Below are 60,693 nucleotides of genomic sequence, written 5' to 3' on the forward strand. Positions count from 1 at the left end.
CACATATTATATTACTATAATTTTCTCATAGACATAAGATACTTTACTTTAAGGATTATATTATAGTCCGTCAGCAAGACGTTGGGAGCTACAGGCTACTCAACGAGCAATTTAGTGTAAGTTGTTAGATTAAACCTAGACTTAAAAGGAGCAACATCTCTGTATTTTTACTTCTACAAATATTCAATAAATCACTCAAATAAACCCAACTTCACAGTGTCGAAAATTGATTCATTACAGTATTAATTATACTCCTTACTCATTCGACACCATTTCTACTACTGATTGATGCACTTTAGTTATGCACTTAAAATGTTTCTTTTACTTGGCCTTGATCAGGCTTTCATAATTATAGATTGGTTTAATAATTTAAAACAAAATAAAATGTCTTAATAAATAAATAGACAAGTAATTAAATTTAATAGTACCGAAAAATTGTATTTATTATTATAAATTTCAAACTTTGTACAAATTTATTTTATATTATCTATCTGTACAGTATGCTGAATAGCATGAATAATTATAACAGTGAGAAAATGAATGAATATATAAATGATGATTAATCTACAATTGATGATCAATTAAAATTTTTTAAAAAATGATGTAAAATTAAATTTTACTATAAATCATTATGTTCATACATTTTCTTTGGCTTTGAGCACCACTTATTATAATACTCTCGCCGTGTATATTTAGTTAAATTAAAAAATTGGTAGAAAAAATAATAATAATTACTAGAAAATTATTTTACAAATTATGAAATTACTAGTAATTCATTATAAAAGTTCCTAGATTTTCTATTGACGGATTATTCATTAAGATCTCTCTTTTTTTGCATTATTTATTATGTTTTATATCATGTTCAATTTACTTTTCTGCAATTTATATATATATATATATACATATATATATATATAATATGTATTGATCTAATAGAGTGTATTTTCATTTATTTATCACTGATTATGATTATATTTATAAATACTAATTAATAATGCTAAAAATAAATTTTTAACACAGCTGACACATACCGTTTAAAAATCAACTGGACACGAGTTCAGTACCTGCAAAAAAATTTATTACTTCAATTAATTATTTATTTAATAAACATTATAAATTATTTTATATACTGTATATATTTGTCATATACTATCTACTTTCATATAAATATAATTAAGATTGTTTTTTGTATTGAAACAACTGAAGTCGAAAATAAACTTCAATCAAACAATAGAATATCTTCTTTTCAGTTTGCTTCACTTCTTATAAAAGTTCAGACAAGCTGACTGGATCTATTCACTCATGAATTGTAACATATAAGTATATAATACACAATATTATCGCTTGGCTGATTTTCTACTGTTTTCTTCAACCCTATTCTCAGAATATCAAGATTTTTTGGTAAACATTTGTGCATTGTCTGTTTTAAAAAATTGAACAAATGAAATTATTTTTAAAAAAACTATGAAGTTGATAAAGTTTTATATTTTTCTTATTTTTATATTATTTAATTGTACATAATGTCTATTTTAATATAAATAAATAATAAAGAAGAAGATCCACAAAAGGATAACATTCACAATCATTTTCTACGAGAATATTTTACCATTTCCGGTCTGAAGAGCCTTGGGGTTTTTTTTTTTCAATGATAAACTGAAAAGACAATGACCTTAGGATCATTCTGATGATTATTTTCTTTGTTTGAATGAACGAATAATTACAGAAAAAATGAAGGGAGTTTTAAAAAGAAAAAAAAATTAAGTAAATTCTTCTGGACGAAAGTATAAAAAAGATTCCTGATGTGGTTAATCGAGTACTTAAGTAAACCATTTGCATTGGAGGGTAATTTTTAGACAGAAAAAATAAAAACATTTTTTTTTCAGAGAATGATAATGCTGCTGGCGCTACAACGAAGGTTGAAAAAACCTACCAATGAATATATCGCTGAAATTGGGTTGTAAAAATGTATCCCCCGGCACCTTACGTCGTTTAATGTACCGCTAACTTGATTGTTTGCCGACTCTTTGGCCTTCTTGATTTTTTTTTTTTTTAAGCTTGAAAAGTACCCTTGAGAGTCAAGAGTCCAAGAGAGAATAGAGTATGTATATTAAATAGTGGAAATATTACAAGTCAAATTTACTGAATGAATTCGTCAGTCAATATTTCTAGATAAGTTGATTTCTTTCATCATTATTTTACTCAGTAAATAAGTAATAAAAAAAAAAAAAAATCTCTATAAAATAGACACATTAAAAAAACATTCAAGTATTTTATTTAATGAAAAAACGATGAATAAATGTTGAAAATTTTAACGTTGATTTCCGACGCTTCTCTGAATACTGCTAAAGGCTTTTAAACTTAGAGGCTCGAAACGACATAATAGTCAGTCACTGAGTGGTGCGAGCATCGCCAAGATTACTCCTCTCTTCTTGCTCCTAACTTATACTTATTATTACATTATCGTTGGTACTGTAGAAAAATTCATATACCCCAAGAGTTGAAATGTCCAAATAAGTAAGAAAAAAAATTTAAACACCAATAAGAAACAAAAAAAAAATACTTGCATTGACGTGGATTTTGAAATGAACTTTTACATCAACTTGATATAAATTTTTACGAAATAATTATTAGTCGTGGATACTTGAATTAAATAATAAATTTCCGTTGTCATGTGAGAGAAACGTGAAGTACCGAAGGCCTGTGGATGAGTAGCCAAACGCAAGTAGGCCTCTTAATGAACTCAGTTCAAAACCATTAATAATCTCAAAGTTTTTGGGTGGTGATGCGAGTAAAAGGGAGTCGAAAATTCCACTGAAGGATTCACGCAAAGGGAAACAAACTTTCTGAGCTTACGCAGTAGTTGGGAAGAAACTTTTTTATATTGAGTCTCGATCTTGAAATCTACTTGAACTTTTTTCAATTTATAGGTCATCATGACTTACAATATATAAATGAATATCCAAATACATATTTTAGTTAGTTTTTGATACATGGATTATTATTTTGGCTTCTTGTAATTTTTCTTGTTGTTTTAAAACTTGAGAAAAAAGCCTGCAAAATCAAATGACAAATTAATTAATCAAGAGTTATTACTCACGCCAAGTCACGCCATTTCTTTTTGTATTTCTTTCTCTGTCTCGATATAACGCGAAAGTGGACATTATTTTCACAAGGGAAATTTATCTGTATTTACATGATTAATTTTTATCTTAATGATTGCAAGATAATGCATCATAATGATTGTAAATATTTTTAAATCTATGAATCATTAAATTAAATTATTATTTCAACATTTTTAGATAATTTTATAAACTCAATTTATTAGTTACTCCAAAATGACGTGTACTTGGTGTGAGTCTATGTCTCTGAAAGTATCAAGTTTAGAAGAAAAAACTAAAACTATCTATCTTGAATATTGAATATGTCTAATGATTAAAAAAGAAAAGTAAAACAATTCGATTTTCAATAAATAGTTATCCCTTTCCATTCTCGAATGGCTTTTTTCTCTGAATAAAATATCGAATAGAATATCTTCAAACCCCTCTTTTACCCCAAAAACTCTCCAATTCTTCAGTAAATTGTAGCATATTTGTCAGATTTTTGTTCTCCTACAAAACATAGATACTATAAGGGATTCGTCTTAAGTGGATTGGCTTCTTCTTTTCACCCGCTTTTTGATCTCTTTCTTCACCATCCACATATATACATTCAATTGAATCGTTTCCTATTCTACTTTGCTTTCTATTTCTTTCATGATGCAATCAACATTGGAAGGGGATGACATACACATACGTGTCATTTATCCCACTCTGTTATCATATACTTTCCACGACCCTTTCAAGTCACTTTGAGATCCTGAAGTTGTCTATTTACGCCGAATATTCAATCACACCAATCTCTCATTTGCTCTTTTGCCAATCTCGATCACTTACCCTTAAAGCCTTTCTCTGGCGACGCTGCTTCAGGACCCACCGAATCTGATTCAGGATTTGTGTCAGCATCTGCAGGAGTATCAATCTGCAAAAAAAAAATAATTTTTTTTTTATAAATAAATTAAACTCATTAAAAATAGTGATGTAATTAAATTATAAATAAGATAGAAGCATTTTTTTTTTCAGTGAGAAAAATTTGAGGGTATGATTAAATGAATGAACTGGAAACATTGAAAAATAATGTGTTGAAAAGACATTATTTTTATGTGTATTATGAGGTAATATAATGTCGTGTTAGTTAAATCACACATGTGAATCGTCACAACGAGAAAACGGCGTGGGAAGATGAATCTCTTGGTATCCGTCGGCAGCTGTTCACACGTGTGTCTCTCTAGTTCATACATATCGTTCGTCCATACATGCAAACTCGATCTCGAGGTTCCTTACCGAGGAAAAACAAACAAAAATTATATTCTCATATGTTCAATTCACTTACTTTCCTTTAATATAAGCCAAATGTTCTCTGTAGTGATTTATGATTAATTTACTTTTGTATTGTTTTTTTTTATAAAAAACATTCATGAATAATTGTAATGTAATTTTTTTTTTCATCTAGAATTAATCAGAAGTTTATTGATAGACATTATAATAGTGAATGATGATGAAGTAAAAAATATTGTTTATAAGGTCATTGACACACAATAAAATTTAAGCATATAAAATAAATTGTCCACCAAAGCCCTTTTACCTTACTCATGTTCCTTTTCATTAATGATCCCTGACCCAGGCATCAAAAAAATTCTGGAGGTTTAGATAGTCGTAAAAAGCACTGTCTTTAACTTCAGACAAACTAAAGAACTGATAAAAAATTAGAAGACTTAGTAATCCCAACAAGATAAAGAGTCGATTTGAGTTGAAAAGTAGGAAGACGTGCGATTTTTTTTTATTATAAAAAAAAATACAACATTTTTTTTGTTTGTTTTTTTTTCTCTTTAAATTCTCATTCTTGAAATTGTATTTTTTGTTATGATACGTAGGTGTAATGACGCACTAAGAAGTCTTTTCCCATCGGTCTAAAAATAGAGAGTGTCATGCGACATTGCTACTAAGACACGTGTGTTAACATGTGGTTTAATTCCTCAGTCTTAATTTTTTTCTAATTATCCCTAATTTTCTATCCTTTCTGTCATTTTTTTTCACACTCAAAAAAAAGTGAGCATTCTTTATTTCACATTCAATTACTCATTTTGTTATTCTTTTATTTTTAATTAATACTATAAAAATTTTATTTAAAGATAAATAATGAAATTAGAATTTTATTTGCAAGCTAATAATTAAGACATTATATGAAATATATGTAGATGAAAATTTGTCGATTAAAATGAACCAACAACTTAAGACTACAGAAGCTACATCATATATCTCCTCGAAGATACAAAGGACACACGAATCATGTTGGTATGCAGGCTTTATTAACTTTGTGGCTGAGGGTATTAAGACTTGGTTTAAGAGAAATATCTTTCAACCCCTGGAGGTTCAAAGATAAATACTTTAGGACAACCTGAGAATAATTTAAAACTTCTAAAACGTGTGAAGAGTAATAAAATTTGATTGAATAATAACAGTACAAAATTCTCACTTTTTTACTCCATTTTTTTCATCATTTTTATTGTTTATTTTTGCTCCAATTTTTTTTTTTCCACCTGAGCTTTATGTCTTAATTTTTTAAATGTTTCCGTTTACTTCAGGCTATACTTTATGCACAATTCGCTACGGTTACACAAGAAAAAACATTGTATTTTTAAGCTAAAGAAATACTTTACAAACTCTCAAGATTAAGACATTCCCGAACTAATAATTTTCAAGCTCTGCCCTAAAATGTTTTGTCCACATCTTCAACCTGTAATTTATCATCAAAAAATTTCTATTTATTTTTTCGACTCAATTTTTTTGCAATAATTTTTTTATTATATTTTTAAAATTAAATTCAATCATTTAATTAGTATTTATCAATGGAAAAATAAACATTATTAATAATTTGAAATTTACTGTAAGGACAATAGGTGTTATTCCAAGAGATCGTAATGCCTGGAGATACACGAGCATGGATCTCAAGTCTACAATTATGAGCCATAGCATGTCGAAGTTTGAGCTCATAACGAACTCAGTATATTACCAAGTATTTCAAGCGTCTCATGATCATCATTTTTGCTTCTTTCAACGTTTTTCATTTTTTCCCGCAATGGACGATGATTTTATCTACAATTACTATTCAATTAAACTATTGAATACAATAATTAAATAAAACACACCAATTTTTTTTAGTTATATAATTACCATTTTATCAAAACAAAAAATTTTATAAGACAAACAAAGCATTTCTTGATAACTAATTTTATTGTAAGAAATTTTTAACAATATTATCGTTAGATTTTTAGCTCTGCAATGTATCAAAAGTCACGCACAAGGGGACTATTAATTCAAAGTAGATTAATATTGTCCCGTGGCCGTCGTCGCAGTAGAACTTATGGCGCTAATTCACCCTACGAGTTATTACCAAGCGCAGCAGCCACCCTCTGATGTGTTGCGTCTTGCCTCTCCGTTCCTTTTCCACTTACTCCTTAACATTCTAACTCTCTTATTCTACAGGATCCGCAAATATTTAAGCAACCGTTACATTTAGGTGTCATCCTACAAAATTAACCAACCGCCTGTGTTGTTTCTTATCCAAGTGATGTAAGTCAACTGTTTCTTGTAAAACATTGTATCTTTTTGTAATTTCAATTTTTCAATATCATCAAATTAAGTTATACATACTGAGATACAATTGTATCCAATGTTATCCAGTTAATTTATTAATATGAGTTGAATAATATTAAGTTTGGATAGAGTTAATGATTTTTTATTAATACTATACCAATGATGACGATGATAATGAAAAGAATAAAAAATCATTTAGAAATTCATGATGACAATGTAAAATTTCTGGTTGATCGAACATTTAGACACGGTTTAGAAGGGTGTCGTCATAGACTGATCCAGGAACTTGAAAATCTTATAAGGTTGCCACGTAGCATGGATCTATTAAGTTTTACATTGGCTCATTGGGCTACAAGGCATCAGAGTCAAAGCATGCTTCCGTTGTAGCACAAAGACTGCCTTCATGCTTCTTTCTCTTTATAAAGTAATCGTGGATTACTCTTCATGCTCTTCATTTTTAAAAAGATCTCCACTCCTTATACTACTTCACGTCTCGATGAGAATGCTCATTTTAATTCAAAAAGGTTTAATAACAGTCATAAGAACCATCTCTCACTAATGATTAGTTTATAATTGCTAACATTCAGATGATGAACAATGTCAAATGCTTCAATTATGATGGAAACTTTAGAAAATGAATGAATAAAGTGCATGAATTAATTTAATTCCAAGTCTAAATCATGAACAATGTTTTTTATCACCTTATGAAAAATCAACATTACTTAGGGTCGTCTTTTTTTGGGAAGTAATCCTGGGTCATTTCTTCAAGAACTTCCATGAGTAGTAGAGAAGTAAAGATACCCTAGCAAATTTTGTACAACCGGAGATCCAAAACGATTTGTGTAGTGAAAGTTTTCCCTAGATTTTCCTTGAAAGCGATATGGTCTTAGTGTGTCGCTTAGCACCCTATCTACCAGAATCTTGTCTCCTCTCTCCACTCATTCCTCTCAACTCTATTGCAACCCCAAAGAATCCACTGAGAGAAGGGGAATGCTGCGTTTGTCGTGAGCATTACTCACTTTCTAGACGCCTACTTGCAAGCCCCTTTGCGTCAAAGCATCCCTGAGGCTCACTGACTACATTAGGGGACAAATCTTCCTCTTTACGCTCGAGGTTAGAAACTGCCCCTGAGACGATAGACACTTGGTCAGCCTGATCTCCAGCTTATCCAGATTTTCAGCGATTGATTGTCCTTTTCTTCACTCTTCCTTAAATTGAGTGCTCCTAGAGCCATATGTTGGATATTTTTGTGTTTAATACTAACAAAGAATACTTGATGATAATCAAATGATGATGATATTTTATTTGGTTCAATTTATTGATGAATATTCAAGTTAATCTATTGGAGTATTATTTAAGAATATCAGTGTATTAGCTTTTGATAATTCATCAGTCAAAATTAATGATATTTATATTTATTCTTAACAGGCATTTTTTTCTGTTAATTCAAATCCTCTTGATCTAAAACGCCGACTTGTTCAACTCATCATCAGTCCACTTAACGCCAACCTGAAGTGTACAAGTAAGCTTCTGTTTGTTGATGCTAGACATCATACTACCAGCAGATTAGTCTCATATTCTATATTTTTTTTCTTCTTTCTCCTTTTCCTCTTCTTTTTCTCCCTCATCTTATTTTTTTCTTATTTTTCTCGTGTCTCTTTCCTTTTTTCGCTTCATCTCTCTTCTGCCTCGTTCGCAGATGACGCCAAGTCCTCATCAACGAACATGTGGTTGAATGGAAAGAATTCTTTATTACTCGACTCTTGATACTCAGAACACCTTTTTGCACTGTTTATTTCATTTTTTTTTTTTCTAATAAAATGCTCATGTTTGAATTTGATTTTTTATAAACTGTTTTGATATTAGGGTCTTTGGAGAATTCTGACAATCACATCTATAAATCATCGAATTTTCGAATTTTTTCTTTTTATCAAACACTGACCACTGTTGACCCTGTAGCCATAAATATTCCCATTAATATTAACTTACAGTAAAATCAGACTACAAGAGTGCGAACTCTCCTGATGTAGGGAGAAATGATAAAAAAAAAATATCTTATATATGCTGGGGACGAATCTCATATAAACCACAGCTGGGAATTGGTTCGAAAAATTCATAGGAAAATTTTTCTATGAATTTTATCTGTAGTTTCTACATTTACTTAGACTTTTAATTAATTTTGACGTATTTGTTTATCCAAAACCAATAAAAAAAAGGATTGATTGTTGAAATATTAAATTTATATGTTTTCACATTTGGTTTAATGGTAAAAAATATTTTTTCTTCTAATTAACGTGAAAACGAGTGTCTCCAAGTGGAATTTCTCATGCCACACGTTTTTCCATGAGCTCAAGATCGTTGAACAAGAGCGTGAACGTTTCTTACAGAAAGAGAGCAGGTAGTGGACTCAGTAGAGCGCGAGGGAGTGACGCAATAGCAATTTGTCATTGCGCTCAATGAACTCTCGTTTTCAGTTAAAAGTACCACATGGTTAAGCATTATTACAATACAAAATAATATATTTTATCTAAAAAATCATTTTGTCTCCCTTCCAATTATTAATTGATCCGTGAAATTAGAAAAAATGAAATCTTTACAAAACTGATATAGGCATAAAAAAATTTTTATTTTAATTAAATTATCTGGAGCAGATTATTATCTTAATGGTTAAAAAAAATTGCAAGTTATAGTAGGATGTTAAGATATTTTTTAACAACCTGACTTGGCTTTTATATTGTTTTCTTCACGTGGTTTTATTTACTTGTTACTTGGTAAAGCCTGTAAGTATCTTTATTACTCTGAATACTGCAGAGTGTAGATTTTGGAGCAGTGGCTTATACACACCTGGAAACTTACTAGAGTGATTTGATTTTAATGTCGACTTCACTGGCGCGGATAATTATTGCCATTATCTGCACGAAAACGCGCGTTTACTGTCTTCAACTGAGAAAACGAAGAAGGAAAGAAGAAGAAGAAGCTGAAGAAGAAAAGATAAAAGAAGTAAAATGTAGTTGAAACCAAGACGACTATCCGGTTTTGCCTGTAAGTCCATGTAAACAGGATTCTCGTTGATGCTTCAACTACTGCTTCAAAGACTTGCAGTAGACTTGGATTCTTCTGAAAGACTATTGTAAAGAGAAATGATGAATAACGAAATTGGAAAAATTGAAATTTAAGAAAACAGTTAACAGGTTATTTAGTTGAATTCTTTTTCGGAGAGAAAAGAGATGAAAAGGATAATCAAGAAGATCTAGAGTTGAAGATGGTGATGCAAGTCAAGACATTTAAGTAAGTGGAAGCAAGAGGCAAGGAAGATAAAGGAAAGAGAAAGAAGAAGAAGCGCGTCCAACGTGGACATTCGTCACACGACATCAAACGCGGCAGCCGACCGTCGGAGACCCGGCCGACCGACTCTAAAGACTTCGCTCGATCAGCCATGAAGAGAGTCAAACCTTCAGGGGGAATATTGGGTGAAACATCAGCGAAAAAATGTAGAGAAGGCTTTTTAGTTGATCTTAAGAATCAACCGATTTAAACTTATTCTCCATTTTATATCAAAAAATATCAGTATATCAATATATTCACCATCAAAGTCATCAGTATTTTCATCTAGTATATTATAACAATCTAGAGTCTTCAACAAAATTATCTACGGAAAGAGTTAACTGAAGGTTGCTCATAAAATCATTCAACCGAGACAAGAAGGAAACTAGTATGTTTGACGGAAGAGTTTATCAATAAATCATCGTTAAATATTTTTTTACAGAATATCTATAAGAATTTTTCAAATTAGAGTAAATATAAAAAAATATAAGAAGGGTCGAGAATTGGATAATAAAATATAATAAGATTCCTGAGATTAGAATAATAAACAACATCTAAAAATCTTACATCTAAAGTTTGAGAATGCTTATCATTTTCTTTCATTTCATCACATGATGATCGTTGTCTTGTGGTACTTAAAGAAAATCTCCAATTATAGAAGCTAATCTTATAATCCTAGAAGAACGGGTTAGAATTTCATGTTATCACACCCTTTCTTCCGCGCTACCTTCTATCTATTCCTTGCTTTATATATACTATTGTCTCTTGTTGGCATTTTAGGAGACTTGCACAAGATCTTAACTCTAAATTACAAACGTTTGTCAACCTGTACCCGGAATGAGTTATATTTAAGAACACTATTATTTAGCCTAAATGTAATTGTCTATTGTTGAGAAGTGGAAATGAAGATGAAACTTTTAAACTTGAAAAATAGAAAGTTTGATAAATATTTACCTTCAGTTTCAGAAGAGCACCTGGATATACGCCTAGAGAGCCAATATTCTGATTAGAATCTTTCAATTCATTATCACCAAGCATGAGATGTTGGTCTATGGGTGGTGCTCCGCAAATATTCATAGTCTGTAATAATAAAAAATCACGATTCAATAAAAAAACCCTCTAGATTTAGTAATAAATGAGTAGGAAAAAGAGAAATCATGTGATGGCGCCTTTGAATCTTAACTGCATGATGAGCATGCGACCTGGTAATTGCTTAATTTGTGGAAGCACGTTGGTGTTAGTTGCCGGACCCTCTGTTGAGACTTAACTCCCTCTTGTGCTCATCATGCTGATGGTGGAAACATATTCAGTTGGAGTTTTACGAGCGAGAAGCGCTTCATAAGTACATGGTGAGCAAGAAATGAGAAAGACAAAAAATGAAAATAAAAAATATTAAAAAGGCACCTTTACAAAAATATTATTTTTTTTTTTTTTTTCATTCCTTAACATTAACGTAAAAAATACTAATCAAACAAAGGTATTGCAGAAAATATGCAATCTTATTATAGATATAATTAAACATATGAAAATATGTGACTTTTATTAAGACAACAATTTGTGACTTAAATCAGTTTACGATTGGTCAATAATTAAAGTGAAGAAACAAGAATAGAGAGATAAAAAAAAGGCAAAGAGAAAATGAGAGAAGTTATATTATTATATTATATATAAGAGATGGAGAGCAAAGTTCCACTGCGAGGCCTGTTATTAGCGCGAGGTTTATGCTCTTTCAGGTTTTTGCTTATGGCCCAGGCTCTATGGTACCGGCCTCGCAATATAAATACGCTTAATAGTTTAAGCACACTCCCAAGGTACAAGATGCATATGCTAACCAGTCGTAACTATCCCTTTACTACTTTCTGCTGTATGGCTGTCTATTCTTTTCTCTTTCTCCTCATGATCATCAAGATGACAAGAAATCGCGTAAAATTTTCTTTCTTTTTGCTTTTGAGATAATATTTATCATAAAAATAATATACTTGAATTATTTGTTTGAAATTTTTTTTCTTTTAAATTTACTGTGTTTCAAAAGATATTTACCATAACTTTAAGTTCCTTTAAAGTGATTTGAGATGAAACCTTGAGTTGATGTGAGCCCTTAGCTTTCCTCCTCGACCTCGAGGGTCGTGAGCTCTTTACCGCACTCTACAACACAAAACGTAAAGTCACGGTGAGAATGAATGAAGTGAACGGGCTGATCAAAAGTGAATTAAATTGTCAGAGGGTGGGGATTGGTAGGTATAAGTAATATGTATATAGATATAAGGCTTTTGAGTCTTTGTGAATGAATTCAGAGCCACTCAGAAAGGTATAATAACAATTATTACTGTGAAATTAATGAGACTGGAGGCTAGTTTTTAATCATCTACCATCAATCTACAAGTTTTAAAATTAAAACTTTCAAATACATTCACAATATGACTCAACAATTTTATTTAAAACATTTCAAGTAATATTTGAACAAGTAAAATTTCTCTGTTTAATTATCTAGTACAATTAAAAGTTATTTTTTCATTAGTAAAAATATTTAATTACCTCATTTTCTTCACCATCAACACATTGGATATAAATAGTAGCTTTATCGTATGTTAAACTATCAATCCTTTCTTTTTCTTCTCGTGCTCGCATGCAAGAATGACATTCACCTGAAACGTAAATACAATTATTTCATTAAAAAATAACACATAAATAATTTCTTGTTAGTCAAAGATCAATATGTTTATAATATATAAATGATTGTATCAAAATTTAGTAAGGTTTTAGAAGTGCACAGTGGCGAGAGATGCATAATAGATTGTCGGACAGGGTTTTTGGATGATTAATATAGTAATTAATAATATACGGTGACCATGCAAGCGTTGAGGATAAGAAGCGTGAGTTTGGCCATTGTTGCCGGCTGGACAGGATCCAACGAAGCAAAAAGCAAGCAAGAGGTCCTCGGTAGGATACTTCAGGAGTATTACGTCATGTTGAGGACGATTTTCCATGAGAGTTTCCTTTAGGGTGGACCACAGCCCTAGAGGGTTACACTCACCAAATTAATTCGAATGTCCACCCTAAACTTGTAATTACCTCGATAGGACTCCTACGATAACAGGATATCGGAATAGAACTAGAGATTTAAGCTAATGAGCGTCGTGATCGGTTTCACAATTGTCTTCAAGATCAATATTTACTTTACCAATAATCTAATTCATCAATTTTTTTCAATTAAACAACTGATCAATCCCCTTTTTTCACTTAAATAAAATATTCAAGACCTAATTGTTAATAGTTATTGATTTTTTTTTTTTTTGATAAACAGAGATTTTTTGCTATAAAAAATAGTAGTTTTAGACATTAAACAGCGATGAAGAGACTCTGAACGAGTCATTTTATTGCCAGATAATATACAATACACAATAGATCGAAGCTGGAAGTAGTTGTATTTCCCTAAAGTGCCATCAGAGAACAGTCAAACCATAAAGCTAACGCAGAAGCAAAAGTTTTTGTAATACTAGAGTGTATATTGTGGTATGTAGTAGATACAGAGCTAAGTTTACTGTCTTAGATTTTATTCCAATCGACAAACAACTCGTAAATGCACCTTCCAAAGTCCCAAGGGATCGTCAACAACTACTTTACAGCTTTGCACATTTGACAAAAGATCATGTTATGAAGAAAAAAATATTCGAGGTAATCATAAAATAGTTACATGTTGAGTTCTCAAAAGCCAATCATTTTCAAGATTGGAATGATCATTTTTTGTCAGAATATTGATAATGTGAACATTAAAAATAGAGAAGTACACCTGCGCCCTAAAGACAGTCCAAAAGTAATGAGAAGACAATTCTCATAGAATCGTTGAGCTAATTAGGAACGATAAATCAAAAAGAGAGGGACAGGGGAACTTGACAATCGTATAATGCTGTCGGTGGAGAGGAAAGAGGACAAAATATACACGAAATTGGACACAACCAAGAACCATATCCGGCGAGGCCGAAAATTCTCCAGAGAATTAAGCGAAATCGTGTGTGTGTGAGGGACGAAAGTGGAAAGCAAGGGAAAAAATAACGTGCAGGATCTCGTCACGGTTAGGCAGACCGAGAATTGTCTCCGAGTTGCCTAAAGGCATCCAACGAATCTTCTTTTCCTTATTTCATCTTCTCCACTGTTTCGTCTTCAACGTATCCTCGAGGTGATTAATGCTTTAGTGCTGTCAGAAATTGTCAAAGGTCGTGAACACCAATTATCCAGTTTTTCCTCAATCAAATTTTTTTTTTTAAACTCATGTAACTAAAAATAGTTATTTAATATTGTTTAACAATAAAACAATCATTTATTAATTTCACTATTATATTAAATGTATACTTTTGTCTTTGACAGAAACTTGGAATTTTTTTCCAACAGTTTATGAGAATATGTGACGAAGAATAAGATCTATTGGCTTACGGTCTTCCATCAAAATCGAAAATACGTTAGCGACACACGTGACTGTGTTATATTAACAGTCCAGCGATTTCCATTCATAACTTCCCAGTCACTACGACTAAAAAGATTAATGTTTCTGTAGAATAAAATTTTTTTCTCCAGTGTTTTTTCGTTGACTTCAATGTGATTTACTCTGAACTGTATGATTTCTAAAGTCTGTGAATAGTTAATAATAAACTCACAACAGAGCTTATGATATTGATGTCTGTTAAGTTTGTTAAACAAGTATACAACATCATTGTGTGGTTTGTCTTGATCTAAATGGTCTTAGAAGGAGCCAAAGTATAGTCAAAGACTAACTAACGTCTTCGAAAAACCACAACAAAGAGGTCTTTAAGCTTCTTACCCTGAAATTCTAATCTCTCTATGTATTCTTGTTAATGATGAAGACATATTAAAAACGAAAAAGGAATAAATGATAATTTTTTAAGCTGCAAATGAAAGTATTTATTAGAAATATTGTAATTACAGAAGGCGAAGATAAAAGCGTGAGACTTTTCGTGGTGACAAGCGAACACGAAACGAGCTTTGGTCTTGTTTTATCTTGTTTTCTACCCTCTTAGTACTCTCGAGCGTCGGGGTGAGCATCGGTCATCGCGACGCTCCATTTAATCCTGAAGGAAAAGCTACCCCCCGTGGGGTTTTCATGGTTCAACTAAAGAGATCTCCCTATCAACAAGACAAAGATGAAAAGACTTGTCTCTACTTGCAAAAGCGCTAATTTCATCTATTCCCATTCTGGTAGATGGTTTGTACGCAAGAATTAGAAACTTCGCACTGGTGAACATGAAAAATATCTCTTGATATAAATTCAATGGTGCGACCAAGAGTCGCATGGTCGAGCTGACGGTATCCAATTTGGTTTCCCGCAGTGCGGATCTAATTCAAGAGGTAAATTACATTCTTGATTCCCTTCTACTTCATTTTCTGAAACCTCTAATTCTATAAGTATTCGTCAAGTCAACTTTAAATGGTGTGCATTAAATTTAAAAAAACTCCTTCAAACAACAACATCCAAGACTGTCATGAAAAAATATTATTATTGGTAAAATGTAAAACACGAAGAGATCAGTAAATGATTAAATTGGATAAAGTTGACGGCTTTTAGGCGTTGTAATTTGATTGAGAGTAAGGATTAAACTCTAAATCATTTGTAGACAATCAACATTCAAGTATTTGAGAAAGTTCATGTCCTTACCATTTGTCGAGTAACTAATACCACTAGACCAGGGTCAACGTGCCGATTTCTCTAAATCTAACTGCTACAATAACTCTTGAGACCTAACGCACACAATCAAGATACTAATCTGTAAATTTGTGTTCTAAATCAGTAGCACCAACCGAATATTAATTTTAGACATTCTCTCTTCCATTTACGAATCTCCTGTTGTCCTTCTTCCTTGTTTCTGACCACTTCTCACCCTCTTACTTGTACTCTAGAATGTTTTGTGATACAGGATTACACTAACTCGTGTGATTTGCAACACCCAAAGTCCATCTACTGATATATTTATGATACCACAAGAAACTATATAACTTTATTAACTAGAAACTAAAGGTAATGCTAGAAAATGTTGTTCTAGAACAATACATTAAGCAGTCTGATGAAAAAAATTGATAGAATACAATCATTTACATCAAAGTAAAACTAATCTTTAAAAATGCTCATGAATTGTTTGAAAACAAAAAGAAAAATCTAGAGAGTGATTGATTAGGTTGAATTGTGCCTAAAGTGATGTGACGTTAGTAGAAGGCCACCCTCATAAGCTCTGGACTCGAATGAACCAAATCTCTGCTTGTTAGTTGGTAACGTATCAGTCACCGAAAACAACCCCTGATTTTTCGTCACTCTATCCACTTTCAGCCATACAAACCACTCCAAATTGTATGTTTGTTTTAGTCTTCCATCTTTTATTTAATTTTTTTCTGGCCTTTCCTCGTCTTTTGCCTTTGTGTGTTCTTGTCTACCTTCATTTGTTTCTCTTGCCGATGACAATGATAAAAATGATAAAATAATTGTTAAACTCTCAACATCTCTATCTTAAATGTAGACGAAGGTGACGTAAAATTCGATGCGGCCTTTAAGGCCAGGAGAGAGTAGCAGTTTTGCAATTCAAATTGGCAAGCCCGCCCCGGTAGCGCGATAGTCGAACCAAGTGCCTTGACAAATGTAGCAAAAAATCGCACACTAAGAGACGGACAAGACAATGGGATGTTTAGAGATCGCCGTTACACAATGCGTGACTCTTTTTTTTTTCTCACTCACTCTCTCTCTCTCTCCTTCTCTCTATTATGCTCTTCAATATATATCTTGAAACGAAAATAAATGAAAACTACAAACCAATTTGCCTGTTTACCCAACAGACTTATCGTACACTTTGATTTAAATCCTTGCATATATACAAGAGAACGTCGTTTGAAATTTTTTAAAGAATAAATAAAAGTCATCTGTCTCACGATGCATTAAATAAGCGTTCATTTACGACAGACTTTTATTTTGACTCTTAATTTTCAGGCTACTTCTTAATTATAATGAGACACTCAAGACTGCTGATGTACAAAGGAATGGGGGATGGATTTATGTAAATTAAGAGCTAATGTCTTCTGCATTTATTTGAAAAAGTAATAGAAAAACAGGCACCAAGGCGATTTGCTTATATGCAAACTGTCGAATTTTTCAACATCTTATCATTATTTACATGACAACAGAGAGGTAATTAATTAACCATTAAATGAATGAATTTGCTTTTTCTGATAGCCAATAAAGCTTAGGGCAATCGAATCATTGGTTTTAGTAATTAATTACTTTCTTACTCCTTTTTTTCTATTTTTTTTTTATCAATATTTTTTTATAATGCGAAAAAAATCACTTACCAGGCACCGTCACTAATTTTCCATCTTCGCCAGTATTTCTGATCTCGATGGCATAATCAGCTTTATATAATTCAGTCAATTTTGTCCACTCATCAGCAGTTATAATACCGTATCTAAAAATAAAAAGTCAAAATGTCAATAAACCAATAAGAAATTTCATTTACATCTATTTGTAATTGTATTAAAATTTTTATTATTATTGAATGCTTAATTTCTAAACAAATCATCTAATTTTCATATTCTTTATTATGATTATTATTTAATTGTTGAACAGTTTTGAATGCTTTAATCAATAACTGATGGATAATGCAAGTGTTTATTGAAACAACGAAACGATGGAATATTTACTAACGATAATTAGACCCTCAAATTAATTTCAATTTAACGCAACCTGTGCGTCAGTCTCATTTGAATTTTCCCTGTTGTCAATCGACAGCAAGAAACGTACGACTGATGAGAAATCCTGTCACTATTTGCCTAACGCTCAAATAATAGGTATAAAATAATACAAAAAAAAAAAAAACAATAAAAAGTCAAAAAAATGAAAGTAATTGGAATTTGAAATTTTTCAAATTAAAAATACCTTAACTAATAAATTAAATTGAAATTTATAGCATCAATGAAAGTTGATATGCTTGAAAAAATTGGAGAAAAAGATTCTAGGAGAACTAGAAGTGAGTGAGAATTCGTAAAAATGATTTTTTAACAACACAAATCGTACAAGGGTGTAAAAGAGACCGCGAGAAGGGTAGTGCCTTGAGTTGGGACGCTATCTTAGGCAGATAGTGGACAATGGCTTAGCATAATGGTCAGAGGGTCGGATGCCAGTGGCCTCAGGGCGTGTGGCTGACGTTTTCGTGTATCCATCACCACTGACTCCCTTCACTACATAGGGGGTGAAAGGCGTGCCAGGAGGTCAGAAACGTTTCTAAATTCTCCTGTAAATCGTTTATGATAATATTTACTCTACTTTGCCAAAAAAAGTCCATGAGAAAATAACATCATTTCCCTAGAAAAGTTACAGCAAATTTTTCATAAAATATCAATTACAACCTTTAACTTTTAATAATAACTATCATGAACAGTTTAAATTTGAACAAAATTGAGAATCATTCGTTTTAAAGAATATCATTAGCATTAATAAAATTTAAGGAAATGTTTGATAAGTTCTGATACTTACAATTCATGAGTTAATGTTGGAAGATACAGAAAACCCTTGTGTTCTTCACATAGAAGGTGACTGTTGTTAATGTCTGTTGGAGGAGGATGTCTTCCACCACACCTAAAAAAATATTTTAAATATAATTAACCATCAACTGTAGATGAGCAACTTAACTAGAGCTTAAAGTAGAAAAATGATGTTGGAAAGTATTTTGAATAAAGTTAATAGTACTTATCAACTAGATGAGATCATTAATATTATTTGAATGGTGATAAATTTAGATAAAATATTAGAAAAGAGGGACAGCAAAAATAATGATTGACAGAATAAATGATCATGTGTGACCTAGAATCAGACATCATCAAGAGTGTTGGTTTGTCTTCCTCTGGGACATTTAGGAACAAATAAAGGAAGATAGAATGAGCATGACATTCAGCTATATAGAAGTCTAAAGGGAGTTGGGGACAGTCTTGGGGAAATCGGGAGCTGTGCATCATTTTTCACATACCACAAAGGGGCGGATCGTTTTTGCTATCCCCCTTGATTCTCCTATGCTAGATAATGTCCTTAAAGGAGGATATCTCGTCTAACGACAGGTATAATCACAGACTAACTACATTTAAATAAAATAAAAAATTATAATACAATACTTAAAAAAGAAAATTCGTCAAAATGGAAATTTTTTTTAATCCTAAGGTAACGCAAATTACTGAGAGATAAAATTGGTGAATGTTGAAAAGGGGCAAATACTAATAAATAGTCTACGTTTTCTCATGAGAGAGAATGCATATTAATTATGAGGCTTGTTCAAATATAACTAACATATAGCAGAGACAAGGTGGACACTGCTACCCCTTATTACAAGGGGATGCCTCTTGACTCGCGCTATTTTTTTTATGCTTTTCAACGCTTCATTGTTTAACTTGCGTCGCTGAATTTTTCTCATTCTCTTCAACTTTTTCCTGTTCACTGTTCAACAGTTCTCATATTGTTCCCCCGAGGACTACGTTTTACTCGAATGTTAAGTAAACTATGTATGGTGAATCATATTATTTAGTCCTTGACTTAACATTACAAAAAAATTGTCCAAATTTTTTAAAATATTCCTTTGAATAAAATTTATCCTAATAAATATCATAGCCAACATGATTGGATGATAAAAATTATCGTTAATCACCAATGAATGGTTTATTTTTGTGCTTAAATTAAGCTATCAGTATTGTATAGTTGGATAAAATATAAATCAAATGAAATCCAATGTGAATTGGATACAATAACCAATTGACATAACGTGAAAATAAGCAAGTAATAATTTATCGGTGGTATTTTTGTCTAGGCTCAATATCAATAGGTGGTTACAAGCATTCTGCTTTAGGGTATTCTCCACTCCCTGAAAATATCACCCACGTGCCAAAGGCAACAAGAGACTTGCAGTCCTTTCTTTACTCCATCCTCTCTCTCTCGATGTCAAGCTTCCGGCACGTCCTTTTAGACTCTCAGCTCTTTCTTCTAGATTTTTCTCTCTCTTTCTCTCCTCTCTTTTACTATCTAGAAATAAATCTTATGTTTTCGCCTATAAGCGGCCTTTTAATATCACCAACGGTTGATTTACGGCTACGTAGCATGCATTCACCCTGCATGGATGAGAGAGAAAAGTATAGAACTCCCTTCTTTCCAGTGACATTTGTCTTCCGACCTCGAGACCGCCGCCGGGACCCCGTTGAGGACTTTCGTGGTGGCTCTGATTTAACGCCCGACGGCTAACATTTGACTAAATGCCCACTACCAACCACTTCCACCATGTCCCAAATACCTCAGCTTTTAGCAACTCTTAAAACATTGGGTTAATATTTTTTACATCATGTTTTTCTAAAAGATAACAATGGTAATTAGTTTGTTGCATGATTTTCATGGTACATAATCTGACTTTGAGTCTATTATTACTAGGTGTACAAAATTAGCAAAAATCATTTTATATAATACTCATTATCCTACTCATAAAAAAAAAAAGTAATTGTGTTGTTTTATTAACTTAAAAAAAAAGTGATTGAATAAAATATTTCTTAATGATCTAGAATCTATATAATTTAATTTAATTCAATCCAATTTCATACATGAGTTTCATGCAAGAATGGACAGTTACCTCGAATTTCACGGGTACATTTTTCTTTTTAGTTTTTTTTTTTTTTATAATGTGGTTAACAATAAAATATCCTGCCAATAAACTTAAAGAATCTAGGTCGTGCTATCAACCAGAACGATTTCAGGTTACTTTACCGTTAAAAAGAGTTAATTTTAACTAATCTTTCATCTAATATTATTATATTTTGAAATTATTTATTACACACATCTTATTTCTACCAAATTATTTTTCAGAATATTGATTTAAACCTGAAGCCAGTAAACTTGATATAATTTTCCTTCTGTGGAGAAGAAAAAAATTTAATCATTCCAAGTGACGAAAAAATTAGCTGTTTACATTGCAGCATCATTATTTTAAAATTTCTTATGCCTTATTGGAAGAAATATAAATACGAGTTTAAAAAGATAAAAAAGTCAAGTTTTTTTAAATTGAAAAGGTCAGTTATTATCAGAAAAAGTAATAAATATTTTTTTCTCAATAACAATGTGCATTTAGCTGTTCGTTTGAAACTTTGTCGTCACACAGTAACTCAAGCTCTACAAACTCTTGTGGCCAGGATGTCGATTATCGATGCTTTTTTTCTTTCAACGTCAGTTCTTCTTCACAAGATAATTAGTTTTCATTATTCTCGACTTCCGTTTGTCGATCATTGTTATTCCTCGTTTTTATAATAAATAAAACAAATTGAATGAAACAAAAAAAAACCAACATTCCAATGATGAAAATTGCATTTTTAAATTAAAATATCAATAATTATATTTATTTTATAATTAATTGAATTATCACGAGAGAATATGACATAGAATCACTTATACATTAATTTTGATTTTAAAAATATATTTCAGTATTTAATTTTATTTTTGCATCTTATGCTGACTTTAGAGGAACAAATTTCAACTATTTTGCGTTCATTTTGAATCAACGCATGAACAAGAAGAAGTTGCGGAAGGAAAATAATAAATCATTGAGAGAAGAGTCGTAGTAAGCAAGAGAGAAAGAGGACGTGCATCGACTCGCGAAATCCAACTACCCTTAAATAAGTTGATTCATTGCATGTTCCCTCCATACACTATGTTATTCACCAGTTTCTATATATGTATATATACACTCTTTCATCCCACTTTTCCTTTTATTCCAAAGCGTATCGAGCCTTGAGTTGTTGATATTTTGCTAATTCCTAAGAGATTACCCATTCTACTTCCCTCTAACATTTGTATATTCTAGCTGCCTTGCTGAAGAATTCGAGGGTTGGAAGTTGTTTCTAAAATTCATTGATGATATATTGGAACTCATTCCATTATTTCTTTCAGTAAATTTGCTTTTTTGCCACTTAAACTATTATTTGATATTGAACTATTATTCTTCATAATTAAAAAAGAAAAAAAATTTGAAATAATGTTTAAATTTGTTAGAGTAATAAAAAGGAAGAAAACAAATGTTGGCTGAGATTGAAGATATTTCTGATTTTAATAGACTTTTTTTTCCAATAACAGATTACACTATGTGACAAGTGTAGATACTCAATTCATAATCGACTGTCAAAGCCATTTCAAGCTGTAAAAGTGAATTGGAAAAATTAGAGAAGAAAATTTTTCGGGATTTCTCACTCTTTTGGGCTTTTTTCGATGCAGTCATTTCTGTCTACTTTTATGGTGGAAAGGGAGGTGGAAAGAGGATAGAAAGGAGAGCAAGAGAGGAAAAAGAGGAGAGGGGTAACCAGTGTCTCGGGGGGCGGTCATATATCATCCACCCCCAAGAGGGTGGGTTTGGCAAAAAATCTTACCAGCAAAAACTATCATCAGTGCTCGGCAAAGCGAGCTGAACGCTCTTTCTCTCTGTCGCTCTTTCTATCTCTCCTTCCTTATTCTCCTGCTCACCCTATCCAAGTAACTTTGTCTATAACCTACACTGTTTCATTATCATTTGTATCCGACATTTAGAAAATCAGCTTGAGAAATTAAAAGATTTTCACATTTCTCATTTGTATGTGATAAAGAAAATTTACTAAAAATAATTGATATTTTTAAGTATAAAAAATTCAACAAAATAAAAAATAATTTTAAATAAAAGCTTAGAACAGAAAATGTGAATTTTCTTTGTATTAAAAACTGACAATTAGAATGACATAAGGATTTGCCTGACTTGCGTGCATTACTAAATTTGAATGACGCGAAATGACGCTTTGGTTTTAGGTCGGTAATCTATCTGGACATGCGTGCTTAAGCAGGATCAACTCTTTGTCCGGATTAAAGCAACGTCATGCCTACACACATGATTCGTCTTGAGGGGATATAAATGAGAAAAGAGCTTTTACCCTTATTCAACTATTTTTTCTTCTTCATTTACTTCATTCGCCTGATTTATCTCGATTACTAAACGTGTTAGAGATGATACAATCATCACTTTTGTCAAAGAATATTGATCAATGATTCATAATAAAAATAAATATCTAACTTGATTCAAGTATATAAAACGGACAGCTATATCAAGTTAAATCGACTCAATGGTACCTATTATTGATAGTATTCAAATTGATTTAACGACAAAATTGAACCATCAATTTACATACGTACGAAAGAAGAGAATCTAACTAATAATTTAAGCACCTGTTGAGCCTTTGTAGCTCGATTGATTACCAAAAAAAAAATATATCCTCTAAATATCAATAAAAGTTGATTTAAAAAATGGATCAGGTATTATTTGTAAATCACTTTAAATGATAAATTATTTAAATCACTTTGACACTTTCTAAAATAGTTTAACTAATCAAGAATAAGCTTATCATTATTTTCATGATTACAAAAAAAATGAGTACATCAATGCAATTTGTCTGCTTCCATCTTCAAAAGTCCTTCGTAATTCGTCAACGTCTCAAGGATGGATTTTCAAAAGGATTAGCTATTTGCATAGACAATCGCTCAAGCTAGAGCTTTTGTGCTGTCTCTTTATTCTTAAATTTTTTCTACTTTCCCTTTTCACCCTTAACCAAATTTTCAAATTATATCTTACTCTACCTTTTTAACTCTTATTTTAAAATACATCTAACCTATTAAAACAAAAAAATTATATTAAAAAAGAAAATATAATCCAACTTTTTTCAGGCTTTTCAGATTAAAAAATCATTGTCAATATGATAGATTAAGACTCAGAATGACGATAATGTTGACACGGTATTGTTGGTGGTGGAGACAATGTTCAGAGGTTGGATCGTGGTCTAAATGCGTGGAGAAAGCTAAAGAGAGCCCGAGAGTCCTATAATTAATAACTCGAAATTGATTAAGGTGTCAGATAAGTCTATAGAACCCGCTTGTAGACCTCGTCCTTGCACCCTTTCTCTCTCTAGCTCTTGTTCGTTTCGCTTACTCTGCAATATGATTAATAATTTTGAGATAACGCCATCCTGGACCCTTCTACGGTTCTCCCGATTTTCCGACGTTGCTGTACGGCCTCATAAATGACTAATTATCCTCCAAAATCGCTTGTAATCCTAGTAAGTCGACAAAGGTTCACATATTAACACCAAAACTATTTTTATTATTTTTATATGCAAACAAAAAATTTTCTTAATACTGCCTTCTGATCGAATGTATTTCAAACTCAATATCAACAATTCTCAGAAAACTGAATTATCTATTTGGTTGTTCGAATGATTTATTTGGAGATTATTTTTAATTTATTTTTTTCTATTAACAAAAAAAAAAACGAATAAATACATCAATAATTGAGTGAAATTGCAGCAGGGAAAACGCAATGTCGAATAAGACAGAGCATTGAGAGTTCAGACAGACTCATTTCCCGCGTTTCCCGAGGGTGAACTCGATGTATCATTTGCCGGTAGATCGTTAGGCGGTTTCAATTAGTTTTCCCAAGCTTCCCCTACTTCCACCTTATCCCTAATCGCAAGAGCTACTTTTTTTTAGGGGTACAATTAGGAGAAAGGTCGTTAATATATCTAGAATAACGCTCTTTTCGTTTATCCTCATATGCTGCTACTAGACAGATGTAATCAAGATATTTCAATCACATATAAATAAAAATGTCATCAATTTATACATCAATGATCAACATTTTGAAAGGCTTAAGTAGAAATGAAAATAAATCATGAAAGTCTAGAAGGATTTATTCTGTCAACCAGCAAAATTAGAATTATTATAGTTAATCATTCAACTAATCTCAACCACGAATGGAATATTCTTCGTTCCAAATAGCAGAACATGTACCTTTTTTTCATTAGGCACAGTGATAAAATGATTAATTTTCCTTCCTTTTTTTCCTTATTTATCTATATCAGTTATTTTATGAATTGAATTCTAAACACTAAAGTTATGTAAAATTATCTAAATTATTTAGTGAAGTTTTTTTTATACTACTTTAAAAATATTATGTTGGAATTCCTTAAAACTAATAGATAATTTTATCGTATCAGCAATTTGCAATCTCACACCTGAACTCATATTTAAAATAATGTAATTAATAAATGATATTTTAATTTTTTGCCAAATTACCACTGTACTGTTTTTTCTCCATTATTATATTCATTAAAAACTGTTACATGAACATTTATTGCTAATTTTCGTAAATTTTTTTTACTATATTTATTTTACTTTGAATGCCATCTAGCGATTGATATGAAGTAAAAATTTGAAGAAAAAGGCCATCACACTCACCGGATAAATGTCCTCCACGTCTCCAAAAATCCTTTTTCTAGAATAAAATACTGCTTCTCTGGACACCTTAGAATCTCATTTCTATTTCTCAAGAAATAAAGTTCATTAAGTTCTTCCTTTTGATGTTTGGCTTTAATTTTATCATCCTTTTTTAACCTTTCATTTTCTTCTACTTTTTCTTCACAGATTTCACAGGGTGGAGTACCAACAGGATATTCCATAGCTGAAGGGAAGTATTTTTTCAAAATACTCCATGCAGCAGCTGGAACGATTTTTCTAGCTGCATCAGGAGTTCTTAAACTGTCATGTTCACACAAAAGATCTTCATTAAAGCTGAGTATTCTTTCTGATTCTTCTTCCTCATCTTCTTTTGTATTCTCACTTTTACTCTCACTATTTCCAGTTCCACGAATTTCAAAATCGTTATAATCTTGATGTGAATCTTCAAGTTCCATATTTTCTAAAGCAAGTCTTCGCCAATATTTCATTGAAGCAGCACCAACGATATAACAATTGTCTGTACAATCTCTTACCAGTTTCATTATTTCTGTAACTTCTTTTCGATCTTTTTCAAGTTCTGACTTAAATTTAAGTATCTTACAACGTTTTTTGACACAAATTTCGCATAATGAATTATTGTCGAGTCTTGGTCCACCGTTATATTTCGTAAAAAGTAATTCAGCAGCTGTAGCTGGTATGCACTTTGTACGATTAATTTTTAACGGATCTAGTTTATAATGAGTACATATTAAGACTGAATTATCAATTGGAGCAACAGCATCAGGTAGACCTGAATGATCACCTAACCACTTATTAAGCCAACTAGTAGGAATCCAAGAGTATTCTGTCCAATCTGAAGAATTAAGTAACGTGTAAAAATCAATAACTTCTTGTCTTTTCAAGTTTTGATTTTCAATTTCCTTCTGGTTTTCTTGTTGAATAGCAAGTAAACTTAACTCGTGCTTTATATTTTCTTGTCTTATTAATTCTCTAAGTTGTTCGCTCAACTCCCATTTGTCGAATTCCAGTTCTTCATACCTATCGCGATCATGACAGCTCATAGCTCGGTGAGCATCACCATTTAGTGTTTGATAAGTTTTTTCCCAATTATTTCTTTTCAACTCATCACATGTAAGATCTTTTTCTAAATTCAATTCTTCAGGTACAGTCTTATGCTTTTTATCATTATTATTTGTATTTTCGTAGTCTTGAATATTTTTGCAAACTTTTTTATTCATGGATTCTGAATCAAAATTAAGTCTTTTAACAACCGTAGCTATATCATTCCTATCACTTTTGCCATTCTTCTCTTTATCTATAGTCTTATGTTGATGGTGTTCTTCATCTTTTTCACTCTTATGTTTTTTTATAGGACTAAAAATTAACGGAGACTCGTCACTTGAGTCTTTTCTTTTACTATTTTCTCCGCTACCTGAGCCAGACTCTTTTATTGATGTTTCAAATACTTGGTCTTTAATTTCATTTTTATTTAAGTTACTCGAAAGAATATGATTATCATCTTTTTGTTTACCAGATTTATTACCTTTTCTAACTTTAGCCTCAGCAGATAATCGTTTATACACAAGCATATAAGCAGTACTTGATGAAAGACAGCCTTTAAGAACTCTTCCTTTTTTTAATGGTTTCCCGTTATCATTTGTTCCATCTTCGATTCGCTTATTTTGCATTTTTTCAACTTTATCATCACTAAACTGATACCACTCTCCTTCAGAATTGCAAATATTGACAATATAATGTCCTGAATGAGCTGAAGGTCCCTTATGACTTAAAACTGCTACTAAACTATATAAATGTGTTTGACTTGGACATTTTAAGTACTCTGACATGTCCAGTTCTTCTGGAAATTGAATTGATGATGTTAATTTTTTCTTCTGAGCTGATTCTCTATGAAATACAAATCTCAATAGTTGAAAATTTAACGTATCTGGCAGTGTTTCTAATCTAATGAATCTTTTAGCATCTCTTTTTTCATTACAGTTTTGACAATGATACCTATTTGCTCCCACCAATTCTTCTTCACTTAAATATTTTTCTATAGCATTTTTCAATGTAGAAGCTAATTGAAGATCTAATTCGTAAAATGTCGTTGATGTCTTATATTCTGTTGAACACGTTGAACATCGATTAACGTAAATATATGTTCCCTGAGTTAATTGCTGGAGCATCAATTTTAAAGTAAGGTTTTGTTGGAGTTTGCCTTCTATGTGAGCTAATAAAAGTTTAGAAAATTCTTGAGCATCTTGCTGAGTTCCTGTGTCTAATGATAAAGCTATTGCTAAATTGGTAGGATCTAGAAGTTGCCGATTACCGAACTGCATCATAGCAAAGATGTATTGTAATTGGCCTATTACTGTCACAGGTTGATAAGGCTGGTTTGTATCTTTAAAACGATGAAAACTCTCATTTTCTTCCGGATCTTCCATCATTTTCCATTTGTATATAATTCGCCTGCAAAAAAACCAATTATAAAACGTTCTCATAAAATGATTAGTAATATTTAAATATAATATATAAAATTATAGAACATTACCTCATGTCTTCATTATGAAACCAAACTTGAATTAAACTATTAACATAACAAGTAGCACCCAGATTTTTCAGGCCTACATATTGAGTTGGATCTCTGAGTTCTGAAAGAGAACTTTCAAGAGAAGCTACTTCGATTGGCTGTGATTTTAAATATTTTTCTTCGCCCAAGCCAACCAAACATCTTGGATTATAACTGCAATTTCTCCTGAAATTATATCAAAAAATAATGATTAGTAATCAATACATATACGTTTACTCTAGTTTACGGAACATTGTTTATTTGAAATATTTTTAATGCTACATCTACTTACTTGCAATGTTTACATATATTCAAATTGACTCTATATGAAGATTCTAAATGTTCTCTTTCAATACTTTCTGGTGAAACTGTTTCAACCCAGGACCATGCATCTTTATCAGCAACATCAGCTCTTTTCGGATATGGACGATTTGGCATTTTTTAACCTTTAGCAAATAATATTCGCAATAACATCGACTCCAGTGATACTATCTCATGTTAAACTCAAAGTTTGTTTCAATTAATCTATTTGTTGAAACTGAACTAACCTTTTCTTTAATTAATAAAAAATTGACTAATATTTAAAATCAAAATCAAATAAAGATCTGATGTTTATTGAGGTTAGAACTCAATTGTAAACACATTTGATTTCTTTCTCTTGAAATACATTAAAACAGCGAATAAGAACAACAAATTTTAACAGTTTATAAAGTTCAATAAATTCACAAAGTAAATTTTTGTATAACTTCGACGATTTCAAAGAAAATAATCACAGTACTTACTCAAGTATTCAGCACTAACCGCTACATAGTTAGTTTTGATACAGTCGGTATAATAATTTTCTTTATTTTCAAAAGTCGATAACAAACTAAGTTACTTTATCAAGTATCATATGAAAATGATATGTTGACAACAAAATTGTCAAACTCATTTTATTATCTCTAAAATAAATAAATTAAATACAATGTGCAAATGTATAATATACAAATAAATTATTCGTTCTAATGTCTCGATGTCAGATAGGTAAATAAATTGACTTACTCATATAAAAAATTTTAATTCATTGTTTACGATGAAATTTGGTGTAACAAAATTTTTTATTTACAGTAAGCATTGACATTCTTGCGGAATTTTTAGAAATAGCTTTTCATGGAATACTTTATATTAGAAATTTGTATCCACAGGAGATATTCACTAAAAAAAAAATATACAGTACTGGAATATTTATATCTGAACACCCCGAGATCAATGAATACATCAGAAATGTAATACAAACTATAAGAGAATTGTTATTACAAAGTGAAGAAAGTATTAAAAAAATAAATTTTGTTTTTCTTGATAAAGAAAAAAAACCGCTAGAAACATTTGTTTTTGATTTGTATAATTTTCGACTTGATGGCAGGGAGTAAGAACAATTATTGTATTTTTATTTTCTATAAAAGCTGATGATTTTTTCCACTCTTAAATATTATTCTGTTGAATTGACAGGAAAGATTCGTATTTTTTAAAAACAGAAATGGCTATGAGAGAATTTTATCTCAAATTGATGGCATCGCCAAATTATTTAAAAAAATTACCAGAAGATTCTTCATTCATAATAGAAATAGAAACACATGAAGCAGCTCATATTGGACTCAGTGAAAATGAGAAATGTCAAGAATTTCCTTGGCTCATAAAAGAACTTAGTGATAATAGCAACAATACCACAGCTAATTTATTATTACCTCTTTCTACATTTAAGACTGAATATTTAGGATTACAAGTATTTGTAGTAACATCTGATAATCAACGATGAACTTTTATATTTACAAAATTGCTTTTGTGAGTATGTAAACAATGGTACCAAAAAATAAAAAAATTAAATTTATTTTGTTATATCAATATTATCTTTTTTTTAAGGAATTAAATTTTCTGCAATTACTTTTTAGTAAAATTTTCCTGCACTAGAGTGCTATAAAATACATACATATATCTGTACTTAACTTCTCCGCGTGGATAACCTAAAAAATAAGTTAAACATTATTGACAGATTTTGTTGCAAGAATTAAATTTTTTAGCAATTACATTAATGTCTAACAACTTGTCAGTAACATGGAATATTTTGAAGTGAGTTTTTCTACATTAATTTATTTTTGAATACCATTCAAAATATAAATAAATATAACTATTAATATGATTTATATCATATTTTCTGAAGAAGATAGATTTTACAACTAAATTTATTTTGACAGAATCCTGAAAACAAACCTCTAGAAAAGGTCGAACTTGTCATCTACGAAAATGAAATTCCTAAAATTGTTCCAGCTTTGGTATATTTTTATTTAAGATAAAAATTTTTTTGCAGCTGTCAAAAAATTGTCATACTAATAAATACATTTCTTTGAATTTAGTCTAAATATCATGTTGAAAAACGTCATTTTATGCGTTATTCAAAACCTCGAATCTATCACAAAGATGGAACCGAAATTATTGGTGCTAAAGATATGTGGTTAGAAATGATCAACTATGTTATTCAAGATTATGAATGGTTACTAAAGTTGCCGTTTTATAAGTAATTTTTTCTTAATTTGTGATACTCTCTTTAAAAAATTGAAACATTCTTTAATAGTTTAAATGTTTTCTTTTTAGATTCTGGTCAAATATTGTATTTTATTATTCATACATTGATTCTTTGAAAGTAGTCCTCCAAGAATCACCAAGGTTTCATGAATTAAAAGATTTTCCTGATGATGAAGAAATGAAAGAAAGGCTGTATACTCTTCACAAAAAAGTTATAAACATCTTTTTCCGAATTGTAACAAATAAAAAAAATGCCAGTGAATTTATAAGTAATGAGTATCATGGTTATTTGATCTATGAGAATTTTTTAATAACAGTACCAGTAATGATCCAACTCGCTCAATTATTTGGACGAGAAAATGAAAAAATTATTCACAAAATCATAAAGAAAGCAGTTAAATATCAACCACGATATCAAGATGATTTTAAGGAATTGGTCAGATTTTCTTGTCAAATTTTAGGAGAAATGGAAGAAAAATTACTTAACAATCCAAATACTAGAGTTCATAATGAAGAAAAGGGTGTTTTATATATTTCAAACGTAGATAAAAAATCGTCTTCAAGTGAAATAAACTGTGACGAGATTGAAGATATGATCATATATTTAATGGATTTTACGTCTAGTGTAGAAATTTTTATAACTGTTTACCCACCGGTAGTAGAGTATTTTTCCAGTGATTATTTTTTGATGAAAATCATATCAATTTATGAAAATGTGTTGCCAGAACTTTATCGAAGGCTTGAAAAATTGATAAACAAGAATACAAACAAGGAAAAATATCAAGAGATGACAGAATACTTAAAAATAACTAGATTAGAAATAATTAAAATATTTAGAGCAATCACTTTCCGAGGTATTGCTTCAATTTTACGACAGCCGTGAGTAATTATTACTTTTTTATTGATTATTACTAATTGATAAATTAGTAATTTCTTCCATATTTATTGAAGTATGTAAATTTTGAGCTAATAATTGTATTGTTATTTCAGAGATATTACAGAAGCTCCAAATGTGAAGGAAAGTGTCGATCAATTTCTGAATTATTTAACGAGTGCAGTGTCCGATAAACACTTGATGATAGATTACAATCAAATATATCCAATAAGTGATGATTTGGAGTTGATTCATCAAATTACTTCGGATGTGTATCCTTTGTTACTCGTTGATAAGATTTTTAATCTCATCATAAGTTAATGGCTTATTAAATTATGCTCTTATTTTACTACAATTGATTCCTTAATTATTCTATCTGATTTATTTATTTGAATAGTGACCAAATCAAAGTATCATTTCTAAAGCGTTTAGTTACGGAGTTACTTATAAATTACGCTCCAAAAGCATCAAATAATGTAGTTAATAATACCCATGTAAGAATTGTTTGTTATTCATTTGTACGTTCATTCTCACATATCTTTTGAATTATTTTTTTCCGTAGAATTCATTGCAACCAGTAGCTGGACCTAGTGGCGTTCAAAATTCAACTAGTACATCAACAACGATAAATTCAACGAATATCTCTGAAGTAGAACTCAAAAGTCTTATTTATAGCATAAAAGATGTTATGTATGAATTAGGAGAAGGTTTTATACAGGTATTTGACAATTAATTATTTTAGATGAATTTTATAGTTTAATTAATTGATTCTTTGATATTTTTTTTCTTCAGAAATGTTTACAACATTACAATTATAATACCGAAAGTGTAATCAATGCTATTTTAGAAGACACTTTACCTCCAGAAATAAAGAAATTAGATAGGAATTTACCTTATATTTCTTTAGAAACTGAGACAATACCGATGAATTTAACAAAGGACATGGAAGGCTTAAGTATCAGTAATAATAATCAAACAACTGAAGATGGAAAACAAAAATTAAATAATGAAGATGAAATTGTTGAAGTTTTCCGTGGAAAGCGGTATGTCACATTTTCCATGACAAATATTTGGGTAAATTATTTGTAATTTATTTTTCTACTGAGTCTATATATTTTTTGAACAGGAAAAGCAAATACAAAAATCTTAACGATATGTTGAATGACAAGTCATTTAAAAATAAAGTTGTAGAAACTTATTCAAAATACAGTCTTGTTGAAGGATACGATGATGAGTATGATGATACATATGACAGTCTAAATGATAATGTTATTCTTCTGAATGATAATCCAGATATTGATAAACCCTTCACAATTCCAAGAGTTAGTATTAGGCAGAAGATACATATGATAAATATAATACTGGTTTTTTAAATATTGAGCGAAGTACTTATAAATGAATTTATTTCAGGTCCTCCGAACTAATGAAAGAATAGAAGAAAATGATGAGGAATCTGAAAACGAAGAAGAACCTACTACGTCCAATGCTTCAAATAATAGGGATAACTTTGTTCAAGATCCAGCAGTATTAAGAGCTCGAGCTGAACAAAGAAGACTATCACATCAAGATAGGGGTAGAAAGAAAAAAACTGGAGATGTTGTAGGTAACCCTAAGGGTCAAGGGAATGATAAAGAAGTGTTAATAAATCGTGATAGAAAAAATACAAACAAATCATCACAAGCTAACCATAATCGACGATCCGGAGCTGAATGGAAACGTCGTCAAGGAATGGTTCCGTCTTGAAAATTCGTTATACAATTTATTATACGAATGATTAAAATGTCAATAAACATCAGTATTTCTTAACGTAAAATTAAGAATTTTGAGGAGTTAAAAATAGCATTTGATAAGAAATTATTTATATTTAAATATACCATAAATATCATACAATAAAAAACAGGATGAAATATCAATCAGTGAATAATAATTTTATAAATTTACAACAATTTAATAATTAATTCTTATTTATATTCAGCTGGAAAAGCATTTAATGACCTTTAACAATAGTCAAATATTTGATTTTATTCATTTGTTCTGTTATTGACGAGTCGCCTTCATCTTCTACAGAAATATTATTTGGCGACATTAGATCATTGAATAGTTTCATCTTTTCACCATAGTAATCTAATTGAATCATAATCAAAGCATAAACACTGGGTTTAATGTATTCAAGTCTCTTTTCTAAAAACCATGGTAATTCCAGAAGTAGTTTTGAATGAACTGCTTTTAATTCTTTCGCAGCTGCTTCTTCTGCTCTTTTTTCTTTTTCCAGCCTAACTATGTGACTTGCAGTCCTATCTTTTTTTTCTTGGAGCTTTTTTACTTTATTATGAGCTAATTTCCAAGTACTTACAAGCTCTTCACGTTTAGCTAATGCTTCTGCCACAAGAGCAAATTTATCACGAAGTTTCTTTAAAGGTTCAATGAAAGTTTTTTGGGATAAAATAGTCATGTCTTGTACTGTTTTGCCCACTTGAGTTGTAATCGAATGATAATCTTCAACGATTCTGCGAAATTCATCATTTATATGGGCCAAACCACAGGTACTTAAATTTGTTGATAATTTTTTATCAGCTCGATCTAAATTTGCTATAGCTTCAAGATAGCGCTTAGTTTCTTTTGTTAACTTTCTTATTGTTTCTTCAACACTATTTAAAAAATAATTAAATAAACAAGTTAATTTTGAAAATATTTTTAACGGCTATAGGTGCTGTTTTATGTCATATTTACTAACTGTATCAAACGTTGAACAGCTATATCAAGTTCTTTATCCTCAGATATTGATAATAAAGGCTGAGCAGGTGTTGGTCGGTGTGTTAAATGATTTTTCCTTCTAGGATTCCTATAGAAAAGAAAATTGTAGGTTATAATAAAACTAAATAAAGTTACAATATGATAGAATAATATATTGACAATCATAGTGATTTAAAAAAAATTATATTATAGTAGTTTCAATAATTGTAATTTAATATATATATATATTTACCAAGTCATTTTGAAAGTAATAATTTAATTACATATTATATTATTTTCAAAATATAAATCTTTTTGAGCTTTCTTCTTCAATTGTATGTTGATAATTGAACCATCTACAATTTTTGAAAAGATGTCACAGAGGTCGTTTATAAATTAAATGTGTATCTAAATTTAAAATTGTCTGGCCAATTAATCAAAGTCTTATCTCTTTATCGATGATAAAAAAAAGATAATGATTATAAACATTTTACCTTTAAGTTCCATTTATCATCTATATGAAGATATACATGTATACTGTTGTATATTGTTTTATTTTAAAGGAAAATTAATAAACAGAATTTCAAAACTCATATAATATTTAAAGAATAGGTGTCGAAAAAATGTAAAAATTCTTTTTAAAAAATTTAGGATTGAAGTTCAATATAAAAAAATTATCTGTACAGTCGATAATTGTTTATGTATTGTACATTCAATCAGGCATCAAAGACTGAGTGTGAATACATAAAAAGTTTTTTTATGAAAAAAGTTATCCAGCAGAGGTCAGGAATGTCAAGAAATTGTAGTTGAATCTTTTATTAGTCAATGAAGAACAGCTGGAACTCAATTTGTGAGTATTCATTGCAATTCTATGATAACTAATATCATTTCTCTGTCATTCGTCAAATAACTTTATTAATTTTCATACTACATTAAAAAATATTTCATACAAATTATTCGTTCATATATTTAATCACCAAAGTATACAATTTTAACCTCCAACAGAAAGCACGTGTTAAAATGTAGACCTAAAAATAATTTATAAAAAATGTTTGATCTTATTTAGAGGATAGCCGTAATGACTCAATTAACTGCAGAAGAAAAGCATCATTTGATAACCCGTAATCTTGCGGAGTGGCTTGGTGATGAGAAATTAAAGTCAATTTTAAAAGATCGAGATTTAAAGCTTTACTGGGGAACAGCAACTACTGGAAAACCACATATTGGATATTTTACTCCAGTATCAAAAATTGCTGATTTTTTAAAAGCCGGCGTTGAAGTAACCATTTTATTTGCTGATCTTCATGCTTATTTAGATAATATGAAAGCTCCTTGGGATCTTTTAGCTCTCCGAACTCAATATTATGAAGCGGTTATTAAATCAATGTTGAAATCCATTGGAGTTCCTTTAGATAAACTCAAATTTGTTAAAGGAACTGATTATCAGTTGTCCAAGTAAGTAATCAGTTATAAAATCTTTCATTTAAAAAAAATGTAATAATTACATCATTGCATTACGGTGATTTTACTCAATTTTCGTCTTGTTTTCAGAGAGTATACTCTTGATGTTTACCGATTATCATCTGTAATTACTGAACACGATGCTAAAAAAGCTGGAGCTGAAGTTGTAAAGCAAGTTGCGAATCCATTACTGTCAGGATTGTTATATCCAGGTCTGCAAGCATTAGATGAGCAATATCTTGGTGTAGATGCTCAATTTGGAGGAGTTGATCAGAGAAAAATATTCACTTTTGCTGAAAAATATCTTCCAATGTTAGGATTTGAAAAAAGAATTCATTTAATGAATCCAATGAGTAAGTGACTTTGTCATTTAAAATAGAAATTTGCGTATGTATCTAAAATATGGCATTGTAAAATAATATGAAATCTCATTTATTCATTAGTTCCTGGATTAGCTGGAGCTAAAATGTCATCGTCAGAAGAGGATTCAAAAATAGATTTATTAGATAATGCAAGTGCAGTAAAAAAGAAGTTGAAAAAAGCTTTTTGTGAACCAGGGAATATTGTAGATAATGGAATTCTTGCATTCTCTAAACATGTTATCTTTCCTCTGATGAAAGCTGATGAGAAATATTTAGTCCCAAGACCAGCTGAATTCGGTAATTTTTTTATGAACTCTATTAAAAAATTATAAACCATGTAAGTGCTATTTATATTACTTATTACATCGTGTTACTTTTGATTATAGGAGGTGATATTTATTTTGAAAAATATGAAGATTTAGAGGCATCATTTGCTAAAGAAGAAATTCACCCTGGTGATTTGAAGGCTGCTGTAGAATATTATATTAATAGACTGCTGGATCCAATTAGAAAGGAATTCGAATCAGATTCTAATTTGAAGAGTTTAAGTAATAAAGCTTATCCTCCTCCAGGAAAAGAGAAAAAACAAAGTAAATATATTTATCTCTGTAAAAAATTAATATTTTTATTGCAATGAGTATTAATTTATTTTTATATGGTATTAGATAAACAAAATATTCCAGCTAATACAAATGAGGCGGACCCATCAAGATTGGATATTCGAGTAGGAAAAATTGTTGAAGTTTCTAAACATCCTGACGCAGATTCTTTATATATAGAGAAAATTGATCTTGGTGAACCCTCTGGGCCACGAACAATAGTTAGTGGTTTAGTAAATTTTGTTCCCATCGAAGAAATGCAGAATAGAATGGTAGTTATTTTAGCTAATTTAAAGCCAGCAAATCTTCGAGGAGTTGCTTCTCATGGAATGGTACTATGCGCTTCTGTGTGAGTATGCAATACAATTTTGGTACAAGCATTTTTTTTTATAAATTATTCTAAAATTATTTTTTGGTGGTTCAGTGATGGAGATGTAAGAAAGGTTGAACCTTTACGACCTCCAGCAGATGCAGCACCTGGTGACAAAGTTAGTATCGAAGGCTATGAGAATGGAACACCAGACGAGGTTTTAAATCCCAAAAAGAAAGTTTGGGAAAAACTTTCAGTTGATTTAATTGTTAATTCTGATGGAGAAGCATCATGGAATGGAAATTTATTGTTTACTTCATCTAAAGGAAAATTGACAGCAGATACTCTTAAAAATGTACCAATTAAATAATGAGCTAATGCTTGATAATTAATTTATACTTAATAGTTATCGTTAAAGCTTTTTCTAATTGTCTTAAAATAAATGAATTGCACTTAACTAAAAAAATTTATAGTAATCAAATAATTTCAGACTTAAAATTACATTTATTAAATATTTAAATGATACATAGCTTAGTGATCAATAATGATTAACTCATCAATTCCCCAATCTTCATAACTATTATCAGGTAAATATCTTCTAATGACTATTGGAATTTTTCTCTGTTTGAGTTCTTTCATAGCTATTTGAAGTGGATCGGTTTCTCCTTCTAATTCAACCATTACTGGTGCACACATAGCTATTTGCAAAGCCCTAGTCCCAAGAACTCGTGCTCTTTCATATCTATAAGACGTAAATTAATATGTTAAGTTTAATTCTTTTCACTAACTCTACTATCTTAATGTTTTTTTTAAAAAAATAAAAAATTACTTGGTCATATATTTTGTAGTGATTCGCTTGCTTTTTTGGACGCCTCCAGAAGCTTCTCCGGCCGCCACAAGTTCAAAAGTTTCTCCATCCTCTTCTTGAGTTTCTAATTCATTCAAGTTATCATCATCAGCATCATCAAACTCATCTGCTACACTGTAATTTTTTTAAGTATAAAATAATTTAATTATTCACGTAAAATATTGTTATTATTTAATGTTATTTATCGAATTACTTTTTAAGGTTAGAATAGTTGGTACTTACTCATCTCCATCAAAATCATCATCTGCCATGGTTATTTATTAATAAATGGAGTAGTTGTATTAACTTTTGAACGTAATAATTTGATTAAAAATTGATAGATTTTAATCTTAAAAAAATTTTATTACAAAAAGTGAACTAACAAATTTTGTTTTGAAGTTTACCTATTGACTTGTTCTTATTTGACTCACACTCTTTTCTGACACTATTTACCATGTGTTGGTAGCCATTTATATATGTTGACACAAACTATAGTTTATGGGAGACAACCAATAACATCAACGGAAAAATCGCGGTTGTTTGAAAAAGATCATGTATTAATCTGAATACACTAATCTTATCATATGAAAATTCAAATATCCTTAAAAGGGTTTAATAGCAGTCTTAAAAAAAAATATATAAATAAATTCATCAAGAAGTGTATTTTAGAGTCATAAAATTATTGTGACTATTTCATTTTGAAACAGCCTCGCAAAAATGGCTATTATTGCTCATGCGCAAATTTTGTTCAAGTTTATTCTCTACTAAAAGTCAACATGAAAATAAATAAATTTTGTGAATTAAAATATTCTTAAGTTAACAATTTTTGTCTTCATTAATTAATTTTTTTAATTTACATTTGGATACTTTAATAAATGTAAAGTTAAAAAACAATACATGTACGATAATACATTAGATTTATTGTCATCAAGAATTTAATCTTAGGTTATGATGAAGTTATTTCAATTATTTACTATTTTTATATTTTGTTTTGGTGAGAAAAAATAGATATTAATAAACTTATGTAAAATGATTATTAAATTTTTATTTCATTGTTAAAAAAATTTTTTACAGTGTTAGTTGCTCCAGTACCTGGAAAAACTAATGAATCAACAACAGTTCTTCAAGAAGAAAGTGATTCTGCATTCACAGTTACTCCAAAATCTGAAGAAATTGTTGAATCAACAAAAATTTCTGAAGCATCCAGTAATTCTATCGCTCTTATTGATACTAATGACGTTGTATCCCAAAACAATGTAAATAATGAATTATTGTCAAAGAACAATGACGATACAAAAGAAACCTCAGTAGGAAACAATAATAGTACAGAAATAAAAACAAATGCAACGTTATCTTCACCTAATCGATCAGATGCTGCATATAAAATTTATCGCAATTGTCTTACTGACAAAGTTTATGGCATTGTTGAGGTAGTATATTATTTGTTATAAAATTAATGTAAAAGTATAAAATTTAATTTTTTATATATACGATAATGCGTTGAACAGATAGTGAATGCTACAAGACTCATGGAACTTTTGATAATTGATCCAAGTTCAACAGTCAAGACAGAAAATAAAAAAGATACTAAAATTAGCCCAAGAACTTGTCTTTTAGTTTTATTTTACTCTCGATGGTGTGTCTTTAGTAGTCATGCAGCTCCGCATTTTAATGCATTACCAAGATATTTTCCTCACATTAAAATAGTTGCTATAGATGCTTCCAAATATCAGAAGTAATTTTTTCTCAAATTTGATTAATCTAGAAAATAATTGTTACTATTTTCAATTAATTTAATACTATTATTTTTTTTTAGCTTCAACACTCAGTTTGGAATTGTTGGAGTTCCCACATTAATGTTTGTTTATAATGGAAAACCTTTAGTCAAATTCAACGACACCTCTTACACTTTGGAATCTTTTGCTCGATTTGTAACAGAATATACAGCTCTAAAACCGAATGGATCACTCTATGTTACATCTGCTGATTTTAGTGGACCAGTTCCAAGTACTCCTTCAAATGAAACTGATTATTGTTTAGTTTTATCATGGGTTTTCATTGCTGCCTGTGCAATCTATTTTACTCTTCAGTCTCAATGGTGGAAACAATTTGTTGAATTAATTCAAAATACTTGGAGAGAAAGTAACGCACAACATGAACATACTGACTAGATAATTATTTATTTATTGTTAATTAAAAAATATTTAAAATTACATAAACTAAATTGAAATATTCTTGTTGATATGATATATGAGAAAAACTTTTTGTTTTGTAACTTAATAATAAATCTAGAAAACTAAATAAATATGAACATGTTTTTAACATACACTAATTTTATTCATTTTCTAAAAAATTACAATTTTTGAATATAAATAGTATTTTGTAAAATTTCAAATGTGTAGCTCTAAAAAGTCGCCTTAAAATTTAGTTAACCAATAAGGAATGTTCGAATAGCGCGGGGTTTTTGCGTCGTACGTTGAAATGGCGGCGTAAAAAATAGTACGAGCAACGCCGCGTCGTTCGCGTATGTTTTTCGACTGTCTCTATCAACTTCCAGACGTTTATTGTGCAAATGGTCGATCATTTGATGAAACCTAATATTTTTAATACAGCCGTTACTATATCATATACTAATAGCTATTCTAGAACAGTAGATGATTAACGTTTATAAAGATTCACTTAGTTGTATTTGTACCGATTTGGGTTTATAATGGTGAAGTTAAAGAAAAAGTTTGAAGTAGGGAACAAAGTATTTGCAAAGGTTCGAGGTTATCCACCTTGGCCAGCTAGAGTAAGTTTATTAATAAATATATTGTTTTCTTATAGAATTGATCTATGATATCTAATCTCAGATAATAGTTGATCAAATATTGAATTTTTAATAAATCAATCACTATTAAAATACATTTTTTTGATAAAACTTATGTCACAAAAGAGGTTTTAATGGTTGGCTATTAATCTCTTTATTTTTTATGACGATAATATAATAATTTCATAGAAATCAGATCCTAAATAAATAAATATTTTAGGTTGAAGATATTTCAGAATCTAATCCCAAGGGAGCTAAATACAAGGTCTTTTTTTATGGAACCAGTGAAACGTATGATTTCATTTTATATCCATTTTATCGGTATTTTAAGTGATTATTTATATTACCATCAATGTTCGATCGTTTGTTTACGTTACAGAGCTGTATGTAAAGTTGACGAATTATTCGATTACCATGAAAATAAAGAAAAATTTGGAAAACCTATCAAGAGAAAAATGTTTCATGAAGGAATTCAGCAACTAGAACAAGAATTAGATAACGATGCTGGAAAATCTTCATCAATAACAGAAAGTAGAGGTATATTTTTAAATGCAATACATTTATATTGGTTGTTCCAAATTCCTTTGATATTAATTATTAGATTCAGAATCTGTTATAGACGAATCTGAATCAGAGAATCCATCGGTGCCGACAGAACCTTCTTCAGGAGTTACTTTAGACAGTGACATAGAAACTGGTCCATTAATAATAGACGAAGGGAATAAAAAAAAACCTTTAAAACGAAAATCTTTAGTCACTACTGCTTTAATTTCTGTGAGTAAATGATTTCATTTTAATAATATCTATAATGGGATTATTCATTTTCAAGAATATTCAAGTACATATTACTTGATTTGAAAAATCCCTATATAAAATTTAAGGAATGGCCAAGAAATTAATATTAAGATTAATTAGGTTTTGCGATTATTCCTGACAACAATTTACGATAAATATAAATTAATTATTTTAAAAAGAATTAAGCTAGAATATACAGATATAATAACATCATTACTATAATAGGACGCAGTGGAAATAAAGAAAAAACGTGGACGAGGTAAATCTTTACCTGCAACAATGATAGAAGCCGGTAACGATTCACAAGGTGAAGAAACTGTTGGAAAAGAAGTTGTTAGTCGCAGTGGGAGAAAAATTAAACCTAAAAGATTTGCTGATTTTTCAGCAGATGATGAATATGAATTAGGTAATACTCAATTTGTTTTTACTGTAATGACTTTCATAATTTTAAAGAAAAACTTATCAGACGAGTCTTAAATATATTTGATTATATAAATCTATTTTTTATAATTTGCAATAGAAACTACTGGAAGGAATAGAGGGAAAAGTAAGCATGAAGAATCCAATGAAACAGCTCCAACACCATCAGGAAGGAAAAAAGCTAGTATAGAACGTAAGCATGAAAGTATTCATTTTGATTATTCATCATTCATAATAATAACATTTAGTTATAATTACAGAAGAGGATAAAAAAATGATGAATAAAGATAGCGCCAATCAAAAATTTAAAATTAAATGGCTTCGTACAGAATCGCAGCTTTTAACTTTGGATGGTCAGATTAAATCGAATCTGAGTTTAGATCAAGCAGACACTGACAAATGTTTACAAGCGATGGATGAAATGTTAGGTTTACAAATTGATCCCTTAACGCTCAAAAAACATCCCCATACCGTGAAAACGGTAAAAATGGTAATTTATTGATATATTAATTTTATAAATTATTGAATTAAACTAAAGAATTTTTAATGATAACATTTTCTTTTAAACTGCAGTTGAGAAGATATATTGGCAACTTAGCAGAGTGGAAGCTTTCTGAAGAAGAAGTAATAGTCTTTAAACAAAAGGCTGAACAAATTAGGCAGAAAGCTGAACACATATACAACAAATTTAGAGCTTTATTTACAATTCCTGAAGACCAATCATTTTGGCAATCTTTTTCTGATCAGGTGGATCACTTTAAAGAAGCCACTAAAAATATGTCTGAAGAAAAAATATTTGCACTTATGTCAGATCCAACATGTTCAGGTAAATATTTTCGTTAATTTGTTATTGATGAATTAATTTTTTTTTAATTTAATAATGCAAAAAAATTAATTTTAAAATGATCATTTAATTGATAAAGAAACAAAAATTTTTATCATGGAATTTATTTCATCATGATCATTAATTTTTTTTGTTGAGTTCTTTATAAATTTTTCTTTTTATAGAATCTACAACCGTTAACGATGCTTTGTCTGGAGATGAAATGACAGCACAAGGAGAAATGAGTACTGGAGAACAAGATCAACTCACAAAAGATGCAGTTAATGAGTCAGCAACTTTAGTATCCAAGTAACATTCATTATTTTAATTTTATTGTTTATTATAATTTTCAAAGACATTCTTTACCGTTACCAAACATTGCCTAATTATTAAACAAGGAGATAACTTAAAGTTACATGCAAGTTAAAGGTAACATATTCGAGATTTTTTTTGTTTTCATATAAAATTTTGTTAAACTATTTTTTTATTATACAATTTGTTTTTAATATTTTCATCATTTATTTTGACAAGAGTTCGAGGAGCTGACAAATTACTTATGATTCAGCACAAAAAGTAATAATCATATAAAAAAATCAATAAATTTTGTATGATTGATCCAAAACATAACTTTATGAATGATTTGAAAAATGAAGCAAATAATAATTCCCTTTAAATAAGAACATAATAAAATATTAATTTACGAGTGTCGCCTCAATATTTAATTAATAGAGTAGCTTTCAGTAGTTTGTGTTGTCCATGAATAATAATTACAATATAAATAATTTTTAAAATAATCATAAAACCATGAATGATTATATTTAAATATTTTTTAATTTTTTGTTCTTATATATGAATTAAAATTTAAAATAATTTTTCAATATCATATCTATCATTAAACATACATTATATTGAATTAAGCAATATTTGACGAAAATATTTTTACTAATTATTTTTTTATACAGTCATTTCTAGTGATATGTAATTTTAGATAATCAGCATAAAAAGTTGATTATTTGAATTTTAGTAACTTTGTGTAAATATTATATTACTCTTCATTTTCTATATCAGACAGCATGATAAAAAGAATTCAAGATTTTTCAATTTATTAAAGAAAATAAGTAACAAATAAATGCCGCCTTAATATTTTCGATTTAACGTCAGTTGATGATAAAAGATAAAAATAACTATTGAAATTCTCAAATGATAAAAATGTTTGAATCATAATTGAGAATTAATTCTGCTGTTATACTTTTATAAAATGCTTATAGCAACAATGAAAAAAAAGAAAAATGAAAACACAAGAACAATTGTAATAAATTTCCTTATATTTTTGGTATAAAAAACATAAAATTACATGGTATTTATAAGAGTGATTCTTGATTAAGTGTCATGATGTTGTAATATCACCAGATAATCATCACTAAACTTTAATAAATAGTTTAAAAAATTTACAATGGATTTGAAGTATCTTAAATGCACAATAGATCACTGTAAATTATTTATTTCAAACAACTGTTTAAATGAACTATGAAATGTTAACAATTCATCATACTTATGATCATCTATAAAATAATGTTTTTATTTATTAAAATTTTTCTTTCAGTGATCGAGTAGTACTACATCTTAATGTTTGCCTGTGTGCATGTAAAAGTGATAGGAAATCATGCAAACATGATAAAAAGTCAAAGCAAAATAATGTAAGGGTACCCGCGAGATAGATCTAAGAAGCTTTTAAGAGTGTTGGTGGTCCATGTAGAGAAGATTCGATCTCCCCTATGCGACAATGCATCGCATATGTTGGCCGTATCATAGCTCGAGCAACAAGCATGTTTATTCCCTCGACGTATCTTCACCCCCCTTATATACCTACCTCGTCATGTTTTCTCCTTTCTAGACTATGCGTTTTACTCTTTCCTCCTCCATCTTTTCCATTGCCGCCCCTGGGGTTTATATATCCCTTATTCATAATCCCAATTCAATGCGCTTTGCGAGCTTTTAAGATTTTAGATTCTCTTCTGCTGCCCCGTGAATTCTAATCATGGATAGCTACTCATAAAATCGTATAGGAAGTACATCTTATTTTTACTTGGATTCATGTACACTGAAATATTTTATTTCCCACTCTGATCGAAATTATATTTATTTGGAGCATTGGATGATGTGTGTCGTGAAGAAAAGTTAAAATAAAATTTCTAAACAATTTTTTCCGTTCATGAACTTTTTATTCGTTTGAATTTTAACGATAACTTTTTAGGTGCTATGTTTGTAATGTGATCAACACTATTTTTTGTTTTAACAGAATAGATTAAATTTTTAATTGATGAACAATTTCAAATTAGTCATGTTTCCCAGAACATCTTAAAATTTATTTATATTATATTTACATAAAATTAGAATAAATAAATATGACATATCATTTGGTGACAGCGTAGAAGATTTTCAATACTAATTCGATTTCTATTAATAGTAAATAAAATTTTGGTCTGAAAAATCAAGCAAATATCATTTAAAAGTTGCTTCACTTTTCTCTTCAATTTATTTCTTTTCACTTTAACTTTAATATTCATATTTATTGATTCGATCATAAACATACTATTCCATTGTGTGTTTTTTCAGTCAATAAAGAAACTTCTGATTCTTATATAAATTTACTTTAAATAATGTGACTGAAATGAGATAAAAGTGCAACAATTTTCAAGTCTATTCGCCCTTCATTTTTATGAGGGACGACGGAGCACCGATCGTGGTCTGACGTTCATGTTATAATACGTACTTTCAAGCAAAAATGTCACCTTAGGGAACAGCATCGTGTCCTAAGATGCATATAAATTCCAATATTTCGTTTTCAAGTGTGATTTTATACGCGTTCTTTTTCTCTGCGAGGATATAACACAAGAAGATGACGTGAAAGAAGGAAAGCCAGTGATAGAAAAGTGAAAAAAAGAAAAAGACACAACTTGCTCTCGACTCTTGTATCGGTGCTAGCTCGTAAATATTATGGGGGTCGATATAACCGCCTGGGATTTGAGATCTCTGGGGAATGACGAAGAGAAAAGATATTTTTTCAAGTGTATGTGTACTGTGTATGTTTATTGCTTATTTTTTTTTCACATGTACACATTTTTTTTTACTAGTTAAAAGCACTCTGCTTACGCAGTTTATGTTTATTGGATTAAAATCCTTTTAAATGTTCCGAATTATCAGCTTAAATTCAATTTATTTGAAAATTTTAGTCACAAAATTATATTTTACAAAAGAAGATTATTGTTAATATATATTGAAAAAAACCATGAATAGTCATATACAAAAATTTTTAAATAAAAAATAATGCTTTTCATGATTTACAATAATACATTCTAGTTATCAAAAATTATTCAATTAAAAAAAAAACATAACAATCTGATGTGTTTCAATATAAAAATTATTTGATTTTTATAATTTCCATTTCTAAAAACTAGCATTTTTGAATTAGACATATACTATTAACATGGTATATATTTTTTTATTTCAGTAAGTGGTCTTGGTGATTAAAAATGATCATTTAGTTATTATGTATATAAATAATAATCATAATTAAATAAGAACAATAATGGATATGTTTATTAAAAAAAAAATTTCTCAATAACTTATCTATTATTTCTAAATCATCAGACATAATTTCTTACAAATGATGCTATATAACATAATGCATGTCATTTGATGAAAAAAATCCTGGAGAGATAAATCATATAAAAAAATAGCACGATGATTTTCTATCGTAACATTTGTTTATCCCCCGATCTCATTAGCTGGAGGTTCAATACATGCACTGTGAACATAAGTGCAAGCGATAATAATCCATACAAACAAGCGCAAACGAGCGTTTGAGCGATATAAGATAGTTTGGCATTGTCAGAACTGAGTACAGGGGCGGTCCCTGTTGTCATAACCGGCAAAAAAGCTGAGCAAAGGGGACAGAAAGTTCAAGAGAATCTGCGGGACCTGTGGGAGCACATCCCCCTATCTATATTCATTGGAACATGCAGTCAGCATTGAACAAGTCTGAACGATTTTTCCCCTTCGATCTCCAACGCTGAAACTCATGGAGCATCCTGCAGTTCCCCTTGGGGCACTCACGGGGGCTCATCTGCCGACAAAAGAGCATCTGCGCATCTATCTATGCCTGCAAGAGATAGGCTGATTTACTTAACGTGGTATCGTTGGATTACTCAACGCGATCCGATCTACCACCGATTGATGATTCTTTGCCCGATGCCACAACTTGTTCGCGCCACTATATTCTATAATATAACTACAGAAGAACAGGGTAGTCTGTCAAGCATACAGTTCAGCGTGAATTCATTATACGGCTAATATAAACATATTGCCTTGATGGTGGCACAGGGCCAGATCCTGTCAATCACTTTATCAGCTTTAGGGGTTTTTTCCTGGTCCTCGACTCTCTTGCCCTATACGACTTTTTGATACTCTAGAGTCTTAATACCAGATATTCACAATCACTGTCCGACAACAAGCATCATTAGTTTCAAATTAAAATATTGAAAGACATCAATCAATTTTATTCTTTTTTAATTAAAATAAATTTCTGAAAAATAGTCACAAAGATTTTCAAATAACTTTTTTTCAGATTTTGTAAAGTTTTCAGACCATGTACTTATTTTTTTTCTTCAGTCATTCTTTTTATCCGTAATCCTATACTTGGCAACGACTGAAAGTCCACCGTCGTGTCACCACTTTAAATTCCAGTACTTTATGTAAAGTGTATATGGAGTACCACAAAACCGTAACAATAAACAAGGTATGTTGTTACAATAAATATAAAAATGAATTAATTATGTCGTGATAATCTTAAAAATGAAAATTTTGCAGGTATAAAAATCATCGACGCAGCTCAATGAAAACCTGAAAATATGGAAGAATAAACATTGACTGAATGAGAGGATAAGTACATCCGGAGTCTATGGTTGGAAGCTGAGCTTTCATCTGTATACTGCGCAGTATGTCCTCCATTTTGTCTTAGCGCTGCGCAGCGCGTTGCCAAGCAACAGCCCTTACGCTCCATTCATTTATAATTCAGCAGCCAATGCGGGCCACGCGGCAGTGGTGGCTGCCACCCCCGCTTATCCTCTCGACGCACCCGCGCTCATTCGACTCTGCTACTTCTCCATCGCTTTGAAACAGCCAAACGCATACGTGGATGAGTGATTACGCATCTACACACGTTTTCTCATTTTTAATCTTTTTTGTTCCAACTACCGCCTCTGTACACACTTATTTCAGTTGGATAAGCTTTTCTTTCTCTACTTATTACAAAAGCTCTTACCCTTTTCTCTTCTTTTCTTCCAAGCTTTTCTTCACTTGTTACTCATCTTGCACTTCCGTTGACTTATCAGTGCACTATTCGATCTCACTTTTCCACTACCAAGTTCAAACTTTCTCAAAGTTCCCTTGAGCTCAGTAAAATCCCGCGAAAGCTCTCTTTTACTTTCTCTACGCTTACTCGACAAGTGTCACTTTTATTTGTATTTTTATGCCTTACGACATGGAGATATAAATGTCAAGAAAGTTTATTTGTTTTATTGATTTTATTATGGAGAGTCTGTTACCATAGTTATTATTTGTTTTATATAAACAAATGTTTCATTTCTGCTATGATGGATCCCTTCAACTTGGAATATGGCAGAGAGAAAACGACCGTAGTGAATGTATACGAAACATCAGGACCATGAGCGAAGCGAGGAGTTGGAGTCCCCAGCCTCGCTCTCAACTCATGAGATATTCATGGTTCATTATCATAGCGAATCATGGCCCATCAGCTTTTGATTGTCCGCTCAGCGTTGTTACTTCCAACTAATATGACTACGCCCATGTGACCGCTGAATGACCTTCTAAATCTACTGAAGGTATTCTTAATATTTATATCTCTCATTCATTATTGTTATTATTATTCCTATTCATGAAAAGTTTCGTCTATTTATCTACACTCATTTGCTTTAACTCTTTACAGAATTATCTATTTTGTTTGCTATTTCTTTGTACTTCTCAACCTAACAACTTGGAGTTTTATTTACATCAAGGTTTTATTCATTTTTTTAAATATTTCTTTTTAAAGGACATAAAAATGAAACAACATCAATTTATCAAAGAATTATTAATAGAAGATCACCACTAATGGAACAGATGAAACAGCAGTATTAGATAGGAAAACATTACGCTGAAACTTGGAGAATGAAGATTTATTTCCACGCACTAGTATGTTAGAGTAATCGGATTGTCTGATTGGCAAAGTATCATTTGAATTCAGGATTCGGATGCACTGTCCATCAGGGATTGTATTGTAAGCGAATGTGGAATATGTAAAAGCAGCACTAAAACTCTATACATGTGCTGTGCAGTAGTGGAAATATATTTCTAGTCAGACACATGTAAATTTTAAAAATTGATAGATTACTGCATTTACATCGTTTAATTTTTCAATAACAAAAATATGACAGAGTAATAAATAATGCTCAAATGTTTCATATGTTTGAATATAAATCTTTTTAAAGTCTTTGGAATCTCCTTAAGTCTACTTTAGACATTGAAAAGCTCATTTGACTACTTTCCTGTTGACTGGTGGATCAAAATATAAAAAGGTTTTCATTGAATAAAACAATAGAAGAATATAAATATGATAAAGCACATCATGCTATGAATAAGACTTGAGAGTAAAATAGACGTTCATTTCGTCAGTTAAGTGACCACGGAAGTCGTTCACTGTCAAGTCAACCGTGAGACCATCATAGTCCCGTTCTCGACGGCGACGACGCATCAAACATTTATGTTAAACCTAATTTGCGTTCAAACAAGCGTAGAGCTGCTCAAGTGAAGGTAATACAAACATTCTAGCACAAGTTCGTTTTTTTTTCTATTTCGTTAGAGAATCTTTGCAAATTAATTTACTCAATCACTGACTTTTAGCATTTAACTTTTTTTTTAAATGAAATTTATTTATTTCGAAGCATTATTGATCAGTTTTTTGATTACTTTTCATTATTATTAATTTCATTTTTCTTGTATGTTTGAAGGTGGATGATATTGGAGTATTGAAAAGAATAAAAGGATTAAAGTTTATCAATTGTATCGATGTACAATTCTTTTTTGAGATTAATTTGTGCACTTGAAACCACTCGAAGAACCCTCATGGTAATGGACAGTACCTTCACCCCCTTTACTACACCCGTCTAGCTAAAATGGAAAGAGAGCGGCTGGCCTGACAATCCTCTAATTACTTTAAAGTAGTTTTCGATTCCCCAACTCTCTAGCAATGATCGAAGAAGCATGGGAATGTCAGAGTGTTTAAATACTTTTTGGTTCACTTTTGCATCACGAAAGTATTTTAATTCAATTATCAAGTTACTAAAATTATCTCTAAAAAGAAAAAAGTGAAATTAGCTAAAATATTGACATGTAACCACTAGATATTTAGATAACGGAGAATACTGATGATTGTATAAAGCAATAAAATTGATAAATTGAAAGAACAAGAAAGAGATGGAAAGTTTAGAAGTGGTTTTGGTATAGCAGGCAGGTGACGGCGTGTTGTGAACTGCATAATGAATAATGCCAAAGCCGAACCGCAAGCCGTTCCTGTCCTTCCACTTGGCTGACTGAATGACAGCCTGGTCTAGGAAAAACCGCTGATTGGCTGAACACGCTCGTGGTTGCCATGTCTAGCGTGTCTATGTGCTGCCTAACTCAGCATGATTGGATGAAATTGAAACTCTACTAGAAAAATAAAAAACAAAGTTGTATCGATATGCCGTTAAATTGCAGTTGACGGAAATTCAAAGTCAATTGATTGAAAAATGTACTCCTGTCAAGAAACAATTCATACGAACAGCATTACACAAAGAATAATAATTCAACTAAAAATATATTTAACATCAGAGACATGAGAAAATTCGTATCAGATCATTACATAATATGAGGTAACTTCTGTTAATAATTCGACGGCAAATTATTTTCAACAGAAATGCTTGAAATTTTTTTTCTGTTTTTATTGACAGGTATCTTTGATGGCGAAAATTTGTAAAAACTAATAATAAAAAAAAGCAGACGAATTGATGGAAAAATAATACACTGATGTATTTTAAATAATAGTCGATCAACATGAAGATGTTTATAAAAAATAGATCGAGTAACTTGAAGATTATGGGAAAATAGTTTGTTTTTATTTTCTGAACGATAAAGGAATCTTGTGACGCACTTACCGAACGTTAAATCTGCGCTGACTCCGCGACGTAGAAGATAAATAATAAATCGACGGATGATATCCGCCTTGTGCTTCAAGAAATCTCACTGGGAAGAAGATGAGGATAACGGTATTGCGTGACAGGAGCTGATGAATATTAAGCATAGCGAGAAAGTGCATGGACGAATGAGAGACTGTGAGAGAGATGAAGGGAAGCACCCGAAAACTTGGCAGCTTTATCTCGGCATTACTCGAAAATTTATTCATATATAATGAACAAGTGAATAATGTACGAATTTAACCCCTTGTTCCTCGCGGCTTTACTGAGGCCTATGGTCTTTCACTCTAACCCTATGGTATCAAGTCCGCAATGAGATCAGGGAGACTGGGAATCCGGAACACTCGGAACGTCCTCTTGTTTCTACAAAACCTTGTAGAGAGAAGAGTAAGAAGAGTAACAAACACCAGTTCAAATTATATTTAACAGGACTTTCTGTGAAAGAGAAATGGGAAATGAAATAAAGAGCCCCAGAATGTGGATCATATTTTCTCCAGAGTTGTATGGGGTTCTGAGAATATTAACTACCGTAACATTTGATTATTACCCTCTTAATCTACCTGATTATTCACCAACTAATATTTATCAACCAATCTACTTTACTTTCTCAGGTAATTTATTTTTATTTTAATATGTTCACCCATTTTCATTTGAAATCATTTTGAAAAATTGTCATTTGCACTACACAAGAAAAATAAAATTTTATTGTTACTTTTTTAAAAGCTGCTATCGTTTAAATAATTGCAGATAATTTAAAAAATATGTGTTATTCAAGTTAGTGACAAATTTTCTATTACAAATATTAATTAACTTTTTATCGCCCAGTAATTTACAAAATATTTCATTTTTTGTTTAGTTAAAAATATTCGAATGAATGAAGAGACATGAGAAAATTGGGACATGAAAGAATGGACAAAAGAGAGAAGAGGATAGAATGGGAAAATATAAAATAGAAGAGAGAGAATGAGAGAGAAATAGATGATACACATGGGCTACATAAGCCCCTGAGTCAAATGGACGTATGTGTGCAGAGAAAGTCGTTGTTGCTTCATTATTATTTATTCATTGAAGCATTACGGGACCGAGCTAATTATAATTTATATCACAAAAGCAACGACATCGCAAGCAAAGTATAGCGGCCACAGCTTTTCATGGCAACGACCAATTTCCATCATTTTAACCAGTTTTCTCGTTACCATATATAAATTAATTGGCTCATTAAAAATTTATCAATGAAAAAAATTATTTTTACCGTTCGTAACGATATTATTTATCTGGTCAATTATTCATCTGATATTCAGATCAAAAAAATATTTATTTTTATCATCAGTTATTGAACTTGAAGTTTTTGTATTCAATATTAATCGTTAACTATTTAAAATTCGTCAATATAAATAGAATGAACTAGTTAGAATCACATACATAAATCAAGAAATTTTAAATTTATTATCCTTATGATAATTTTGGTAAATGATTCATACAAAGTGTATAAGCTTGAAAAATCTTAAAGTTACTGCAAAAAGGACATCTTTCAACAGACTATGTAATCGTATAATGGAATGGAATGGTTTTTCCACGAGGAGCGTGGAAATAAATCCATTTCCGATACCCTTTGTAATTTGAGATGATCGGCTTGTCGTGACCTCGGATTAAGGGAAAATAGAGCAGAGTGAAAGGGAAAAAATGATGCTGCCTATTTTTTTTCTCTTGTTTTCTATCCTATCATATGAGGAGTAATGTGTCGCTTGGTTGATATATACATGGAGACATGGATATCAATGAGTTCAAGTAATATACTCAATATTTGGATAAAAGCAAAAAGAAATGATGAGACAGCTTTACTAGATTTTGAAGGTTACAATAGAATCTAAAATAGTATCCGTTGACAGTGGTAGTCGCTTCCATTTGAGCTTTTGGTTTCGTAGAAAAGAGAAAGAAAGATGAGCAGAAAAGGGCGAAACATCAAGAGGAGTATGTACTATGCTTGCCAGACCGGCACAAAGCCAGCTAATGGATGTCCACTCTCCGCGAAACGTTGGAGATATAACTACGTGCATCCTATTCCACGCATGAAATGAATTCCCTTCGTGTAACGGGGATTTAACATATCTTTTTCAAGTTGTTGAATTATTTATTATAATATGTAAGCATTAGATGATATTATACATACGTTTAGTAAATATATCTTGATTAATTTTTCATACTATTTAAACATGAAGAGAACTTGTTTTTTGATTTAATTGAATAAATATTAGAAACTGATAAGATTTTTTTATAAACATTCTTGACCTCGAGCATCAATAATTAATCACTCTCAATTGTCATGATTTCAATATAAGTAATACACTAGGAATGTTATAGATTATTAACAACAAAATAATGTTATTAATACTGCTATCGAAACTTATCACGTAATTTAAATTCTTTGTTGTTCACTATCGACTTTGACTATCGATTAGTGAATCTGTGACGAATAACGCCCCCTATGACGCCATCAAATTTTGCAAATATGGCGTCTATCGAACTAATCGGCTTTTGATGTCGATGTTTATTTCTTTTCTTATAAGTTGTAAAAGTATTATAACTCAAGATATTTATCCATGACATCATCTATGACATCATCAAGTAGAAGGAATGAATAAATATTTATGTTAGTCATAAGGAATGAAAGCAAATTGGTGATGATCAAATCTATTCTATTTGCGCCTTTGTGTGTGATGTTTGCTTATATTCGATACAAAGCACATGCAATTTTGATGATGTTTTGAGTGATTTTTTTTATTATAAACATTAATTTATATTTATTAATACCACTGTTTAAGTACTTATAAAACAATGGACTTGAAATTTGTGATAAAATTGGAAAAAGAACGATACGATAACAAATTGTTTCGGTGAAAAGAAATGGTATAAGAAATCATTCTAGGGCTGTTATCATGATTTGTTGGATACGGATTAGGTAAGTAATTTTCATGTTTATAAAATACTGTTATAATTTGTGATAAAATTACATATAATTTTGTGATATTATGTTTTATCTTTCGCGTTTCATTAACTCATTTAATAATTGAAAGAGTATGGTTAAACACAAAAAATGATTACAATTATACCAAAATGATCATATCTAACATCGTAATGAAGAAAAAATTTTCCATCATCTTTTTCGTTTTCAAGACTTTATTTTTTACGTCGATAGAGCTTTCGTACAATGGCAAGCCAACCTTGACAAAAGACTTTTGTTAAAGCCACAAATTGTTTGCATTACCTCAAGTCTCTCATCGTCTCTTTTTTTAAAATTTTTCTTTTATTTAGGATTTTTTTTCATTTTTAATTTTTTCTTTTATACTTTTACTTGTATGTTCAAGTTAGTATACTCTTGATAGTGCTGCAAGCACCAATAAAAAACAACATTTACGGTGGTTACTTCTTCGTTGACGTCGTTTCTGAGGAATCGATTATTTATTTTCGGTTAACTCATCACAGAAAAATCGAAAACACAAAATTAGATCAACCTTTTCGATGTCTTTTATTTTTTCTATAGTAGTTCTTAATCAACTTTTTGGTGTTATTAGAAATTTTTTTATTACTTGTTAAATTTTACGGAGTTAATGTAGGATAATTAATAACCCAAAAAATAAATTTAATATTGATATCTTGAAGGATACGTAATAAAATAATTCGTAGTTAACGGTTAATATTTCCTTTAAATATTCTATTTAGAATATTATTTCTCTATACAAGTTTTAACAATTGTTTAAATTCTGCATACGAATATTGTGTCACATTTATTGAAAAAATCGCAAACAATGTCATCAACATGAGCAAACTAAGGTAAAATATCATTTATTTATTAGTAATAAAATGCATCATTTTTAGTATATTTTACCATAAAAAATAACATGTTTTTTTCAGATCCAATGCAGTCAATAAAAATTCAAAGCTTAAATCTAAATGGACAGTTGTCAAATGAATACATGTAGATACAGTGGTGAGCTGACTATACTTCTTACACAAAAAGGAGGACATGAGTACACCAAAAACCGTCAATAAGAATTTGCAGTGTTTGCGGATGAAAATCAAAGCTCAACCCGCATGGCCCCTGGCCACTTATCTTGAGACACAGACGATACGAAGCTTTTTATTCGCGTTCAAGGAATGAAAGAGGACAGTTTGACTGTGATTATAGAAGAAGGAAAACAGCGTCAAACTAAAGAGAAAGTGATAGAAGAGATATAAGATAAAAAAAAGAAAAAGCTTATGTAGAAACGGTATGTTTCTTTATTCCTTTTATGCTTGTCATTTTCTCATCGAAATTCATTAATGTGTATTGTCCAGTATATGGTAATACAAGAATTTACTGAATGTCACGTTCATGTAAAGACTTTATTAATAATTAATTTAGTATCATTCCTACACGGAAAAAAATTATACAGTGAAATTTACGGTAAAAGTACAAATTGAATTTACCATACATTTTAATAATAGAGGAATATAGTATAAAATTATAGGTTGGGTTATATTTTTAAAAAATAATAACAAGTTTTAAGTTTTAACCCTTTTTCAATTCTATTTTTACGGTTAAATCAAATAAAACTTATTGATTTTCATTTGAGAACAGTTTTATCTAACATTTATATTTTTTAAACAAAAGGTTAAAGGCGATTTAATATTCAAGCATAACAAGAAATGGATAATAACTATATTTGTTTATAGTTATTCCAACTTATTTCAATGATTTTAGTAATTCTTCATTTTTATTTATTATCGTTCTTTGATAGTAGTAGAATTTATTTGAAATATAACAAAACAATATTAAAGTATATATAAAAATTAATTATTTGTTACAAAAATGATGAGAACTCATTGATAAAAATAGTGTTAATACGATGAGTAGAAACAATTAACAATTTTTATGCGTCAATTCCGAGTGGTTAGCACATTGATGAGAGGATAAAATAGGAATGGGTAAGTGGAGGGCACGTCACGAGTTTTTGTATTATACGGAGATTATGAACCTGCTCGGGTTCTGATCCAAACGCTGCACAAGAGGTCGAGGGGATCGACAAGCGTTAGGGTCGTGTTGTAAAGAAGACGCGGGGTGAGAGAGGTAGTAAGGGGTAAAATGTATGTATGTAGGGGTTTGAGGAGGCTGATTCGGATGGGTTAGAGGAGGTGTCCCAAGTCGGGGATGCATGCGAGTATAAGCAGACAAGCGCACGCACGTATATGCCTCCCTATGTCCCCTTGGGACGGGCGCGTTCTTTATGCTCGATATAATACCGCTCTGAAAACATACACACTTGGTGCTCCCTTTTTCTCTTTTTTCCTCATTTTTCCTCTCTTTCTTCTATATCCAACCCCTTCGTGTGCGACAATAACCCATGATTATTCAAGACCAGCCGTTTTCTGACAATTCTCAGTTTCTTGTATGCTACTATAGTTGATCACTAAACTCTATGGTTTATATTTTATCAAAAATTTATCAGTTCTAAACTTAGACAATTTGATTTGTTATTTTCAATCCACAGAAAGATATTACATGATTTTTTCCCATTTTTTTCTGTAAAAGAAGTAAACTTATGTATGAATGATAATTGTTTTCTTTTAAATTTTAACATCAAGTAAATTTTACAAAAACTCATAAAATTGGTAAAAATAATTGACAAGAAAAATGTTATTGTTATAGTTAAAACGAGTCAAGAGATTAACTTTTATGAAAATAAAGTGTATTTAAAAAGTTTATTTTAAATAATTTTCTAAAATTTTAATTATTTTTTAATTTCAATAAGCTCTTCTTGTGAATGAAAAATATTATTAAGTAATTTTTTAAATGCTTTTATAATAAATAAATAATTTATTTATTTTACTACAAAAAGTAAAACAGACAAAAAAATGGAAAAAATCCATGAGCTTTTTCAACGCCCATTTAGTAATCCGCTGACGTTGGTTGGAAGTTTACAAGGAATATTTAAGTCTCCACTAAGCTAGGATTAACCCAAGGAGAGAACATTTTGATTAATGGGAACGAGCTTTTGTTTTTCGCGACACCAATTTACCATTTCTTGTATTACGTCAACATTAATTAGACATCTCAGTTGATCTTTAACAAGTCCAAAAAGCTGAATTTATATTTCTGTTATAATATCAACAGAACTGACTGCATTCATACACGATAATGATAAAGTGCAATAGATAACATATTAGTAAGATTACCACTGTATACTTATTTATATATAATTATCCTACGGTTGGTAGTAAATGCCAAGTGATCGTCGCTACCACAAAGATTATTGGGAACAGAAAATCAAGAGCATATACAAAGTGTAGAAAAATCGCGTGTGTTTGGAACAGTATCTAGCATTAATATTGCATTGATTTAACCCCTTTTATCTGTTTTTCTGTGTGCTTCGTTGAATATAAATACAATCGTTGTTCAAATGCAAAAACTTTACAGCCATTGTCATATGCTTACAGTATTTTGGAAGTTCTCAAAGATGGCTGAGGAAGAATGGTGCTTGAAAAGGGTTGTATTTTTTTCTAAGACATGGAACTTTTTCTAAATAATTGTTTCTCACACAGTTTATTAGTAGTATCAAAAAAATTAAACTATTTATTTATTAACAAATTCTACTATGTTAAATTTTGATACATTTTCGATCTGAAGCGTCTTAAAATAACACAACACGTGAATCTGAAATATTTTGAGATTATCAATGCATACAATAAAGTTTCATTTAGAGTTGAATGTTCTTAACTTTTTTAATTTTTAAAAATTTAATTAAAAACTTTTGTGATAAAGAAACAATTAAAACATAATTGACATGTTGTTTCAAGAGAATAATGTCTGTAAGAGACTCATTTAATTCGTTGAGCATCTGCGATATGCTGGGATATTATGCCTACCAAAATAGTTAAAGAAATATAAGTCGACACGAGGCAAAGTACTCTCTGGTGACGACAATGGCGGTATGGGGATAGTTGAAAGAAGGAACTTCATATTTTTTCAATTAAGACACCACTAGGCGTGAGAGGGTGAATATTCTTGAGTGCTGAGGGTGTTTCCGGCGCCATTAATGCGACCGTAAAACATAGAGTACAAGCAAAAAGCGTGTACTAAAGAGAAGAATAAAAAAGATACAAGTTTCGCTTATGATGTCTAGAAATTTATGTCTCGTTATATTGGGGTTGCAAAAATTAACCAGCAATCACCAGAGTTATTACTCTTGTTAACTACCTTTGTTACATTGAAATTTAAATTTACTTAAGCTTTTTCTTCAATCAATCATTTAATTAGCTCATGATTCAATAATTAACTATTTTAAAGATTTAATAAGCTCAACATATATTCATTGCCTAAATTTAAGGAAAATCTGTAGTAAGAAGTATCTTGAGTAAAAAATTTTTAGAATTCTTAATTCCATAAGGCACTAGCAAGTGCATTAGGCTTACTTGATCAGACATTTTCTTGTTCAAGATCTCACTATTATTTTATTTTTAAATAGTTGAACTTATTTATCGAATGCTTTATTGTTAATAATAGTTTTGACAATACTAAATAATTTTAAATGGAGAAAGGCATTTACTTTTTACTAATTGCTTAGTTTTAATATTATACATTGAACGATAACCAAGTTTTAGTCTATTACTGAATATATTCTAAATTATAGTTTAAATAAAGTCTTTTGTTAAGAAAAATATTATTAATAACAATTAATGAGTAAATGATAAAGCTTTATGATAAATTATTTTTCTTTACAGAAATATAATTTATAGAAAAAAATTGTTTTTGATTCTTGATTTAAAAATATCGTTCTGTCAGTGTAAAGATTCTAAAATTAAAAAAAAATTAGAAGCCTCCAGCAAGAATCGACTCTATAGGATAAGTAAATATTTGAAATAACTTAGAATGAAATTCTTTAAAATATAAATATTATTTCTCTAATAATTCACCGCATTCTTAAAATGATTCAAAAACTAGGAAGCATGTCATAGTCTGTTTTCCCGTAATGACACTTCAGGATATCTAGTAGTTGTTTGGATAAAGTTGCAGCTCAAAACGAGGAACATGCGAGAGAGTGGCATGAAATCGGCTTGTTGAGGGTAATGTTGAGCGCAAGAGAGAGGGAGTAGGAAGCGCGAGAGCTAGGCTTGATAGAAGGGTAAGAGAGGAAGAGTGGTTTTGAGAGGGTCGAGTAAGCTATGGGAAGGTGATTGTGTGCTGTTTCATGTATAATTCACCTCCATCGCTCGAGTATCGCGTCGGCAACTTCTCTATATACTTGTATATATCCTGTATGTATGTGAATGATACTTCATCCCCTGCTGTCGCTCAAAACTGAAATATCTGCTGCACTGCGTCTCTCTTCTCACTTTAACAGTGAAACAATCATCCTCAAAATTGTCACTCTGACATTCCTTCAATTTCTCTCTCTCTCTCTTTTTTTCTACTATTCTCCAATGTATTTATAGCCTTTATTTGCTGAACATTCATGAAAATAAAAATGCAAAAAAAATGAAAATAAAAAAATAAAAAATATTTTGGTAAATACTGATAATTGATATATACATTTCTTTCATATCTATATATTTTTTTATATTTTTGAATGCATTATTAATTTTTTTTTTCTTCAATAATTTTATAGATGCTGTAAAGCTCTTGGCGAATAAATTTCTTAGACATTCAATACTCAACGTCGACGATTTGCAATACTTTACCTAATATTATTTATTATATTATTCATTTTTTTTCTGTATATTTTCTTTGTTACCGTCATGTATATTTTTTTTTTTCAACCTTATGTCATGCCCAACCTCGCGTGTCGTTTCTGATCCCTTGAATACAATAGTCCGTACTAGTTTTACTGAGGAACCTTCAAGTTTCTAAACTTTTATTTTTTTAAATGTGCTTTTTTATGTTGGATTCGATATCAAAAATAATCATGATTTTTTTTTATAATACCATTTTGAATCAGATAGAAATTGTTTTTTTATTATTTTTTTTTTAAATTCATGATCAATATTTATAAAAAAACACTATTTGAATAAAGCTTTAAAACAATAATAAATAATTGAATTAAAGCTATCGTAGAACCTCTACACATCTCTATTATTCCGTTAGTTATTTTTAACAGTTATTTGATAATAACAAAATTACCACAATAATATGGATTATATTTAAATATTCAATTAATTTATTATAACTCATAGATAAGTTGAAAATTATATATTCTAATTTAATGAGCTAATTAACATAGTAATGAATTTAAAAAATACATTACTTTGATCTTTTAATGTTTAAAATAATTAAAATAAGTAATATCATGAAAAAATCAACTAAAGAAATGTTAAAAAAAAATTTTTTTTTTTATGTATTCTTTCAAGTTTATACTTTTTCCTAAATCTTATTGACTTTTAAGAATAAAAAAAGAAATTAACAGAGTCCCCCGTGTTGAGAAAACTCGATTACTAACTTCTTTGAAGCAAAATAAATATGAAAATCTGTAGAAAAAGTAAAAGAAATTTTAATTAAATCAATCACAAGTAGCAATACAAAGTTCACGTTTCAGCGACAATTATCCTGAGGCAATTGTGTAACACATTATAAGAGAACACCCGTCGAAAGTGGAACGATAAGGCAAACAAGATTTGTAACACAAAAGCAACCTCGTCGCTTGCCACATGTTCCCTCGTTCCTGTCAAGCCAAGTCTATACATGTGTATACATTTGTTCCTAGTACCTCACTCGAATATGCTACTATCCTTGTGTTTGAAGTACTCCCTTTACTTTACCTCTTTCTCCTCTAACTTCTGTATGTACGTATCCGTGTGTCATGTCACGCATCCATTTATCGAACATACTCACAGGACTTTGGTCCTTACGGGCCGTTCTGCATGAACAAACAAATCCTC

The 60,693-nt window shown here is 30.3% G+C and overlaps 8 protein-coding genes across 14 annotated transcripts; 5 read left to right on the top strand and 3 right to left on the bottom strand.

Moving 5' to 3' along the window:
• Nucleotides 1-433: 433 nt before the first annotated feature.
• On the bottom strand, nt 434-28,728 carry LOC118072180 (ubiquitin carboxyl-terminal hydrolase 48-like). 2 transcript variants are annotated; one of them, XM_035091855.1, is made up of 11 exons: nt 28,684-28,728; nt 28,194-28,347; nt 27,884-28,087; nt 25,333-27,801; nt 18,541-18,642; nt 17,361-17,473; nt 12,552-12,661; nt 12,057-12,161; nt 10,971-11,096; nt 3,933-4,017; nt 434-1,064 (listed from the first exon to the last, which is right to left on the bottom strand). In XM_035091855.1, exons 2-11 carry the CDS (start codon nt 28,337-28,339, stop codon nt 1,042-1,044), a joined length of 3,483 nt encoding a protein of 1,160 aa, XP_034947746.1. In that variant the 5' UTR covers nt 28,340-28,347; nt 28,684-28,728; the 3' UTR covers nt 434-1,041. The 2 variants fall into 2 exon arrangements, with proteins under 2 accessions (XP_034947746.1, XP_034947747.1); XM_035091856.1 differs by lacking the exon at nt 28,684-28,728 and adding an exon at nt 28,450-28,677.
• PolZ2 (DNA polymerase zeta subunit 2) lies at nt 28,713-29,944 on the top strand. Of its 3 annotated transcripts, none has more exons than XM_035091864.1 (4): nt 28,713-28,924; nt 29,009-29,306; nt 29,390-29,722; nt 29,830-29,944. In XM_035091864.1, the coding sequence occupies exons 1-3, from the start codon at nt 28,906-28,908 to the stop codon at nt 29,694-29,696; spliced, it is 624 nt and encodes a 207-aa protein (XP_034947755.1). In that variant the 5' UTR covers nt 28,713-28,905; the 3' UTR covers nt 29,697-29,722; nt 29,830-29,944. The 3 variants fall into 3 exon arrangements, with proteins under 3 accessions (XP_034947755.1, XP_034947754.1, XP_034947753.1); XM_035091863.1 differs by having other exon boundaries at nt 29,390-29,726; nt 29,801-29,919; XM_035091862.1 differs by having other exon boundaries at nt 28,715-28,924; nt 29,801-29,928.
• Nucleotides 29,866-33,209, top strand: LOC118072181 (activating signal cointegrator 1 complex subunit 2). Its single transcript, XM_035091857.1, has 10 exons — nt 29,866-30,007; nt 30,133-30,210; nt 30,292-30,452; nt 30,530-31,339; nt 31,451-31,606; nt 31,732-31,828; nt 31,897-32,052; nt 32,127-32,377; nt 32,461-32,656; nt 32,745-33,209. The coding sequence occupies exons 1-10, from the start codon at nt 29,993-29,995 to the stop codon at nt 33,075-33,077; spliced, it is 2,253 nt and encodes a 750-aa protein (XP_034947748.1). The 5' UTR covers nt 29,866-29,992; the 3' UTR covers nt 33,078-33,209.
• On the bottom strand, nt 33,194-34,707 carry LOC118072183 (bridging integrator 3-like). Of its 2 annotated transcripts, none has more exons than XM_035091861.1 (4): nt 34,562-34,707; nt 34,321-34,423; nt 34,069-34,176; nt 33,194-33,982 (listed from the first exon to the last, which is right to left on the bottom strand). In XM_035091861.1, the coding sequence occupies exons 2-4, from the start codon at nt 34,326-34,328 to the stop codon at nt 33,322-33,324; spliced, it is 777 nt and encodes a 258-aa protein (XP_034947752.1). In that variant the 5' UTR covers nt 34,329-34,423; nt 34,562-34,707; the 3' UTR covers nt 33,194-33,321. The 2 variants fall into 2 exon arrangements, with proteins under 2 accessions (XP_034947752.1, XP_034947751.1); XM_035091860.1 differs by having other exon boundaries at nt 34,321-34,475; nt 34,562-34,700.
• Nucleotides 34,708-34,729: 22 nt separating this feature from the next.
• TyrRS (Tyrosyl-tRNA synthetase) lies at nt 34,730-37,279 on the top strand. 2 transcript variants are annotated; one of them, XM_035091858.1, is made up of 7 exons: nt 34,730-34,917; nt 35,134-35,522; nt 35,619-35,881; nt 35,972-36,187; nt 36,277-36,480; nt 36,556-36,838; nt 36,914-37,169. In XM_035091858.1, the coding sequence occupies exons 2-7, from the start codon at nt 35,146-35,148 to the stop codon at nt 37,167-37,169; spliced, it is 1,599 nt and encodes a 532-aa protein (XP_034947749.1). In that variant the 5' UTR covers nt 34,730-34,917; nt 35,134-35,145. The 2 variants fall into 2 exon arrangements, with proteins under 2 accessions (XP_034947749.1, XP_034947750.1); XM_035091859.1 differs by lacking the exon at nt 34,730-34,917 and having other exon boundaries at nt 35,146-35,522; nt 36,914-37,279.
• A 4-nt stretch (nt 37,280-37,283) lies between these two features.
• Nucleotides 37,284-38,087, bottom strand: RpII18 (RNA polymerase II subunit RpII18). The gene is made up of 4 exons (XM_035091865.1): nt 38,051-38,087; nt 37,890-37,952; nt 37,629-37,781; nt 37,284-37,541 (listed from the first exon to the last, which is right to left on the bottom strand). Exons 2-4 carry the CDS (start codon nt 37,916-37,918, stop codon nt 37,331-37,333), a joined length of 393 nt encoding a protein of 130 aa, XP_034947756.1. The 5' UTR covers nt 37,919-37,952; nt 38,051-38,087; the 3' UTR covers nt 37,284-37,330.
• Nucleotides 38,088-38,409: 322 nt separating this feature from the next.
• Nucleotides 38,410-39,921, top strand: bug (thioredoxin domain-containing protein bug). Its single transcript, XM_035090913.1, has 4 exons — nt 38,410-38,640; nt 38,721-39,076; nt 39,155-39,381; nt 39,463-39,921. Exons 1-4 carry the CDS (start codon nt 38,595-38,597, stop codon nt 39,815-39,817), a joined length of 984 nt encoding a protein of 327 aa, XP_034946804.1. The 5' UTR covers nt 38,410-38,594; the 3' UTR covers nt 39,818-39,921.
• Nucleotides 39,922-40,143: 222 nt separating this feature from the next.
• Nucleotides 40,144-43,115, top strand: LOC118071967 (JIL-1 anchoring and stabilizing protein). Of its 2 annotated transcripts, none has more exons than XM_035091485.1 (9): nt 40,144-40,437; nt 40,676-40,746; nt 40,835-40,992; nt 41,063-41,229; nt 41,476-41,656; nt 41,771-41,863; nt 41,931-42,160; nt 42,244-42,496; nt 42,679-43,115. In XM_035091485.1, the coding sequence occupies exons 1-9, from the start codon at nt 40,357-40,359 to the stop codon at nt 42,804-42,806; spliced, it is 1,362 nt and encodes a 453-aa protein (XP_034947376.1). In that variant the 5' UTR covers nt 40,144-40,356; the 3' UTR covers nt 42,807-43,115. The 2 variants fall into 2 exon arrangements, with proteins under 2 accessions (XP_034947376.1, XP_034947377.1); XM_035091486.1 differs by having other exon boundaries at nt 41,075-41,229.
• Nucleotides 43,116-60,693: the final 17,578 nt, after the last annotated feature.

Source organism: Chelonus insularis, unplaced genomic scaffold (assembly GCF_013357705.1).
Source record: "Chelonus insularis isolate UGA/USDA-ARS -01 unplaced genomic scaffold, ASM1335770v1 contig_88_pilon, whole genome shotgun sequence".
NCBI lineage: Eukaryota > Metazoa > Arthropoda > Insecta > Hymenoptera > Braconidae > Chelonus > Chelonus insularis.

Bases quoted from the DNA above. Each gene is read 5' to 3' on its own strand.
- LOC118072183 (XM_035091861.1), bottom strand. The intron at 33,983-34,068 runs GTTAGTAAATAT...TTTTTTAAATAG, and splicing joins GCTGTTCAACGTTTGATACA to TGTTGAAGAAACAATAAGAA.
- LOC118072181 (XM_035091857.1), top strand. The intron at 30,211-30,291 runs GTATATTTTTAT...CTTTGAATTTAG, and splicing joins CTAAAATTGTTCCAGCTTTG to TCTAAATATCATGTTGAAAA. The intron at 31,607-31,731 runs GTATCCTTTGTT...TTATTTGAATAG, and splicing joins CATCAAATTACTTCGGATGT to TGACCAAATCAAAGTATCAT.
- LOC118071967 (XM_035091485.1), top strand. From the start codon at position 40,357: ATGGTGAAGTTAAAGAAAAAGTTTGAAGTAGGGAACAAAGTATTTGCA. The intron at 40,747-40,834 runs GTATGATTTCAT...TTTACGTTACAG, and splicing joins TTTTATGGAACCAGTGAAAC to AGCTGTATGTAAAGTTGACG. The intron at 41,657-41,770 runs GTAATACTCAAT...AATTTGCAATAG, and splicing joins AGATGATGAATATGAATTAG to AAACTACTGGAAGGAATAGA.
- RpII18 (XM_035091865.1), bottom strand. From the start codon at position 37,918: ATGGCAGATGATGATTTTGATGGAGATGA. The intron at 37,782-37,889 runs GTAAGTACCAAC...AAAAAATTACAG, and splicing joins GATGATTTTGATGGAGATGA to TGTAGCAGATGAGTTTGATG. The intron at 37,542-37,628 runs GTAATTTTTTAT...TACGTCTTATAG, and splicing joins ACTACAAAATATATGACCAA to ATATGAAAGAGCACGAGTTC.
- PolZ2 (XM_035091864.1), top strand. The intron at 29,307-29,389 runs GTAAGAACAATT...TTGAATTGACAG, and splicing joins TTTCGACTTGATGGCAGGGA to GAAAGATTCGTATTTTTTAA.
- bug (XM_035090913.1), top strand. From the start codon at position 38,595: ATGATGAAGTTATTTCAATTATTTACTATTTTTATATTTTGTTTTG. The intron at 38,641-38,720 runs GTGAGAAAAAAT...AATTTTTTACAG, and splicing joins TATTTTTATATTTTGTTTTG to TGTTAGTTGCTCCAGTACCT. The intron at 39,382-39,462 runs GTAATTTTTTCT...ATTTTTTTTTAG, and splicing joins GATGCTTCCAAATATCAGAA to CTTCAACACTCAGTTTGGAA.
- TyrRS (XM_035091858.1), top strand. From the start codon at position 35,146: ATGACTCAATTAACTGCAGAAGAAAAGCATCATTTGATAACCCGTAAT. The intron at 35,523-35,618 runs GTAAGTAATCAG...TCTTGTTTTCAG, and splicing joins ACTGATTATCAGTTGTCCAA to AGAGTATACTCTTGATGTTT. The intron at 36,188-36,276 runs GTAATTTTTTTA...TTTTGATTATAG, and splicing joins CCCAAGACCAGCTGAATTCG to GAGGTGATATTTATTTTGAA.
- LOC118072180 (XM_035091855.1), bottom strand. From the start codon at position 28,339: ATGCCAAATCGTCCATATCCGAAAAGAGCTGATGTTGCTGATAAAGAT. The intron at 28,088-28,193 runs GTAAGTAGATGT...ATATAATTTCAG, and splicing joins AATATATGTAAACATTGCAA to GAGAAATTGCAGTTATAATC. The intron at 1,065-3,932 runs GTAAGTGATCGA...ATTTTTTTGCAG, and splicing joins GCCAGAGAAAGGCTTTAAGG to GTACTGAACTCGTGTCCAGT.